Source organism: Lathamus discolor, chromosome 2 (genome assembly GCF_037157495.1).
Source record: "Lathamus discolor isolate bLatDis1 chromosome 2, bLatDis1.hap1, whole genome shotgun sequence".
NCBI lineage: Eukaryota > Metazoa > Chordata > Aves > Psittaciformes > Psittacidae > Lathamus > Lathamus discolor.
The window spans coordinates 71,186,254-71,258,342 of NC_088885.1; the positions used below are offsets into that span (position 1 = coordinate 71,186,254).

Here is a 72,089-nt window from a genome sequence, read left to right on the forward strand (position 1 = left end):
TGAGTTGTTAATAAAAATGAAATAAAAAATGAAGTACCTATAACAACCAGTAAGCACTTAAAGGAATGGAATGCTTATTTAATTACTTAATGACTATAGGAGTTGCTATAAAAATGCTTAAAATTAAACTATAAAATAGAAAATTCAGAATTTAATATAATATCCAAATGGTTTTATGACTCTACTATGGTTTTTTTTCAGATTTCTTGCTATCTTCTAGATACAGCTTTTTTACTGTCCTCTCCTGAATGATTGTGTAATGAGTTGAGCCCAAAGCTAGGCACCATCCCTGTGTAGTTAGATGGTGGACACATCCATAGGAATTTCCAATGAAGTCACATATGACATGAGACATTTTTTAAGACATTGAAGATATCAATTTATCTTTGTCAGCTGCATTAATCGTGCCAAAAAGTATCTTTCTGTTTAAGTAATTTAGATAGACTCTGAATACATTGTATCTTACTGTACTTCAAAAAGCCAACACACAATGCTTTAGAAGGAGAAAAAGTTTACCAATATACTTAATCCTAGTGAAACCTATAGTAGTAATAATAAAGAAGATTCAAGCATAACGAGGAGACTTTCTTACTGATGGGAAAAAGATATTACACAAATTTGCACAATTAAAAAAATGCTATGAAAGGATAATACTATGGAAATAAAATTAACAGCTTCTTTCTGACATATTCTTCATGCATTGAAATATCTACATAATAAACAGTTTATACTTCTATCAGTGCTTGCAATTGGGTCGTGCCTTGGGTTTGGTGGGGCAGAGCTGTGTGCTGCTTTTCAAAATAAAAACTTGTCTCTCCACTCACAACTTTCTTAAGGTAGCAATTTCCAATAGTATTGCTGATTATTTATTCCAATGCACAGGGTTTCGCCTGGTCAGAAAACACAGGCAGCTGTCTGCTATTAGGTGGGAAAGAGATGGTTCTTCAGGGATCTACAGCAGTCAGCAGCTGCACAATGATCATGTGTACGTCTGAAAGCATGCAGTACCCTGCTGTCTTACGAGAAGATCACCAGCTGGCTTGACCAGACCATTAGCGCAAGAAATCAGAGGTCCTGTTCACTGTAGTGGAAAGTAGGCCATGCCAGTAAATGTTCACTGACAATATTAGCACTGAAAAGCACCAACTCTGCTTGCTGTCTGTACATCATAGTAACATTGAAATCGCACAGACAAAACCAAAAATCAGTACAGCACTTGGAGATTAAATACAACTTTCTTGAGAGAGATAATGATACTTGGGGAAGAAGGGGTGGAGGGAAGGATGGGACATGACATGGGACAATAACAAATTGTAGTTATCACTACTCCTCTCCTGTACAGCGCTGAAAATTGAACATTTCACATTTCTAAAGGCATTTTAGTTACTTTCATTGTCTTCATGCCAGTTTAGTATAAAAGATCAGCTAGAGTCCTGAATAGTAGGGTCTCAGAGTAAGAAAAAGCAAAGCAAATTACTTGGAAGCAAAGCAATGCTCTTGCAGGCCTAGCACCCCCGGTCCACACAACCAGACAATAATAGTTAGCCTGCACATTTTTTCCTATGGCCTTTTAACATATGGCAAACAATGGTGAGATTGTATAGAAAGAAAGATATGCTCAATAAATCACTCTTATCTCACTAGTTCACACCGTGGGACACAAAACTGGGAGGAGTGGCTGACACATCAGAGGACTGTGCTGCCATTCAGCGAGACCTGGACAGGCTGGAGAGTTGGGCGGGGAGAAACTTGATGAAATTTAACAAGGGCAAGTGTAGAGTCTTGCATCTGGGGAAGAACAACCCCATGTACCAGTACAGGTTGGGGGTTGACCTGCTGGAAAGTAGTGAAGGGGAAAGGGACCTGGGGGTCCTGGTGGATAGGAGGATGACCATGAGCCAGCAATGTGCTCTTGCGGCCAAGAAGGCCAATGGCATCTTAGGGTGCATTAGAAAGGGAGTGGTTAGTAGGTCAAGAGAGGTTCTCCTCCCCCTCTACTCAGCCTTGGTGAGGCCGCATCTGGAATATTGCGTCCAGTTCTGGGCCCCTCTGTTCAAGAAGGACAGGGAATTGCTTGAAGGAGTCCAGCGCAGAGCCACAAAGATGATTAAGGGAGTGGAACATCTCCCTTATGAGGAGAGGCTGAGGGAGCTGGGTCTCTTTAGCTTGGAGAAGAGGAGACTGAGGGGTGACCTCATCAATGTTTACAAATATGTAAAGGGTAGGTGTCAGGATGATGGAGCTAGGCTTTTTTCAGTGATATCCAGTGATAGGACAAGGGGCAATGGGTGTAAACTGGAACATAGGAAGTTCCACATTAACATCAGGAAGAACTTCTTTACTGTAAGAGTGACAGAGCACTGGAACAGGTTGCCCAGGGGGGTTGTGGAGTCTCCTACACTGGAGATATTCAAGGCCCGCCTGGACAAGTTCCTGTGTGATGTACTGTAGGTTACCCTGCTCTTGCAGGGGGGTTGGACTAGATGATCTTTTGAGGTCCCTTCCAACCCTTGGGATTCTGTGATTCTGTGATTCTGTGAAACCAGATATGAGACACCTCTGGTAACAGAAAGCAGTACTGATGATACCAAATGCTACAGACCAAACCAGAATGCAACTTTATAGGAAAGAGGAGGTCAGAGGGTGAAGCTGGCAGTTACAGAAATCTCAGACTTTGACAGCTTTGATCACCTGCCTGTTGCAAAGCTTGCTACATTTTTTCACCAATATGACCAGGGAAGCAGAACCTGGCACATGTCAGTTTGGAAGAGACTCCACTCAACCCCAGGCAGGGAACACCTGTGATGATGACTCTCTGGATACAGAGAATTTGCTAGTGTATCTTATAATGGATGGAATATATAACTTTATGTTGACTTGGGGCAGGGACAAGTAGTCTCAATAGTAAATATTTTCAGTGGATATTCTTTACTGTAGTGTGCCACATGGATCTATTCTCAGCTCTAGGGTAGAGAATAGGATAGCTTAATAGAACTTTTCATTAAAATGATTTGACATACAGATGACAAGCTCTCAACCCTTGTAAAATACAAGCAAGAGTTACACAAGAGGAAGATCTGCATTCCCTTCTTACCTCAGCCACTGAAGTCCATATAAACCTGGACATATCATTGTATCTTGTAGCATACCAGTTCTGATGCCCATAAAGCAGTGACAAAGATATCTTACAGGAGTGCTGTTTTATCAATTCATGTTTGAAAGATACTCATAAGACACTATAAAATAACATAAAAACACCCATGAGTACAAAACAAGCAATGTGAGAATTCTTTTCAGAACCCTCCCATGCGTAACGTTAGTTTCTTCAGATTACATTATGTTGTAGAGTTATTTCACAATCTTTCTTGCCTTCAGAAAGTTTGAGAATACATGTAAAACCTGTTGTTTATCATACCAGGTCTTTAGTAATAAATGCAGTATATTGTTCTTAAATGCAATTGCAGCTAATTCCCAGCTGAACTTATTTTTCTAGCACATCAGCAAAGCATACAGAGTTCTCTGACTCAAATTATTAACTGATGTTATTAACTAATCCAGCAGAAGAAACCACTGAAGTGCAAAAATTACTTCAACCCTCTGTTAAGAGGAATTAAGATGTAATGATGAATGAACCTTGGAAAGTCAGGATTTTTTATTAAAATTTATTTCCATACAATATAAAATATTTAGATATTTATCTAAAAGTATCATTCTCTAATCAAACCTGTTCAGACCTATTCTCTCCCTAAAGCCACCAACCAGAAGTATAAAATAGACCTCCTATTCTCCTTTTCTTCTTCTGAAAAATAGCATAAAATCTTGTTTGTTTTGTCTTCCAGGAATATACCTTGTTTGTCAACCACTTACCTTCCAAGTTCATGTACCTCAAATACTGTATAATGTCTCCAGCTACCCATGGCCTTTACAATACTCTTTAATCCCAGATATAGCCAAGTTGAGAATCTGTTAAAGCTCCCTACAGCAGCTCCTTAATTGAATATTACGGAGGCCAGGAACTTAAAGAGCTTCAAAAGAAGATGAAAAAAAGTGATGGAGGAGATGTAAACTAGTGGCCATTAAACAATCTAGACACAACGTCCACTCAAGTTACTAGCACAAGCCAGACAGCTATGCTACTGAGACTCCATCAGAGAGAGTGACTAAACAGACCTCCGATCTGACCCAGTATTTGTTCTTAGGTTAGTTCTCAAGCCCAGATATCCCTCAACATTTCATCAAAGCACACATCACAACTCCAGTACGTATAAAAAAACACTCTTACTGAGCAAATTTCCCAAGTCTTACACTTCAGGAAAGAACACATCTATCACATCTTCACTTCTCAGAAGCAGGGCCTGAATGCAGACTTTGCACAGCCATGACACACCCTGTTATTTACAGTCTAGAAGGCCCTAAAGTACTAAAAAAAAAATAAAAATAAAAATAAATAAATAAAATCATGCAATAGGACAGTGAGAATTTTTTTTTATATAAAACATTCTGTCAATCAACCTGCCTCACTAGTACTAACTCTGCTTTTGTTTCCAGCGTAACAGAAGACCCGCAGGCACAAGTGAGACAGCTTTTACTCACAGGCTCTGGAGTGTCTTCAGTGTAACATTGTCAATTTCAGGTCATAAGCCTGTTCAGAACTGCTTATGAATAAAAAGAAGCTACTCTGAAGAAGGCTGCTTGTGACCTAAGCTGACTGGCAAAGTTACCTTAACTCGCTCAGATCATGGAGTACAAAGTAACTTGAATGCATCCAGGCTTAAGCACAATTTTTCTGATATCAACCAGTTATGACTACAAAATTCCTTACGATGTTATCCCAAACAAGTGGTAGGATATACATCCACACACCCACTCTGAAAAAATTACTTATTCTTTGCACTTCAGAGTATTAACATGTATATGCACCAGTGACAAGACAGAAATGATGACGCTGTATCTAGACAGTTATCAACACTTGATAGATTATCTGTCTGGTTGTATGTCCCATGTTTTAAGTGCAATTTAAAAATAAGTATTACAGTACTTTGTAATGTCAGAGACAGAACCTTAATTTAACTTTATAATTCTAGATAAAATAGCTTTCCCTTGAAAATGAAGTGATGCATCCCATATTTCAAACTGGGTATTCTATAATCATAGAGCTTTTTATTACTGTTAAAACTGCAATTTAGTTTCTGAGGCAGAAAAATGCAGTAGTACAAGGAATACATTTATAAAGGTTTTAAAAATTAGGCCAAGAAAAATCATTGTAGCTAGAATTTCAGCACAGGAAAATACAGGAAAGGACTCAGAAAACATTAGAGAAGCCTAAACATATACATTTTAAGGTACTTTTTTGATTGCATGGATATTATACTTAATTAGCAATCCGCAGTTTGGATGGGAACTTATTCCCAAATTCCGTATTTCTTTTGCTCTCATTCCACTGCATCTCATAGTTAACAGCAATAAAAACCTGTACAGAGCTGGCAGGAAAATCTTACTGTGAAACATATGGCATTAAATTATCAGTAATACCATTATATTTGTCAACATAAGACAAATATTGCTCTTCTCCCCCCTATTCCCCATGCTAGACAGGTAAACAGCCTTTTTTTCCTTTGTCAATCACATTTCTAGGTTCACCCAACTTCCAAAAGCTCAGCAGATGACAAGTTACAGCAGCCAGAATGCACTTTCATTTAACCAAAATACTTACTTTTGCATAATACTTACGTGTCTTGAATACAGACCCTAAAACAAAATGCACAGAAAAATGGGAGGCTTTGCTTGCAATTCTCCACCATTTTTGGTAAAGATCAATAAACTACATTGGGTTTAGCTGTATTAAGACTCCAAGACTGCATCCTCATTTGCAGGAATCACATTTTAGTCAACAGAGTAGATTGTAAAATCATTTATACAAAGCTAAGAAAACACACAGCTCAAGACATGGGTTCAAGCTTTTGAAAGTTGCATTACTTTGCTTTTCACGCTGAAATACAACACAAAACCCTCACTGTTTCTATTCATTAACTTTATTTATCAGCCAGGTGAAAATGTTTATGGATACGCGTGTCATTAATAGCAGGCCTATGTACATGTTTCAAGGGGAAACATTGCTGTATCAAGTAATTTTTGCACACATGGGAAATATTTTTTACTCCTTTAAATACTTAATAGGAACACATTATGCCACAAAGATACCACTGTCCATAATCCACTAGCAAACAGCAAGATGTGCACTTGTCAAGAGTATTTTGTATATTCCCTTCCACTAACAAGAAACCCATAATACCTTTGTCCTGCTATTTCCCAACCTACTGTATAGGGTATGGGTACAGGCGTACCATTTCACAGTTGAAAAATAAGAAATGCTTGTATTCAAAGAGCTGGAAAACAATCTAGGCTAGACAACAAAGACAACAAAACCTAACATGAAGCTGGCATTTCTAAGTTGGATTGTAGTGAACAAAAGTTCTTGTCAACAAAACTGCAGCCTACAGCATTACTGTGTATCTTCACTTATGAATTGCAGAAGACAAACATAGGATTAAGCAAGCCTGTACACAAAGCTTCCCTACTGGCACCTTGAGTTCAAAGCAGAATACAGACAGGTACAGGCAGCATGAGAACTTTGAGATCTTTAATGTTTCCACTGCCTCTGCTTGTGATGTACAATATCTATTTCCTGGATAAAGAGAGGAGTTAAGCCCCCAGAGTCTGAATCCAGTAACTTTCATAAGCTCTAACTTCATTTTTAAAAACCATAAAAGAAAATGTAATTTGCTCTCCAGCTTTACCAGTAATCCATACGTGTTCATATTGCAGACTGCAAAAACATCTGTGAGATCAATAACAAACATCCTACTCATTGTTCATTGTTCTGCTTTATGTAAAGAAAACATTCCCCAACATACATCAACTCTACACTTCTGCAGTTTGAATGATGGAATATGGATAACACAAACAGAAACTCACATTGCAAATGGCAAAATGCATGTCCTTTACCAACAGGCAGGACACCTTTAGAGACAAAAAACAAGTTCTACATTTCTGAACAATAAAAAAAAAAAAAAATTATGTTACAATAATAAGACAGCAACTAGACCGAAAAGTCTCAGATATCAGGGAGTATCAGATTCACACTGGCCAGTGTTTCTCCTCAATGCTTTTCCTCATCAAGAGGCCCACCTCCACAGGTTCCTCATTCCAGCTACAGGTTATTCAGTCAATCCCATTTAGTGGTAAGATTTGATTTTTTCCTCCTATATCTGCTTGCTTCCACTGAGTCATTCGGGCACACTCCAAATCTTGGCTCCTATGTACTTTAACTTGCCTTCAAGCTTCACAGAGTTGGAAGCTTTGCACTTCCTTTTCATACCTATTTCCCACCTAGCTGTAACTGGGAAAAAAAAACCCATCATGGACAAGTAATCACTCCACTTATATCTTTAATAGAAAAGCTCATTACAGACATTACCTAGAGAATTTACTTATAGGAAACTAGGAAATCCCAGCTGACCATATGCAAGCTTGAATATATTTACTTATTAGGGTAGTTACTTCTATCACGAAGACAGCAAGAAGCACAATCCCTATTGCTGCAAAAAAGCACAGTTATTTACCAAATGTAAAATCCTCAATCCAAATAGCAGAAACCCAAACCAGGAAGCACTAGAACCTCTCAAGAAGATGGTTGCAGATGCTCAACCATCACTAATCCTCTCTCTCAGCAACACCTAGTTTGCCAAAAGGTTTGGGGGGTCACTTTTTCTTAATTTCAACCTCGAGTAAACACCTTTTTTTTTTTTGGCATTTATCAGTAAATAAAATTATTCTAAATGCTGCTGCACTTGTTGCTGCTCCCCATCACACATGCTGATTTACTATGCTAGCCCTCGAAAAGGTAAAGGATAACTTGTAAAACACTGCAAACATAAAAACTCTAATTTCAAAACACTAAAGGACAATATATATCTTGTTAATAATAAATATATATATAAAGTTAAGTACTTCTGTACTGTTCCTAGAAACACAGCACTTCCATTTCATAGCCTGATACGATTAACAGCTAGGCTTTATGTATTTGCAAGTTACAACTAATTCATACATTCTCAAAAAAATGCCTGTAGCTGCCTTTTCCCTACGCTTTTTACCCGATTCTTTTGGCCATTATATTCTCTACACATTTTGCTGTTATTGCTCTCGTTCACCTTTCCGCTTGTCGTTACTAAATATTTTCATTTTCTCCTTCCTGCAGCCTCACGTGTGACGATCAAAAGGCAGTGTAGAGTAGCAATCATCTGGGTGATTTTTATGAAGGCAGCCGCTTCAGGCGGGTGATTTACTGCTCACATTAGAACAGCAGAGCATTAGGCAAACCTCGGAACAAACCTCCCTGCCAAGCATTCTGAAGTACTTCGATCCCACCGAGCCGTGAAACGCAGCCGCGTTCTCACAGGGCTTTTTCACAGCGTTAGAACCATCCCGCTCGCTGCGGACCCGACAACCGACCCCTAGGCCGGGCGGGCACGCGGCTGTTGGTAATCAATCGTTGCCCCCTCCGCGCCGCTACTGAGGCGGAGGAACAAGGCGCACCCCGAGCAGAGCGCTGTACCAAGGCTGACCGCAGCCCCCTCCCACCCCAAAGGATCCTAAACGCACCCCCTCCGGCCAGGAACTGGCGCCCCCGGCAGCCCCCACCCCTTCGCCGCCGAGGTGGGCGTGTCCTAACGATGAGACCCCGCCCCCAGCGAGGGCGGGCGGAGGAGGGGAGTGAGCTGTGAGCCTGAGAGCGCCGCCACCCGCTTCAGGACGAGTAGCAGAGCGCCGAGTGCGTGAGCGGGGCTCTCTCGATGTTCTCGGTGCTCGCGCCGACCCCTGGTATCGCCATCGCCACTTCCGGCGGTGCGCCAGGCAGGCAGGCGGCCGGGACGGGGGCCGCGGTGGCGGCGGCGGGCGGCTGGGCGTTGCCGCCGTGCCCCTCCCTCCCTGCGTCTCCCCCCACCTCCCCCTTCCCGTCAGACAGGTACGGGGGCGGGGCTGTGGTTCCCCGCACGCTCCGCGACGAGGGGGGAGGAGGCGGGGTCGCGGTCGCGGTCGCTTCCTCGGGAGCGTCACCCGGCAACCGGGGGCCATGGGTGCGACGGTGAGGAGCGCGGGGTGCTGGGGACCCGGCAGGAGCGGGATGTGGCTGGTGCTGGGTGGCGGGAGGAGTTTGGGCGGCCTGAGGAGGCGGTGTCCCGCGGCTCTGGGGCCTGTGACCAGTGGGGCGTCCCTTTCCCCGCGGGGAGGAGCGAGGAATGGCGGCCTGTTGCAGCTGGGGAGCCTCTGTCCCGGGCCTGCCCTGCCCGGGCAGCTGGCAGGTGCTCCCGCAGAGCCACGTCTGTACTGGCGTTGGGGTGTGGCGTGGGCCAGCCGTCAACAGCCCGCTGGTCAGAGGGCTGGGCGCAGGCGAGTGAATAGGGAGAAAGCTTCAGTGATCGTGTTGGTCCCTGTCTCCATTTCCTCTTTCGTTTGCGGGGCAGGAGCGAGGTACCACCAGGAAACGGATCCGTTCGGGTTTCCCACAGACGCGCGGTTGCGTCCTTATAACCCGTAGCGTCCCTGTTAGGGTGTCAGCTGCTGGCCTGCCACCAAGTGTTTGTGGAATTTGCTCCAAAGGAAATTGAGCATGGCCAGGGCCAGCGTGGAATTTGCCTTGTGTAGCTCGTGCAGGTGATTTTTCTGAGAGTACTGAGATGCTAGTTTCTGCCAAACTCATGTTTTTACAGATGTTCTCAGGGTTAAATAATAAAAAAAAAACCAAACAGCAAAAACCAACAAAAAACAACAGAAAACAGCAGCTCTTTGCAGTGCTTTTTTCATGCTTGGTACAAGTCATTAACTTATGTGGGGCTTTTGTAGTTACTCATTCATTTGCTTCTTGTTAATGTAGTGCTCTGTTTTACATATGCTAGGTGAAAATCTTGCTCTGCATGGGACTTTATTTCAAAGGGGGAGAAACAAACAGTCTCTTATCTAAGTGCATTTTTTGCATTTTTACACATAGAGAAAAAAGGGGAGGGGAATATGCTATTTTATATATCAGGACAGCTCTTAAGTCACTTGACTTCAAAAAAAAACAGACTTTTTTTGCTTTAAAATGGAAGTGGATAAATTTAGATTAGATATAAGGAAGGAGATCTTTACTATGAGGATGGTGAGGCACTGGAACAGCTTGCCCATAGAAGTTTGTGGCTGCCACATCCGTGGCAGTGTTTAAGGCCAGATTGGACAGGGCTTTAAGCAACCTGGTCTAGTGGATGGTGTCACTGCCCATGGCAGTGAATTTGGAACTAGATGACCTTTAAAGGCCCCTTCCAACCCAAACTGTTCTATGATTTTTGCTGCATGTTTGTTCAAAAGGTGAATCAGTTGCTTGAGGGATTTTGGTTAGAGGAGGATGAACAGCATTTGTGTTACTTAGAAAAATAATAGTTTGAGAAGTCACACTAAACTTCAGAAGAGTTCTGTCACTGTTGGTAAAGAAATTACTTGTTGGAGAGTTTTCCAAATGGATATTTACATTTGCAATTTCTTTAGTTGTTAAATAATGTTTCTTGAAATGTTTCTTGAATGTGATCAAAAAAAGCTCTAAGTACTATGCATAATTTTCTTATGGATGGGCTGGGTGTTGTTTCTTACTACTTCAGGGACAGAGTCAGTAATTGATTAAAAATAGTCAGTGTACAAGAAATTAAATGGACTGATTGTAAAAACTGATGGTGTTCTGAGGAAATATTTTAAATACAAATAGTTGAAAATTGGAAAAAATGTGTTGTGTGGGTGACTGCTGGTAGGCATCTAAGCACTATGTAGCCTCTTGCTCGCTTTCCCTCCCACCCCCAGAGTGGTGAGGGAAGATGAAGAATAAAACTAAGAAAACTTACGTGTTGAGATAGAAATTGTTTAAGAAAAATGGGGGAAAAGTGGAAAAAGAGAAGCTGAAAACCGCACAGGTGATGTAAAGGCAATCGCTCCCACAGGCAGATCAATGCCCCATCAGTTCCTGAGCAAAATACAGCTAACCTCCCTAACCCCTCTCCTCTCGCATTTTATTGCTGAGTGTGATGCTTTATCACATGGAATATCTCTGGTTAGTTTGGGTCACCTGTCTGATTATGCCTCTTTCTCACACTTGTCCACACCCCAGACTACTCACTGGGTGGGGGACAGAGGGAGAAACAGAAAAGGCATTGATGCAGTGTATGCTCTGCTCAGCAGCAGCTAAAACTTTAGTGTGCTTTCAGCATTGTCTTGATCACAGATCAAAAATGCAGTACTGTACAAGCTGCTATGAAGAAAATTAACTCTGTCCCACCCAGACGCAATAGGTAAATGCACTTGTTACTGTTTCTTCTTCCCTCTGCTTCTTCTGGTACTAACACAGATATTACACAAATAATATCTAAATTAGTGGCCAGAATGGGAAATGTAAGTACAATGCTATGCATTATACAATTCACTCAGTTTTTGGACTCTTGAAGCACACATGATAGTGCTTGGCTGTGTCTGCTGCTGGTCACACATCATTTTCTGTGTTTCAAGTTGGGTGCAAAATGAAGCTCAGATTACTTCTGCAGCTCTTGTTCCTGCTGAGAAAGTGTGGCATCAACAAATTTATGTAATTGCTTTCATAAACTTCACCTTAGAAACAGTTCAGTTGTTCTTTCTTTCATTTTTAAGCTGCTCTAGAACAGAGACAGTCTAGGGATGAAAAAGTAGTTTCTAGTACTGTTAATGATCATTTCATGCCTATTTGCTATCGTTCTACTGTCCTTAAAATTAAAACTATCTTTCCTCCTTAGCAGTAACCCCTGTGGTACTTTTATTTAAAGTAACTCTTATTTTGTTTTCATCAGGGTTTTTTTGGCTAATGAAGTTCCGCTTTCATTTCTGTTCATAAGGATAATCTGTTGCTCCATCCTGATAATCTTTTTTGCAGTTGCGCTTTGCATCTGTCTTTGAGTGCTATCAGAACTCTGTATGATATTGTACTTAAAGGCTCACTAGTGCCTCTCCTTGCAGGACATTGGTACTTTCCTGGTTTTACTGAAAAGAGTCTCGTTGAACATTATCCTTCTCTTTGTTTTTTGTTTTTTTTTTTTGTTTTTTTTTTTTTTTATGGCCACCTCACTTTGGGTTTACCTAACAATCCACAAGGGTAAACTCTCTTCCTCTTGCTTTTGGTTTTCAGCTGAAGAGCTCTGAATTTAAACACAAATAATTATTATAGTCCCTGAACTCCTGTTACAGCCCCTAAGCTATTCTTTAAGAACTTTAATAGGAATCTTGTTCCAACCTGATAGTAGGTTATATCAAAAAATGAAACAACTACATTACAATTTTTGTACTAATCCTTCATCTTTCAGCTAAACTTGTAAATTCTTATATTATATAATAAATGACCAGTGTCCATGCAGATTACATTTACTACATTCATTGCTTGATCTAGCTTTTCTATACTATACATTGTCCATTTCAAAATGGCAGGATAAGCATTTTTTTGTATACGTGTGATGAGAAGTATTTTTGAGGTGGGGGAAGCAAACCACAGCAAACAGAATTTAATTACTGACTTCTTGCTGAGCTGAATGTTGACGTACACTTTAAAATCTTCGGACAGCTGACTGACTAGTGTGTTTATCTTGAACCTAAAAAGAAAACAGGAAAAAACAACGCTCAAACATCATATTCTCTGGTGAGCTGATAAAAAGATTTATTTGCCTCAATGTAAACTCCTTCTTCAGTTTTAGTCATCCGGTTTTGTTTTCTGTTACACATGGAAATGACTGCATGTGGTTAATATTAAAGGGACCATGACACAGACTTCATCAGGTAACCTATTTAATTTCTGGGACTCTCTTCTTAACCTTCTTGTTTCTGTCTTCATGTTCTGTTCTTCAGAACTGTGTGAGAAACTGAATAAATGTGATAATGAGGGCATAACTTCTTTCAGTTCAATGCTCGTAACCAGTCATAGCCTCAAATGCGTATTTTTCAGTAAGGCTTCCCATGTAGTGGACTAGTCTAGTATGTTCCACTGTGAAAATGAAGTAGACAGAACTACAGTGCTTCGGTATGAGTTCTTTCATTGTGATTTAATCATGGGGATCATTTCTTGCCAAGCAGTCACTCCTGTGCAAAAGGGCTAGTTTGAGCTGTTGTGAAACTGATACTGGTTTTCTGTTGCTAGTGTTTTGGGGTTAGGTGGTTTGTATAGTGTAGGAATACTGCTTCCCACATGAATCAAAACTCCTTTTATAAAATTATATTAACTCATGTTAACTTTGGACATCAGGAAAGAGAAATAAAATTTGTGAATAAAAACAATCCAGCAAAACTCTTAAACCTTTATAATTTCCATGTAAATGTCACATTTGTTTACTGTTATTGTTGGAAAGCTGTATGTTGTGTCTTAACTGACTTCAGCATTTCTTTCAGCGTTCAGACAGAGGACACACAGAAAAAGAAGAGCAGAAAGAAGATAACAATAACACCGAATGCAGCAAACTAGGAATCATGGATCTGAAATTTACTTCTTCAAGAAAATACATTTCCATCAGTGTACCTTCCAAATCTCAAACTATGTCTCCTCATATCAAATCAGTAGATGATGTTGTAGTTCTTGGCATGAATCTCAGCAAGTTTAACAGACCTACTCAATTTTTCATCTGTGTTTCTGGAGTTTTTATGTTTTATCTAATCTATGGATATTTACAGGTAAATGCTATGAACTTGTGTCTAGGCCAATTCCTTCTACCCCTTTTCTTTTTCAGTAATATGTAGAATATTTTTTTTAATATGTATAGACATATATATGAATCAGAATTTAATAGCAGTAAATAATTGTATAATGTAAGATTCCATTATAATTCATATGCCTACAAGTTTTGGTTCAGTTGGACTTTCAGAACTTGATCTCTTACTTCTAAGTGCAAAATAAACTTTTCAATATTGTTTGGATATGATTTCTTAGTCTTCTGAAAACAAACAAATTGTAGAACCCTATAGACTGACATGTAAGTCTTCATCGCTATTGAAACCTTTAGATCTCCTTGAGTTCTGTGAGTGCTGTACAGTACTAGACTATTGTTCCCTCTGTTCTCCTTTCAGGGAAGAACTGAAGCATGGACTATGATGGTTAGGTAGAAGCATAATATTTACGCTGTTTCAGTTAAACGTTTCTCTTCTTGCTAGCTTTTTCTCATTTATCTTGAGCAGCTACACTTCTTTTAAGATCAGTGAGTATTCTCAGGAAAGCAGTGATTTAAAAGTTGATAATTAAAAATCACTATGTTTCCAGTGTAGCTTTCAAAAACAGCTAAGACTTTTGTTATTTCCAGAGAATTAAACAAAGATAGTGGTAATTGAAAGCAGAATTTCAAAAAGAAAAATATTGGGTAGCGTTTTGTTTCATAATTGACACATCTGCATAATTCTTTATGCAGTGCATGTGTTTTTCCATAACAGGTTGCTCTAGTTTTAAATGTTTCTACATTCCTGCGGCCTGCAAATTTATAAGCTCATATGTGCTGTTTAATGTAGGCACTCAAAATACTAGGTGCGCATTCTTAAGAGATGAAAATTACCAGTAAATGTCTGTTAGAGAAAGGTAGTATTTAATTTATTGTGAGCTATTTATAAATTTTGGATAAAAGCAGTCTCCTGAAGCAAATGAACTGAAAACCAACTGAAAAGCAGTCAGGAAACTGTCTATAATATGGGATAACTATTAATGGATCAAATGTATTCCCTTTGATGAACCAATCTATTAATTTCAGTGAATTTACACCAGTGGTAAATTTTCTCATTGTATTTTGGGAAACCTAAATTGTCTTTTTCAATACTTTGCAAATTATGTATAGTAGGTAAATCTTATGGTTAATAACAACCAGCTGCAAAGGCTAGCTTTGCATGTACATGAAATAAAAAAATCTGTTTTGGTTTAATTTGGTATTTTGGTGCATGTACATGACCTTGCTGGGTTTTTGTTTTTATAGGAATTGATATTTTCAGTGGAAGGTTTTAAAGCTTTTGGTTGGTACCTCACTTTAGTACAATTTGGATTTTATTCCATTTTTGGACTAATAGAATTGCAGTTGATTCAGGACAAAAGGAGAAGGTATGTGTTTTTCCAAGTATTTTACCCACTGTTCATCATATTAGAAGCATTTGATGTTTATGGTAAATTTAAATTGAATGTGAATACTGTGAGGCATTGTTAGCAGTTCTGTTGTTAAAATAATGTGAATTTACTGGAACGATGTTAGGAAGTGTTTTAGAAGCACCCACTTAGATTTGAGACCTGTAAAGTCTTCTTGACTCTACTATCACATTGTCCCACTTACAGAGCATATTCTGTCCTCAGGGTGGCTGAAACAGACTGACTCATGCATGTGTTACTTGGGATTATCATGTCTAGAATAGGACCAACTGCACTTCACAGCACTTGAAGCCATCTGTCACTGAGTACCTTTTCCTCAAACCTTGGCACCTCCTCACCAAGAGGTTCCTCTAATATGCTGTGTGTTTTGGAGAGTGTAAGAGGTCTGCTCTCTGTTTGCCATGTGTCTAAGTAGGTTTGCTTTAAAAGATGTGCTTAAGTTTTGTGTTTTTCATTTAAGATAGCATTTGCATTCTAAAAATGTCAATGATCATGTGAAAACTTCACAAAAAATATTGTCACAGTGCCACGACAGGACTAAAGAGTCAGGGTATCTTGGTATACCAACCTTCTGTGTTTCCTTTGACAAATAAACTGAAGCCTTCATCTTGATTCTTCTGTAAATAATATGCCTTCTCAGAAGGAGGTTAAAGAATTAATACTTGAATACTTGCTGAGCCATGAAGTTTTATTGTCTTGTATTTGAATGCTGTTTATTAGCAGTAATTGAAAGAAGTGTCATTTGATATCAGTCATTTATGTGCATTTTTTAACTTCTGTTGCACAATGAAATTAGTTGAGAAAGATGGTCAAGGTGTATTGCAAACATATTCCTTTATCAATTTTCCAAGCTAAATCTCCTGTAGATGACTGTAATACCAAGATTCGTATGTTTATATTTTGTAGAATTCCTGGCAAAACCTACATGATAATAGCGTTTTTAACAGTGGGAACTATGGGTTTGTCAAATACCTCTTTAGGATATCTGAATTACCCTACTCAAGTCATCTTCAAGTGCTGTAAGCTGATTCCAGTTATGATAGGTGGGGTTTTTATACAAGGTAAGTTAGTCTTGCTATTAGATTATTTTTTTTGTTGTTTCTTTGGGAGGCAGTCATGTATGGAATCCTGTACTTTGTTAAATTCCCCTGAGGCTTTTGGAGAGGGATTGGTAGTATTTTTCCTTTAGGAGAAAAAATACATGCTTCTGAAGCATCTTCTCAGAAAATTTATGAATACAACTAGATGTGGGGAAAAAGAAGTTGTACAGGTCACTCACAAAACTTCATTGTTAAGTAATGTAACTTTGTTTTCTAAACCACATCACTTCATAAACAAACCATTTTCAGTAGTGAAATGGAAAACTTGGAATGGAAAAAAAAAAAAATCTAGCTGTTTCATGAAGAAATCCCCCAACTCTTCTTGTTTGAATCCCGAATTCCTAATTAAAATTCCTAACTTTTGATTAAATATTTAACCAGAAGTACATGACTTTACATGTCTTTGGCTAGTCCCAAAGTCATAGCTCATATTCCAATAACAGTAAAAGGGATCTGGAGAGCAACAGATAAAGTGTATAATTGAATAAATATACTTCAGTAATTCTTCATTTAAAAGACTTGAGTATATTATAAATGTTTCTATTTGTTCAATACACAAAGATTCATGAAGTCACTTACCCATGCAGAGCTTTACTGACAGAATTAGGATGGTATATTTCTGTTGTTGAAGTTAATTTTGCTCTTCTATTTGCAACAGAAAGTTAAACTTTCAGATGTAATTCTTCATTTAAAAGACTTAAGTATATTATAAATATTTCTATTTGTTCAATACACAAAGATTCATGAAGTCAGTAAAGCTCTGCATGGGTAAGTGAGATGAAACAGAATTAGGATGATGTTTCTGTTGTTGAAGTTAATTTTGCCCTTCTGTCTGCAATAGAAAGTTAAGCTTTCAGAAGAGGTTACAAGTTTACATATGCATATGCATGCGCAGTATTTACCTTTTATTAGGAGTTATTTGTACCATTTTAATGCAGAAAGACTGGTACTCCCTTGAAGCTTTGTGAATCTATATTGTAGTAGTATTGTATTCTCTGTGATTTAAAAAAACAACACAATTATTATGTAAAATTTTCAGTTAAAGTTTCAGAAGTTCAGAAAAGTTCCCTTGGAAGCTTATATTGAAAGTACAGTTTCTGGGAAAGGAATATGTTACTTCAAACAAGATATACTAACTCCTGCCTTTTCATTTCTGTACTCCTTTTCCACTCCCATCCACATCCCGTCTCTTTCAAACTAAAGACAATATAGAGTTATAAAAGTACCCAAATAATCTGTCAGTGTTTGCAGTGACTCCTCTCTAATCAATAAAGGCAGCCAAAATGTCTTTCATGAGGGAAAAATATTAAAACATCTAAGCTGATCTGAAGTTTCTGAGTTTGTGCTTTGTCAGGGAGGATGTGCCTTATGTCATTGAGAATATGCTTTATGTCATTAGGGTTAAAAGTAAAACTTACCACAAGAATCAGATGGTAATCTGCTAAGATCCTTTTCCATGTTAAGAACTTCTGTTGTAGGAGAAACTAATTTTGGTCATGAAAGGGCAGCATTAAGTCTTCTGCTTAAGTAAAAATGTCATTGGAACACTTATTCCTTTGACTTCTAGTCTGCTAAACAGGATAATCATGAAATTCTGAGAGTGGTAACAGTCCTTTCATGTTGTTTGTATTGCTTTTGTAGGAAAACGTTATAACATTGCAGATGTGTCTGCTGCCCTGTGTATGAGTCTTGGATTAATATGGTTTACTTTAGCTGACAGCACAGTTGCACCAAACTTCAACTTCACAGGTAAATATATATAATATTTTAGAGATTAACAGAATGCATGTTTTTTTCCTACAGTAAGTGTTCCATAGAGGTTCTAAGAGTTCTTTGTGGAGTGCCTTCAGGTATCATATGAAAAATGCAGGTTTCTTTGTATGGCAGAACAGTACCAGTGCCAGAAGAGACCTTTATTCCAAGTGGAGTTTCTTTGGTTCTTAAAACTTCTGGAAATTCCACCCCTTAGGTTGAAATACCTCATGCTTGTTCTCTGGGAAGTACTTACTTCCCAGTAGATATGTTTAAATAGCTATGATAATATAGCTATTAGTTATTAAATTATCAGTTTATTAAATATTAAGTATCAATTTAACCATTTTAAAATGTTGACTTTCTCACTCAGATTTGCCGTAGATCCTAGTTGGAGTGTCTGTGTTCTAACTTTTCTATGATGTGTAAAACCAGAAGCAAAGAAAGGATTTTAACCTGCTTGGGTTTAAAAACTTAGTTGAATTTCTGTCTCAAATAGCAAGGGAGAATTGGTTATTCATTAAATCTATGTAATTTACTTGCTCAATGTTTGGATTAATAACCAAATAGTGAACTTTCAGTGTATTCTCCTTTCGGAATTCTGAGATGAGTTACAACTGTTACTACAGGCATTTAGTGTGAAAATATTTCTTAGTAATGAAGGCAATGATTTAGAAGTTTTGTTCATACCCATAATAAATTCTTGGTTTTTAGGAAAAACTTCTGGTTCTCACAAAATATTATTTCATCTGGTGTTAGTAACAATCAGTTTGTTGTGTTACCTGAACTGTATACATCTTTTGCCTTCCTCATATATTAATTCTCATGCCTTTTATTGTAATTCTAGTGCTATTTGTAGTGGAAGAATTTATAAAGAAAAATAAAAGTGAATTATATAACCTGCTGTGCATTTAATGTGTTTGTTTGGTGTAACTGGATAGCCATTTTAAAAATATAAATATTTTGAGTGCAGTATGACATTAATAAGCATGTACTTATAGTCTAGTGTTTCTGATGTATAGATACATGTTACCATTGCAGTTATTTTTGACTACAGCCTGTAAGTGCATTCACATGTTAATATATTCCTTTTGCGAAATTTGAATTGTTTCAAATATGTCTTACGACTTAATTCTGAAAAGATTTGGAAAGTTGATTCTTCAACTGAATGGGACAAGGCATAGTGCAGCAAATGTAGTCAAGTCCTGATGCCCTCAAAGTTCTGCAAAACACAAGATAAAAAACTTTATTGTCAGAGAATAAACAGGGTTGTCTTTCATTATAAATTTATTTTCAATACTTCAAACAAGTCTGTATGTGTTGAAGCATAGATCACTACCCTTTGGAGGAATTTCTGTGAAAATAGAATATAGAACTAGAATTCAAAAGTCTGCATCTCTCCTTAGGAAGGTGATTCAAAATTCTGCTCACCTTTTGAGAAGGCATTTTCTGTATTTCTGTATTCTCTTTTCCTGTTTCATTCTATTCCCATGTCGCTTAATTTAACCAGAAGAAACTTTTCCTAATGGAAAATATGGAGGTTTTCCATTTCTTGGATGAATTATGGAGATAGATGGTCTCTTCCTTCAAAAAATGTACTGATTTTTGGTATTGCAGAAATATAGCTGCAGAAGTGTAAAACCAGTGCTAAGAATTATTAAAAACTTTGCTCACTCTGAAAAATGGCATATTCTTTTGAATAATTACTTCATGTAAATCCCATAATAAGAACTGAAAGCTGAAAGGCAGAATTTTTTGTCTTCAAAGAGTATCTTCAAAGAAATAACAAAGTATTTAAGGATATTAAAACTTTGAAAAACATAAACAGCAACATAAATGTTTAACTTCAGAATTACTGTTTTCCAAAATTGCAGTTTTCTGTTGCTGCCTACTTACTGACCTATAAATTCATGGGTTCCTTCCAGTGATTTATTCACAATTATTAGAACTGCTTCCATGCAAATGAGTATGATTCTAGCATGGTTTCACAGAGCTTCTACTAACTTGTTAAGACCAAAGCTGTTTACATTTCACAGTTCTGAGAGCACAAAACTTTACTGTGATGTTAAACAAAATTCATAATCTCTTGTCTGATGCAAATACTAAAAATGGAGTATGAGCAGATGTAAAATACTATCTGGATGAACAATTATACGAGGTTTTTGGTTTGGGGTTTTTGTAGGCTTTGGGGGTTTTATTTTCCTTTCTTGCTGTTGAAATCTAATCTCAGTATTGCTGGGCCAAAAAAGGTATCTACGCAGGTTTTGTTTACACATGAAAGAGGTCAGCTAAGAAACTCTCTTCTGCCAGAACAGGTACATATTTGTAACTAAGGAAGAGGTATACTTTTTAAGATGGAGTTGGTGCTAAGAGTTAAAAGCATCTCCTGTCATTATCAGATCAGAGAGGTAGTGGTAGATATCCTAAATAGCTGTGAATAATAAATAGATACAGGAATTCCAAGAGAGATCAGAAGAGAAAGGTGTGGAGGAGATAGCCTTGAAATAATTGGTGTTGTGGGAGCTTCCGCTGTTTTGGCTTTACAGGTGTAAGTGAAATTAACTATTTTCAGTGGAGACACAGTAAAAATATTGATTGCATGCAAATTCTTCCATCCTAAACTATTTGTGCAGGTGCAGTTTAGTCACAGACCAGGGTGTTTTGTCCTTAGCTTCTCTGTTGTTAAGGAGATACTACGTGGTTTGTTACATCTACTGCCTTCTAATCTTATGTATGTGAATTATTAAAGAGATCTTAATGGGCAGGTAAACTCCAAACAACATGCTAACACATTTGTGTAGTAGCAATTGTGAGTATGAGAATGTGTTAGATATTTACCCAAGTTCCTCAACAACAACTTATAAATGTATAAGCAGTGTTAATATCTTAATGACTTCAAACATCACATAAATAAGGTAAAATACAATGTAATGTAGTAATTCAATCAAGTCTGTTAGTGCAAGACCTCCAGGTTTAATATCTTTCAAAAATAATTTAGGACCATTCTTCCAATCATTTCTACTCACGCTTTTAATACTATAAAAGGTTACTGGTCTCTTTCACGGTTTTGCTGCTGCTGCTTGGCAGGTGTAGCACTATTCTTCTTTTCATACTCCAAACTGTGTATGTATGTAATATTAACATCTGTCTTGTCTCCACATTTCTCTTTTCCCATGCACACTTGCACTTCAGATTCCAGGTAACCTTTTCATCTCAATCCAGTACTGAATATGCATTTGTCCAGTGTTGTGCCTGGTTCATTAAGCACTGCTGGAAAATGTGTGATACTGAACACGGAGATACGCTCAGTCACTTTAACAAAAGTGATCTGCAGCAATGCTATTGGCAAACTATAGCTTTGGACCTGAGCTGAATCCAAGTAGTTAATATATCTATGTCTTCAGCATAATTAGTATTAAGGTTATCATTTCATTTCCATTGGCTCATACCTTTTCGAATGCCTGATACCTTTGAGTAATGAAAAATCTTTTTCTGTTGTCCCAGTTGTATTACTCTAGCCTGGGAAAAGAAATGGTTCCCAAACTAAACTATGCTGGTTTGAAAGTCACAGAAGGTTCTCAAGAAGATGCCACCTTAAACGTCATTGGTCTTAAAAATGTCAAATCTTTAAATTCTGAGACTCTTAGGAGCTGGGATTTTTTTTTTTTTTTTCTCTGCCAGAAACTTACACTCTATTTGGTCCAATAGAACTCCTATTATGAGACCTCCAATAGTAAGAAAATATAACACTGCTTGTTTCTAGTCTTACGCTTCTCATTCCTTGAGACTAGAGCACACCATAAACATGATTTTGATGACTAATATCTTCTGTAATATAGTATACTTAGGAAAAGTGGTATTTCAACCAGTATGTATCATTAAATGCAGTAGTTGCTACAGTTCTGAAAGAATTGAAGTTTGGAGGTTGGGAAATGAATTGTGACTGGTGGGAATAAAAAGTTACTAATTTTTGTTATTGGAAAGCTGATTACATTATTGACTGTATAATGACTTTGTTGTGAACAAATATGGTAACCTAAAACCATGGGGTTTGTACCTGAACAGCAGTTTTTAAAAATTTATATTTCAGAAATGGAAGATTTCTGTTGTGAATCCTCTTGCATTTGTTTAACCATTACATTTAACATTTTTATTTGCCTTTTTCAGGAAAAAAATAGAAGTAACTACCCAAAAGAGTGTGTTGTCTGGCTATTTATTTTCATTAAAAATACCTAAATAAATGCAGTTGACATTTTTTCACCCTTGTTACTACAAAAAAACAGCTGTCTTCTTTGTAGCAATGTCGAAATGTTCTTGTCAAGCTTTGAGACACACAGTGCTCAGGAGTTAACTGGTGGAGAGAGTGTAGGTGGATAGTGCTTTATATTGGTATCATTAAATCATTTTGCTAATATTTAGAATATACTATAGAGGGGGTTGTTATGATTTTCCTGTTCTTGAGATTTATTTCTTACCCCCCTCTCCCTGGATAAGTAAGGAGTGTTTTTTGTCACTACTCTGCTGATAAATATTCTGAATAGGTTTTTGTTTCTTTCTTGTATTAGGTGTGGTCCTAATATCCCTTGCCCTCTGTGCAGATGCAGTTATAGGAAATGTACAAGAAAAAGCTATGAAGTTGCACAATGGTTCTAATTCAGAAATGGTAAATACCAGATTTGCAATTTTAAAATAACATATTGTATCACAGACAAGGCATACAATGGCAGAACATGAAACTTACTCTTCTGTTGCATGTGTAGAGGAGAGCTCTTACTGTACTGTTCTTGAAATTTTCCCTTTGCTTGGGGCTTTTGCTGGTATTTTGTTTGTTTTTTGACGTTTCAAGGGTGCTGCTTTCTATCAGCTGCAGAAACACTCATTTCTAGCAGCAATTTCCATGTCTACCCTGCAGGCCCGAAATCGACAGAGTGTTTTCTGAATGATCATGTGCATCTCTGAAAAATATATACTGTTTTTCTGGCATCGATGTGCATGTGTTACATGGAAAACATTGCTTTTCTTACTTGCTAGACTTCTGCTTGTAGTGTGCTAGCATTTGTGAAGCAGCCTTTTTTGAAGCTTTTAAAATCCATAAAACTGACTTTCAGAATAGGTGAATATGTGTGTTCCTGATTCAGTGAATACATAATTCGGTAAAAAATGTCTAAATGTCTTGCTCAGTATTTTTTATACGCTTACTTGGAATGTGGATTATCTGTTTTTTGGGGTTTTTTTAGCCAAAACGTGTTTGAACTTGGCATCTTTTTCTCTAAAGTCAAGTCAAGAAAATCTTTTATTATAACAGACATTATTTGAATATGCCAAAGTAAAAAATAATTAAAATTTAATTTGCATATTTGGCAGGTATTTTACATTTAACTGGGAAATCCAGTTTCTCATTTGAGAGGATAACTTTATACATGGAATTAAAAATCAGTTAGAAGAAAGCTGAAGGTGATCTAGGTTGGCTCAAGAAGTTTAAGCTGAAAGTTTCTGGGAAGCGGAAGAATATACCAGAGAAGTGTCACTGTGTTCTTGTTTTTATTTTTGTACTTTTTTCTAGTATTCACTGTTGCTTGCTGCTGGAGGCAGATTTTAGCTTACATGGACCTGACCTGACCTAGTGCAGACTTCTGTAGCTGTACTCTCTGAAATCCAAAACAAAATACAATCTATAACTGTTTTCTTGCCCACTTTGTACCTTGCCAGCAGTCATCTGACAGTTATTAACTGCCTTCCCTACAAAGCTCCTGTTACCTCCAGAACCTCGCTTCTTATTCTGTGATAGTCTGACAAATTTTGCTCTTCATGTTGTATGTTCATACTTTTTGTAGAGAATCGTTATTGTCGTGATTAATGAAAAAAAGATTTTGGTTTTTTGAGGCGTAGAGATTACCCTCCAGGATTTTGTTTGGAGAATTCAGTGGAGGAGTGCAAGCAGAATTTCAGAAATTATTTTCCCAGGCTTGATACTGTAGGTAAAAATTTAAGAGGTGTTCTGCATCAGAGATCCCGTTTAATGGACAGTTATCTGGAAATAAAACTGAATAGCAAAGGAATGTGTCATCCGCAAGATCTGTTTTATTGCTGAATTTCAAGCTTGCCCTGGATTAAGCAATGATGAAAAAAACCACTGCTCTGAATGGTTATGCCTGATTTTGCCTTGTATGTCATTCCTATGAAGTGACCTATATCACACTGCCTAACAAAGAACTAGCAATGCCGTACTCATTCCTCCTGGTTGTGAAAGTGAGGTCGTTGGGTAGTTTGGGAGAAAAGCTGGATGTAGAGGCAAGTTAAGAACTAGAGGCTAATTTTCGTAGATATAAACAGTGTAAAATAAGAGCTCTGAAGATCACGAGTTTCAAAACAGTTCTGTTTTTAAAATGTATATTCATCCTCCTTTATTGTAGAGCAGTGATAAGTCTTTTGTTGTCTCGTGGCATTGTAATCAGTTGTTAATAGATTTATTTTTGCAAATAGTTGAGATAATAGAACAAAAAAGCAGTTGATGAAACTTGTGTTGAAAGAAGGCCTGTAACTGACACTGGGTTTTGAAAGTGTCGTCAGCCTGTTCTAACTAGTAATGTGTGGAATAGTTCTGTTCACTGTATCCCAACAGCTGAATGCCTCGCACTGCATAGTTTGGAGGTTTCAGCTTCTGTTGTTGCTTCTACATGGGAAAGGATGGGATGAAGGTTCTTTTGTTGCTGTATGAAACTATGAATTAAATAAGGGTACAGACAAAACTAAATTTACTTGTTTGTTGAGTATAGGCTATTTTAAGTAGTGAGCTAGGTCAGAGCTGATTGAAAACCTTGAATCCTATAACCATAACATGGGTGCATCATGTACATGAACTGAAGTGACACAGATGAAACTTACGTGACACTTCTGGAAGTTGTGGTGATTATGTGCTACCCTTTGCACATTTAATGTAACATGGATCTTTACTGTGTATGGTAAGTAACAGAAAACAAAGTACATTTAAGATGTTATTTGAACTATTAAATTACATAGTTGTGTGAAGTTTTATTTAGGCTGTGAAATCCTGTATTTGAAGTATTTACCACAGTCAACTTTGACCTCAGGATATTATTAAATGACTAGCCTACAAAACCTTTTTTTTCAGGTAGTTGTGCGTAGGAAGAATAGCACTTATTACTCACTTTTCACTGTAAATCAGCTATTATAGAAATCCTAGTAAAAATATTGTCAAACATTGCAAATTTAACTCTTGAGAAGTTGAACATATTAATAGGACCAAGCATTTGAAAGAATTGATTTTGTCCTTTTATATAGTATCACCTGGTAATTATTTTCTCTTAAACTATTCTAGGTTTTGTATTCCTATTCAATAGGTTTTGTATATATTTTATTTGGATTAATATGCACTAGTGGATTAAGCCCTGCAGTAACATTTTGCTCAAAGGTAGGTGTGAAGATTTACTTTTTTCTATGAAGAACCTCATTGGAAAACATTGCTCTGTATGGTTTAGAAAATCTTGCCACTTATCTAAAGTCTTTTCATCATGTAAACTGGTTAACTTGTATAATTCATACATTAAGCAGGTTATTACAGTCTTTGATGTATAAGATAGGGTAATGTTTTAAAAAACAAAACAATCACAGGACCAGACTTATGAGCTTATAATTTCATTATTATTTTTCCATTATTTAACTAAAATTAAATAAGGATCTTTGCATGAATGCATTGTTGAACAGATTATTATTGCTCAAGCAATTGATTAAATTTTGTAGTTTTATGTCATTTTGCAATACCTCAGGGTTTGTTTTACATTTTCCTAACAGGCTTTTTTTGTTGTTGTTGTTGCAGCATCCAGTTCAGACTTACGGTTATGCATTCCTTTTCTCCCTGACTGGGTATTTTGGCATATCCTTTGTTCTAGCTTTGATTAAAATCTTTGGTGCCCTTCTGGCTGTAACAGGTATGAACAAATCATATCTTTACTGCTTTTGGTATAAAAACGTAAAGTAATTCCGTTTATTTAGGAAGAACCTTTTGAGAATTGTTCTTACTCTGCATTTTTTTCTGTTCTTTATGCTGACTGATTGTAATTTGTGTAGCACTGATCTTTGCTAGTATATGTGGTTGAGAGCTTCCTGGCTCCTTCTGTGCCACAGTTTCAGTATTGAAGAGGCTGCTAAGTAATCTTGTACATGTAGCTTGTGCTATGTTTTAGTGAAGAAACAACACTGTTCTAAGAAGGGAAATTGCAATGGAAATGTGTAGTATAGTCAAATGACTGAAGTGTCTACATATCAGAATATCCCCAACTGCCGGAAAAGGGGGAAATGACCTTGCTGTTCATTTTAACAGCAGTTGATTACACTATTAACATTTTTTATGTATCTAACAACACTAAAGGAAAAGTCTTGACACATTTTGAATCATCTTCATGTACACCTGTTTTCAGGCTGTCCCTGAAATTATTACTCAGCACTATATACAAACTGATACAGAATGTAAAATTCTTTGTCTGTAGAAAATTGTTGCTTCCAAACTTAAAATGTAACTTGTGTTTTTCAAAAATCAGTGATTTAGCTTCTGTCATCTCTATAGTTGCTACAGTAGTCTGTCAAGAACGGTTACACTGGGCTCATTCCTTCCTCAGGTTACCTTTCCTTTAAACTACAAATATTAGTTACAAGGGCCTGCAGGGGAAGTTGTAGCAAGATGCCATGGAGATACTTTCCTCTTTTCCTTCTACCCGTAAAAGCTGGTTTCTGTCAACTGATGTTCTACCTTCATCTGTGGTTGTGGAGAGGAAAATACAGACAGGTTTTTTTCTGACCTGAGGATTGCATGCTCTGCTTTCCCATTAATTATTTGTTCTGCAGCACTTCTGTTTTATGTGTGTTTTTAACAAAGTTCAGTAGGTCTTCTGACTGGAAATTGGCCCAGACGAGAGTGTTGGTTCATGTATTAAAATAGCTTTTTTAAAAAATAAAAAAATGTTACTGTGTTAAAATATGTCTAAAAATACTGTGGCATATCAATCCCTTTCCAGGTTTTCCTATGCTTGACCTTGATAATTCTAACACTTGAGCCCTTTCTGTCTTGCCTGTAGCAATATGAAAATGTTTATTGTGCCTTGGAAGAACACCACATTCATTACTGTCCCTCCCACCCCCTATCTGCCCTCCCCTTCTTTGGGGGGAGTGGGGTGAAAGAGTTTAATGAAAATTATATTTCTATTAGCAGAATGAGAAATTATCAGACTTAATTGAGAAAAAGAAGAAAAGGCACTTAATTTAGAAGGAAATGGTTACATAAATATTTTAATTAATAACTGATTTGAAAGAACAGAAATAATTGTAATTAGAAAAACTGAAGTAATTTAACGATTTTTTTTTAATTATTCATCTGTAAACTGTTTTCTAATTAAAACTTAATTTTCTTTTTCATTCTCCTTTAATTTTTTATGTAATAGAAAATCGTTTTATTTGATGCACATAAATTTCTTTGCATTTAAAGAAAATTGCTACTTAGAAGTTGAGACAGGGGCAGATAAAGCAATGGTGAAGGCTGTTTCTTCTACTACAAAACATGCCTTTAAGTAAATATTTGTTTGTAGGGGTGGGTTGGAGAGAATGGAACTTGCTTTTCTAGCCAAAACAGTGAGAAATTAAATCAGGAGTCACTGGTTCATTTTGTCTCAGTATGTTACAGTAAAACTAATGTATGTACTAATATGAATGTAGTTGTACAAGTAAGGCTTTCCAGTATTGTATAGAAAAATGCACTTGATGGTAAGCAAAATACTTTGCATTAATAAAAAGACATATGTTTATTTAAGTGCAGGAAATTGTCCCTGTTTGTTTTTTTTAACCAAGTGAGAAGCCTGCACTATCATACAGAATAGCCCCTTCTCATTCCCTTAACCACAGCTGAATTTGTATGCCTGGCTGCACTGTCTGTTTTTTTTTAACATTTTCAATAACTTTTACTCATTTATTGGTTTTGCTTCAGTGATGAAGTCTGTAGGTATCCCAGTACATAATTTGCTGTGTTGTTCATGGCAGATAGCAATGAAATTGTTGAAATCATTGTTGGAGCTACAGTTAATTTGAGAGTGTCCCAAACAGATAGTTTACTTCCATTTTTAGTAACAGGGTTGTGCCAAGGTGATGACCCTATTCCGCTTGAAAAGAAAGCCCCAAACACCACTGAACTGTAATAGCATGAGGTGGAAATGGCAAGAGATTTGGTGTATCCATATAGTGATACCAGTTTTTCTTCTTTAACAGATTAATTTATACCATTAGTTACTTGAAAAGGCTATTTTTTGCTTTCAGATATTGTGAATTGATTAGCTTGAAGTTATTAAATAGCAAGTTATTAAATAGCAAGAAGATTCTCTGCTGCAGATTCTGTGACTGGCGCTGATGCTACTGATGCAGTGTACTTGTTTCAAACAGCATATGGTTTTAGCACTGTTTTGTGCTGGACTAGTGCATCTGCAGTCTGTGTTTGCACCAAGGATGATCATTGTTTTGGCCAGACAAGTAATGAGGTTATCTACTAATATTGAAGCCTATATTGTGTTCTTTTGCTGTAACTGAATGCTTAAAGAAGTAAATATTTGTTTTCCTCTGCAGTAACAACAGGAAGAAAAGCAATGACCATTGTGCTTTCTTTCTTGTTCTTTGCTAAGCCGTTCACATTACAGTAAGTATTTATAGTTTTGAATGGGGTTTTATGTGTGTTATAAAAAAATCATGGTCTTGATCATGGAAATATAACAACAGTAATTAATCATATTCAGCCTTTAATGCTTTTCATTTCTTCTACAAATGTTGGCATTCTGCTGTAAATATTGACTGGCTTGTTGATGCTAATCATGCTAGAGAAAATAGTTTCCATTTTTCAAAATGTCTAGAAGACAAGCTAGTACACGTGTTGGCATTTTTGGGGTTGGTTTTGGTTGGTTTTTTTTTTTGTTTATCTAGTACTTATGATACTTAATAGGTTGGGTACTTTCTCCGTGAAGGAAGATTTGGCTAAAGGAAGGCATTTTCTCCATGATGGTATTATTTCCCCTTTTACGAGCTCAGGTGTGAGTTCTTAACTAGCCTTTTTAAATAACTGTAAGCTTCTGTTATCTTGAGATATTAAATTGCAAGATTTTTGAGCTTGGGTTTCTTCCCTTTTTTTAATTTCAAGGAAGAGCTTACATTGAAAAATGCAGCTAAGTTGATACACTGGTCCTAATTACTTCTGGTTTGAGGCAAAATAGTTCTCAATTCTATTGCTATGCATTTTTTTTTTTTTTTGAGGTTTGAGAACAAAGCTTACAGCCAAATGCCCATGTGCAATTTACTCCAGCTAACAATCTTGAAGCTTAAAATAATGGAGAGCTGAAACAAAAATGTGCTTACATTGGAAAGTATGGCTTTAAGGCACAGAGTGAGAACACATATTCGGCCAGTTACAGAGAGTATAGCTCTCATAACCATAGGAAGAAAAAATGTACTAAAACCCCTCAGGATTCCTTTATTCATGTGAGAAAGAGCAGTTACTATTTAGTTGTTATTTAACTATAAATGCACCTTAATAAGCTCTCCAGCCAGAATAGGAAAAGGAAGGGTGGAAGGATAGTATAATAAAGGTGTAAGCAAATAATAAATAATAATACAGATGTAAGCAAATCTTTCTCACAGTCCACTAATTTGTGGTTGGTTTTTTTCCCTTGAACTCTTCTTTCCTTAATGTGGGGGCTTTATTTTTATTTCATCCACAAATAATGGTATATAAGTGTTACAGATAACGTACTAATGTACTAATGGTAACTTTTTTCTCTTCCTCCCCCTTCCTTTTAGATATGTGTGGTCAGGCTTACTGGTTGTCCTTGGTATATTTCTGAATGTTTACAGTAAGAATATGGATAAAATCAAACTGCCTTTACTGCATGGTCTCTGGAAAAAAAATGTGGAAGAAAGAAAAACAAGGACGTTGTCACAAACTGTATAGACAGTGGTTTATGCCTTGTCTAGACTATGACTTACTATTATTTTATTGGAACAGTCTTCAACTGATTCACTTTCCAAAGGGAACATTATTAAAACCAAAGGAGCTGAAGGCATATTGCCTGCTTGCAGATTGCTAGAAGTGCACATTTTTGTGAGCCCTTTCTTCAGAGCACTTGAATTCATCGGTAAAGGTGTCGTAGGCCATTGTCAGATGGCACTATCAGGCAATGAAGGACAACAGCTCCTGGCAAACAGCTGAGAAGCTGCACTCCAAGTGGAACACAGGAGAAGAGTATTTTGGGCATTTTAATAATATTGGCCATGTGGCTGATCTGAGATTAGTGGTTCTTTGTTAATTGTCTATGTGGGATAATTTAAATGTAATACTGTATTAACATTTAATGGAACCTTAATCAGCAACTGGTTGACCAAATTGTGATTTTAAAGGTGGAAGGTTTACAATATGGTATGTTGTCACTCTTTTTCATTTTAAATAAAAATGTTGAGGTTTTTTTAAGTTACCGGTTAGATCACCACAGAACTTTGTATTTATTGTAATTGATTTTTTCTATGGGAATATTACAGTGTTACTCTTTTTTATTATTGCTTGCAAGTAGCAAAAATGAGATTGAGGTTGTGCAGTCAACACCTATGGTTTTACAAGTGGTGAATGGGCTTTTAGGCCTGAACAGGGTTAGAACACAGAATGAAAAAGCTGAGATTGAAACAATGGTGTAAAAAGCTGTTATTTGCTTATTCTGTGGTGAAATACAAAATTTTTAGTGGCCTGTGGCCCTGCATATCATGGTGGTGTAGAGAGAGGTGGAAGTCCTTTAAATTAGTATCATCTTCATTTGCAATATTAGAGTAAAGAAACAACATCTGCTGAGGTATTTGGAATATGTATTGTGTCAGTCTTAGTGTGGTCCTGTGATGAACTTAAGAGGATTAGGTTACAGATTACAATTTTCTTTATTTAATGACAGGAGGAGACAGTGTAATACCAGTCTGTCTTTTTCATCATGAATTTAAGAAATTAATGTAAGACTAAGTCCATTTATCTCTCTTACTTTCATATTCAGCTTGCTTTTGAATCACTTGCCATCTCTTTGATTTTATGTATTTAACAATGGCACTTTAAAAATACTGATCACCTTACAGTTAATTGTTTTCATGTTGTCATGACTTTTTTATTGTTGTGTCTCTTAGATGCATCTCGGTGTGTGTTCTTTCAACTTAGACAAAAGTAAATTAGATAATAGAGTTATGCAGTCAGGAAGAATGTACAAAGAATTTAAATATCTCACAGGCTTGCCTTCTGCCAAAAATGCTGGTTTATGAAAGCATTCAAAATGTGCAAAAGTGTGTTTCGGAATGCTTAGGAAGAATTGCTGTTCCAAGGAGTTTGTGATCAAAGCACACACACAAAATGTGCCTTAAATTTTGCTTATTGTCTTGATAGCTTGTTTATGCCATATTAAATGTGTTATAAAATAGAGCATGGGATAGCATAGCCACCCTAGCACAATGGGACAAATGAGTGGAGAGCCGTATTAGCATAACTGCACTGTTTCTAACACTTGAGCTACTGTGGTGTGTCAGCAAGGCCTTTTACCCCATACACACACAGTATTTCCAAGTTGGGAGAATTTATTGCCTGTAACATTTTCGGTTTTTAAATTCCCAGATACTGCAGGATTGATTCTGTCCTGGATTAGGTAGAAAGATGGGAGTGTTACCAACAAATACTTTTTGAAAGAGAAGAATGGCCTGCTGTGGCTATTCATTTTCATGTTGCAGTCATTTTTATCATAAGAAAAAGGGTTACAATGCAAGAGTGCATTTGACCAAGTCAAGGGGATTGATAGACATTTCTTTCCTCATAATACTTATCAACTTTCATATTCTCTTGCATTCTTTTCACTAAATGAAGTTGCTCTTTCCAACGAGTTCAAGTTACCTATCAAGCTAAAAGAGGGACAGGTTTTGAACTACTGGAAAGAGAGTAACTATGGAACATTTCTGTCTGTTCATTAGCTTGGTGAAACTTGCCAGTTAGCATTTGAGCGTTGTTTTGAGAATTTTTCAGTCTCAGCTTTGCCATCTGCAAACTCTGTTGCTAAACTTTATTGAACTTAAGGAAATCAAATTATGTGAAAGCTTCCATACATGCAGAAAGTCATAGTAAATATAGTTCATTTGGCGTCTGTTTTATATAACTAGATGAGAAGTCACTCCCAAAGTTTTACTAGAATTCAAATGTAGCATGTAGGTTGCTGAACTGTTCATATAATCCAATTTTTCCTCTGTTCTCTCACTTTGGAGAGCGGATTGTTCACAATTTACTTTTTAATTTATTCTCTGTTGTGTACATGTCTGAGTTAATGGAGTACACCTTAGGGGAAGTTTAGATTTATTTTTTTTTTTTTTTTAATTCATTTTCTTAACTATAGAAATGTCTGTTTTGTTTTACAGGTGTACTTTTAAAAGTTATTTTTATACACAAATGAATATTGACAGTTTAGTGTTAATAGCATAAATTTTAGAATCAGATTTTTATTTTCATAGGTGTGAGTCTGGTACTAGCTAATCAACAGTAGGCAAATGTGTTAAAGAAAAATATACACACAAGTGAGAGTAGTTCATCCCTTGCCACCTCATGGTCTTCAGTTTCATGCTTTCACCAAAATGTTAAGAAAACCTAAATTTCAGTGAGTTGCTGTTTGTGGGGGAGGTGATTGTTTGGCTGTGGGGTTTTTGTTTGGTTTTTTTTGTTTTTTAATGAGTCTTACAGTGCATGTGAATAAGAGAACCTTACAAAACCCTCCAGGTGTTATTACAGTGTTTTGGTTTAGGATCTTCTGTACTGTATATGTATGTTGGTTTTGTGTTGTCTGTGAAATACAAATAAGGGCTTTATTTTTTGAAATACAAATAAGAGCACTTACTTTGAGGTGTTGGTTAATCCTTCCTAATGTTGCTATGTAGCCTGATCATAATAACGTTTGTATTTTGTACTCATTGGCTCCTGGACTCTTTACAGTAGGCATTATGAAGCTACAGAGAAAAAAAAACATTTGTTCTATCACCATAACATTATTACCTAACTATAATGTGAATTAGTTGCTGCTTATTCTTACGCTACACAACTTTCTCCTCTACAGAAAACTGTGATACAGGAATTAGTTATTTCTGAATTTCACACTAAAATTTAAGGCTGCCTAGGGTCTCCATTGATGTCAGCAGTCTGCCTCTGTGACACGTGCTAGTTCTGCCTCTTTTGGAGGACTGAGTGAGCTCCATTTTCCTAAATTAGTATGCATTTGCAGTTGCTTTCGTATTACATTTTTGCATTTATTTGGCATGCTTGAATACCAAAGTAATTGACTGTGCAGTGAATTTCTCCAGTATTTCGGTACGTTAATATCATCAAACTGTTAATTATTCAGCTATCTATATGTGAATACAAGTATGGAAGAACTAATGCTCTGAACGTCCCTACTCTCCCCAAACCTACAGTGTTTCTGATGCTGCATTAAACTGTTTTTATTAATCTTATTTTATCACTTATTTGTACTTGCCAAACATTTTGAGCTAAAACTCAGGCATATATCATTCTTACTCATCTTCTTTACTTGTCATTCCTAATTTTGGATGCAAACTCCCTTTTTAACATGTTCTGTCAATGCACTATGCATTGTTTAAAGTTTCTATTCCTACATTTAAGGGCTGACATGATACTAGCAGAGATTGGACACATTCTGTATTTTCTGTTTCATATCAGTTATGACTGTCTGGATAAGTCTTTTATATCCTCTTTTCTCCACAGAGAAAAAAAAAAAAAAAAAAATCTTTCCTTTTATACTTCCCATTTATTTTTTGAGAGGTCTTGTTGAGTACACGTACGGGTTAACTCCTTGACGTCATTCTGTCTTGCAAGAAAATCTCTCTTCTCCCTTGCTTGCCTTGAGAACTCAAGGAAGGGGAAGTAAATTATTGCAAGTGCTCTTTTTTTGTTTAGTAAGTGCCTTCCTTACTAACCTGGTTTGTCTTAATTGTTTCTTTTCTTTCTGCCTCCCATGCTCCCAGGCACAAGCAAGCCCTTCTTTCATATTTGACCGCTGCTTGTTCAGTCATGGAAACTTTTTGAGTTGTTTGCTGTTCTGAAAAGATGTATAGAAATGCATATATACTCTGGAGGGCAGGAAATAGTAAGTAAGCTTCACAAGTTAGGGAAGTAATTAAATGGATTCATACTTTTCTGGAGGGATTATATATATATGGTTTAGGTAATAGCTCTGAATTTGTTAGTAGAAGGGGTTTTATTCTCTATTACATTTTACCTGTTTAAAATCTTCGTATCAATTTTAATATTTAATATAAAACTCCTGACTACTCAGGCAGTTTATAGAGATTAATTTTAGTCTTGCCTATGAGGCAGAAAAATCCTATCTCCATTTCACTGATGAAGCGGAGATGGTAACTTGCCCAAAGTTGCCTTAGTAAGTCTGTGATGAGCAAGGAACAGATAGATGTTAATACCCTCAGTTACTCTATGCCCCAAGTCCAGCAAAGCCCTTCTGTGCCTGAAATGAAACCGTGCCAATGCAAGCTCAGTTTTCTTTTACCGCAGTATTAGAGATTTTTAAATTGCTTCTGTGTTCTGTACTAGTATAATTTAAAGTGAAAATAAGACAACCAGGAAGTAGGCTTCCTGCATTTTGTCTGCAATTTATCTGTGTTGTGTGCATTGTTACTGTCTTGTTGATTTTCTGTTCTTGCTTTGCTATCGAAACAAGTTGGGGACAGTAGCAGTCATAGGAGAAGCATAATATCCTTCACTTTCAGGTGGCGGGTCTGAATTTAGCTTACTTTGGTACTGGTCAAAAGCTGCTGCCATTGGAAAAATGTGAGGAATTGTCATAATGTGAAGAATTGTCATAATGTGAGGAGCTGAGCATAATGTTGTCATGCCGGATCTGTATCTTTTTGCCAATCACTTGTAGAGAAGCAAACACGGTAACACAATAAAGAACATTCATGCACAAATACTCAGCTTAGAATATGATGCTAATTTAATGCTTCTTTTCTATACCTGGCTTGGTTTCTGCTGTTGTGCTGTTTTTTCTTGAGGTGTGATAGTACTATATTGCTTCTCTACGCTTTTGGATATTTAAATATTTTTTTCTTTGTTAGATTTCTCAGTTTTTTGCTTCCTCTTACTTATTTTAAGTGTAAAGTTCTACCTTGTAATTGTCATCACACCTGTAGTACTGCGTCCAGTTCTTGGTTCCCCAGGACAAGAGAGAGAGATGGGGCTACAAGAGAGAGTCCAGCAAAGAGACGTGAAGATGACTAAGGGACTGGAGCATCTCTCCTGTGAAGACTGGGAGAGCTGGGACTGTTCAGCCTGGAGAAGAGAAAGCTCAAGGGGGATCTCAACAATGGTATTTGGTGTTTTAGTGCATCTGCAGAGGTCTGTTAGAAGTGTTGCTAAACCATTTGCTTTCTGTTACTTACCAGCATTTTGCATTAACATGGTGTGGTAGCTGCCTTACTACTAGCTCAAAACCCAGGTATAAATTGCACTTAATACAGTTCTGTAGTATCAGGCATTTACATGAGCATATCTATCCAAAAATATCTGTTAAACGGCAGTCCTAGTTTCATATAAAACTGAAGTTCCTGTGTCAGGTTGAGTAACTGTTGATGCTTGGTGCTAACATAAACATGGATATAAGCAGACCCCTAGAGGGGGAACTCTTTTTCACTCTATTGTCCACAATGAAAACAGGAGTAACACAGCAGTGGCATCTCTGTGACTAAGCATTGTAAAAGTTCTGCAGCCCAATTACATGTATAATGTGATACTGGCGGCATACTATGTAGGTGCTTCCTCATTGCATTGCTTCTCCATGGCTTCAAGAACTGCAAACCCTCATGGTAGTTCTATTACATGAGAGCTGTTGCAGTGTTTTGCAGGACTAGGCATTATAGCTAGAGAACCCTCAGCACAAAAAATTAAGGGTACTATAGGTTATACTTAGGAAGTGGATTATGTTACAGCTATCTGTAGAAAGCAGGCACATTCAAATGTGCAGATAGGTGTTATTCAAACCCACATCAGCCATAATTTGAATGACCCAGTTGAGCTAAATAGTAGTCCCTCATGAGCAAAACAGTGCTGTAGGAACTGGAGGTGCCCCACCTCGGCTTTCAATATTGCCTACAGTTTACCCCTTGAGAAGAGAGTTGAGAGGGAGACATGGCTCTGGGCACTGTTGCTGAGGAGAGAAAAGCCACATTATCCAACAACGATCAATGCTGTTTAAAGTTAGAAATGGGTTCTCTGCTCACTTTGTCTTTAAATGTAGCCAGCTCTTTTAATACTCATGCCTAATCCAGTAAATCTTATGCTTACTAATAGGTAACATTATATTTATTTTGAACTTGATTGGTATTTCAGTTTGAGCTAGAAATTGCAGCCATTTGAATAATCATGGACATGGAGTACTGCATCCAGCTCCGGAGTCCTCAGCACAGAAAAGGCATGGGACCTGTTGGAGCTGGTCCAGAGCAGAGCCACGAAGATGACCAGAGAGCTGGAGCACCTCCCGTATGAAGATAGGCTGAGAGAGTTGGGGCTGTTCAGCCTGGAGAAGAGAAGGCTGCGTGGAGACCTCATAGCAGACTTCCAGTACCTAAAAGGAACTTACAAGAAAGATGAGACAAGCTTTTTAGCAAGGCCTGTTGCAATAGGATGAGGGGTAATGGTTTTAAACTAAACAAGGAGAGATTTAGACTCTTAGAATTAGGATTTTTTTTTTATGATGAGGGTGGTGAGACACTGGAACAGGTTGTTCAGATAAGCTGTGGCTGCCCCATGCCTGGAAACATCCAAGACCAGGTTGAATGGGGCTTTGATTGACCTGGTCTAGTTGAAGATGCCTGTGCTCATTGTGGGGGTGTTTGGACTGGATGGCCTTTAAAGATCCCTTCCAACCCAAACTGTTCTGTGTCCACAAAGAGGATTTGAGGTCCCTGAAAGGCTTTAATGCATAAAGCAGAGTTCATACAGGCTTCAGGCAGTGACTAAGCAAAATTTAAGCTCTTTAGGCTTTAACATGCCTTTAATCTTTTGTTGCCTTAGCCTAAAGTTAGGATTGTTTATTTTGTGTACTATCCAAATTTTGGATACTGGAAAATCATTTTAATGAGGAATATGCTAAAAATTTCCCTCAATAAGCAGTTCAGGTTAGCAGCTGGTATTATTTTATCCTTAGTTTACACCATCCTGTGCAGTACAGCTAAAGGTAAAAATGTGAGTGCTTGACTTCTTCAAATGAAGACTCTATTCATAGTTTTAGGTAATACCACCATCCTTGATTTTAACAAAAAAAAAAAACCACAATTCTATAGAACTTCATAGGGAAGCACTGGTTTAGAAGTACCCAATCCTTACTATGAGTCATACCTGATTTCCCTGGACTCCTATCCTTAATAAACGACTCATGCCTGGCTGTACAAATTGGGTTTGCAAACTCCATCTTTCCTGGGATTAAAGCAGCCTGAGATTAAGCAATCATGCTTGCGTGCTTGCCGGGGATGAGACCAGTTATCACCTAAAGCTTTTGGATCCCCATCATGGAGGTAAAGGCAGCTTGAATTGACCTTCTTAGATTTGGTAAATTCTGCATTGCAAGACAGCTTCAATATATCTGTTCTTTCTCAGGTAGCAGCTCATATTTTTCCAAGAAGTTGAAGCCTAGACTGTGTACAAATGATACGTTTGGCTTCTAAATAGAAATGTCACTGGTTGGGAGATCTAGCTTTTTTCTTACTGAGAGCTAAATTTGCATGGAAAACGGGTGCAGGTGTGTACCAGAAAGGTGCAATGTGGTATCTTTTACCAGATTATGTTTCTGCACTGTGCACTATGGTAGGATTAGGAAAGAAATGTAAATAAAGATGTGTTGGAGAGCAATAGCATTAATACTTGGCTACCCTATTTTTCCATTACGTAATTTTGGACGCAGCAGGTGCAAGGCAGGTTTCAGTTATTGGACTAAGAATCAAGATGGGGATTTTTCAAAGCAATTGAAGACTACTGCTTTACTATTCTGAAAATACCAGATTCAGTAACCACAAAAAGAGCTCTAGACTGCCCCTGTCTCAGCTAAGCTTCCCTTGCTGTCTGTGGACACCCACCGTGAAGACAGATTCATCTTAGATGTATACCTTGGTTGATGAGCAAAGACATTCTTTTAGGTTATGCTGAGACATCGTAGTTGGAAATAGGATGGCTCCTGTCAGTCATCTTCATTGCAGGTCCTTCAAAGTGGAGAATAGCTGTGCCACACTGCAAATGGTTGAGATACACTTGGTAGAAGTGCAGATGGCTGAAGGGAGCTGTATATGATTTAGTGTGTGATTTCTACAAACTGCTAGATTTCTACTTCCTGAGCTATAGTTGTTGGATCAGTTTAACTGTTCTGTTTCTGGCAATTTCTTAGAGTGTTAAAATGTATAATTCTGTATTTGCCCAGTTTGGGGGTGCTTCAGGTTGCTGGTTTGTAGGGGTGGTTTTTTCCTTTGTATTTTCCTAATTAACATTCTGTGGTGCAGGGGATTCTTCATAAATAATTTTCAGTATTGACCTTTTTATCCTCTCTGCTTAGTTTATTTATTGAGACACACAGTGAGAGCTGTCTGCACCTCTTCTTCCCTGTGTTGATTTCTATTATTGTAATCTCTCTCCAACAGAATTGGTAACCTGTGTTATTTTCTCAGCCTCATGTAGTAAATAATGGTACATGTCTGAAGCTTATCACAAGAGCAAATAAGATGGTGCATAACGCATCATCTCTCCAAATTGCCACAGCAGGGAGTACAGGGCTTGCAGTACATCCATTACCTCTGTTATTTCTTGCAAAACCCCTGAATTTTTCTGCCTGTGGATGCTGTAAGGCAACAACCAAAAAAGAGCTGAGGTAGCTACATGAGGATGTGGACCTTTCGGAGAACGCTGTTCCTTTTAGTCAGAGGAGCAACCCACACTGGATTGTTTATGGTTTTATCTCAGTATTTGCCTTTTCCTTCCTCACTTTTTTGTTGTTTTTCTTGTTGGTTTCTTTTTTTCATCCCTGTAGTCTAACTGGAGAATACCAGTTAAAAACCTCGCATCCTAGTTACTAGTTTTATGCCGTACAAGTAATTTTTCCATCATTTTACACTTGTCTCACTATGACAACTATGACCTTATTGAGTATTCATAGGTTTAATTTTCCGTTATCCTTTTGAGCCAATTTAGTCTGTTTGCCTCTGGAATGCTCGTATCCTAAAGCAAACCAAATGATTTACCTGGATTTGTTGCTCAGAAGTCTGTGGCTGACACTACTACAGATTGTTTTTTAAACAATGGATTAATAAAACTATGTTCAGTCATGACTCCCCGTTTCTCCACAGTTGTCTATAAAAATCTGTATTGTTAGGTTGCAAGAACTGCAATAACTACAAGTTCATACAAATCCTATTGAACAAAGTACAGTGCACAACGTTGCATAAGGCCCATTGACATGTATGAGCAGCACGGACTGTAGATCTATTGTTATTTCACTACAATAAGACTGTAACTGCTACAATTCAGAGAACAGAAGCCTCAGAATAACAAAATCTCACTTCTTTGGGATATCTTGTTGAAACAGAGGAGCTAGAGCTTCTCCTGTCTTTCCTGAAGAAAGTATTGAGAACTTTCCTTGTAAATGGAGGACAGGAGACTACTATGAGCTCATCTGTTTAATACGCACGAAATTAGGGGTTTATGCAGAATAGCTAACAACAATAATTTTTTAAAGAAACTGTGGATACAAGTAGAGAATTGTAGAAAATCTTGAAAAGCAAAGCATACAGATTACTGCACCCAGCTCCTCCCTGGGGCTGAATTTCTGCAATTTAAACTCATTCAAACTCAACAGCCAAACTGAAGCAATTACATGTGTAGCATTTGGCTTGCACTGAGGGCAGATTTCCTTAGGGAAAGTGTAGAGAACATTTTGGTCATAGGAGAGGCAGAAGTTTCTCCATATAATCAAAACCCAAGGAAGAACAGTTTGATCGAGACAAGATGTTACATTTTTTAGTTAATAATACTGTTAAAAAGCCAAAAGAATGAAGGAACTACATTGACAGAACTGCTGGAACAGGAGACTTATTTGGTGGTCTGCTCACCAGACCAGTCTTTGGCTGCTAGAGTCTCTTTCAGTCCCTTTTTCTTGAGAAGACTGTAATGGTGCCAGAGATGGTAAAAATTTATATAGTAGGTTCAAATATGAGGAAGGAAAGATGGACAGACACTATCCCACAATACTGCACAATGTATGCATATAATACTTGGGCATTTTTGTAGCTAGTAGAAATAATAGAATTTGGTCTTCTATGTAGGTTTTCTATAAAATGTGCATTGTTTCCTATCAGTTTTACAGAATGAAATTGAATCAGCACATTTACAAATTATTCTGCTCAGTTTTATCCTCTGTATTTCCCCAGCAGTTTAGCTGGAACACCAATACCTGACAATCTGTTCTTTACACTTCTGTTACTCCTCCAAAGCAAAGCTGGAGTGGCAATGTAGGAGGAGGTCAAGAGTGCATTTTCGATGTGAAGAGGTATTGGGTCCTGTTTAACCCGTCCTGTAGAGATACAGCCACTGAAAATCATCTTTGGAGGGGAAAAAATGTCGAAATACTGACCTGTTTTTCTTTGCTCTTGATATGGACTTTTTTGGAGTAAGGGACTGCCTGGGGGTAGGGGATGCTTCTCAATGGCCTTCATTAGGAATATTGAATGCTAGTATTTTATTTGAGTTTCTTAACTGGTATTCATGGAACAAATTTTTAATGGTTTGTCCTAAGGAAAGTCTTAAGCTAAATTAAAACTAAGTTCAGGTTTTGATAATGTAATGCACAGAACAGAAATTCTATGGAGAAGCTGTAACTATCCCCAGCCAGAGCAGTACAGTTTACCTTCCCTCCTCTCCCAGATCCCCAATACCTTTTCTCTCCTTGATTCAGGCATACAAAGGATAAAACATTGGAAGAAAATGTATAGCGTTGTTTTAAAAGTGCTTAATTTGAGGAGCTAAAATGCCTCTCTTCCATTGAATAGTCATAGCTTTGTGTCTCTGCAGGGCTGAATTGAGGCAGAGAGCTTTAGTTACGTTCTCTGCTTTGTTCTCTGTTGTCTCCTAAGTGTAACTTTAATTGAATGTCCTGTATTTACAGTATTAGGGAGAATATCTGAACTGCCTAGCTATCGCTGTTAGTGTTGGGGTAATAGCACATACCTATCTCTGCCTTGCTGGTTCCCAAACAGCCCTGTAGTACAAAGTCATCCTCACAGAAAACAGAACCAACAGGCAGACAGCTGCATGTGAAAAATGACAAAACATCTCTCCCTATTTCACAATAAAGAAGGAAGGACAGCTGACATAGGAATGCTGTGCAGGGTGGCTCTAACATGGGCCTGCTGGATCCCAGCTTGGTGTCTATACCATAACTGCTGGATTGCTGTATTTCTCCTCCTTTGTTTTGTAGGTTGTACTTCTGGTCGGTAGCTTTATGCTGCTGTCTTAGGAAATCATATTGCACGGCTTTATTCCCATCAGCTGACAGAGATGTAAGAATTTCATTAGCTTGATAACTGCTCTCGTTCTGGCTGATATAACATGAAAAATGTAGTTTGAAAATACCTTCCAGGGCTGCTGAGGTGGCCCAGATAGGGCTGTGTCAGAGACCCCAATTCATTTCATAGCCTTTTAGTCCTCTGGATTTCACATTTCCTAAGTAGACTCCCACTGGTTTCTGCACAGCAGGCAAAAGGGCAGCTGAGCAATGAGCTTAGTCAGCACATGTTTGGATACTTGCTGGAGATTCATCAGGAAATGCTTCTGATTCAGTAACTTCCTAAGGCTACCTTAATTAGCACACAGACTTGCAGCCTTCTCTATACCAGGATGCTCTCTCGGGGCAGCCAGATAGAATTGGGTCCCTTTCCCACCTAGCTACAAAGGGAGCTGTGAGTCTCTTGGGACACATGACCCCAAAGCAAAGCACTCCCATCCTCATCTGTGAGTTATGGATTGAAATGTTCACGTGCTCAACTTTATTTAGGGGAGATAATGTTCAAACCTTGAAAGCAGGGGTATTCACAAAGTAAAATTGTTTCGTACATGCCATTTCCCAGGCAGAGAGCACAGTTATGCCATGTGCCTTCTGCATCCACTCAAGATACCTTGGCTAGCTACCACTGAGCACCCGGCTCCTCCTGGATAAACAACAGGCTACAAATTTGTCACAAAAATTGGCAAATACTGATGAATTATGAATATATTTGAGAAAATTGTACTGCGTTGGCTGACAATTCATTAAAAAAAAGGAGCTAAAATTGATCAAATGAATTGTTTGTTACTAATTATTTGCCTAGTGCTAGCTGTGATGTGAGACCTTGAGGGTGGGAATAAATTATCTTAATGAGGGATTAGGTTAAGGCATGTTATAAATTCTCATTTCAAGTGCTAACCCCACCATTAATATATTTGCCTATAACTGTGAATCTTTTTTAATAGCTGCCTGTCTTCTTTGCAGTGCATAAAAATGTTCCTCTGTTTTAAATCCATATTCTGAAAAGGAATTATGCGGCCTCCCATATTTTTTCTTCATTAGAAACACCAAATAAATGCCTATGAGGAAATAACAGTTATGTAGACTGTAAGCTGTATTTCATTATGGAGAAATAAATGTTCACATCCCAAGGACAGATGAAGTATCGGATACCTGTTACTGTGACCTGAACACATCCCTGCTTTTGAAAACCTCATTTGTATAGTTGTTGTGGTTTAAACCGATCCACACAGCTCATCCACTCACACCCCACCCCCCCGACCCTCCCCACTCCCGGAGGAATGGGGAGGAGAATCAAGAGAATGTAACTCCCACAGGTTGAGATAAGAACAGCCCAGTAACTAAGGTATAACACAAATCACTGCTGCTAACACCAATGATAATATTGATAAGAGAAAATAACAAGAGAATACGATACCACCGCCGAACGAGTTCGACCCCCCCAAAGAGAGAGTGTGCCCTTCCGGGTAACTCCCAGTTACCTCCCTGGGCATGACGTGCTGTGGTATGGAATACCTCTTTGGCTAGTTTGGGTCAGGTGTCCTGTCTCTGCTTCCTCCCGGCCTCCCCTCGTCCCCAGCAGAGCATGAGGCTCACAGAGTCCTTGGCCAGAATAAACATTACTTAACAACAATTAAAACCAATCGGTGTTATCAGCTCTCTGCCCAGGCTGGAAGTCAAAACACAGAGCTTGCACCAGTTACTAAGAAGGAGCAAAACAGCCCCTGGTAAACCCAGGACAATAGTGCATGTGGCCTTAAAGATACATTTTTCCAAGTAAAATGAGGCTGGAGAAATGGGGATAAGCTGCTTTATACAACTTGAAAAAGAAAAGAGGAACATGACTTAAGCACTGTACAAACTCATGATGGTAACTATTGCCTCAGACAATTCAAGTAACAAAGATTTTAAATCTGATCTCCCTCCATTAAGTCTGTGTAGCCACATAATTATCATACTTAATTATTATAACTGCTTTTAATGATTCACAGCAAAATCTGAGACAGGTAAATCATAAGCCGATTGAGATAAGGACCATTTATTTCTTTCTTGTAACTCTAGATACTACTGCAACATAACAACCATGTAATAACAAAACATGTTTTTCTCTCTCTGCCTCTTTCTTATTTTTATTAGTTGTCCACAAAGTGCTTTTAAAAGAAAGGACATCTTACTCTTTGTATTTCTACAGGCAGGTCAGCACCCACAGTGACTCAGCAGGTCAGTGTGGCACACAGCTTCCCACACCGTGCCTTATGTGCATCAGTCCTACACATGCTCTTTCCCTTGGATATTGCTTCTTCAAAAGGTCAGCAATGCTGGCTATTTTGTAAGTTGAGGTTGGAGAAGGAGGAGGACTCATTAGGTGGTCTTGCCTTTCTGTGAAATCATTTCAGAATCTGACTGAATTTCCTCTGTATTTTTTAGGCATGATATGATGCCTCAGTTTGACAAGAGCTTTAGAGCACTCTTAAAAAGAATATTTTTCCTTGTCTTCTTTTTGGTTTGTTGAATATACACTGCTTTTTTTCACTAGTTACCGATCTCTTTCTTTCTGCAGCACTTTGTGTATAACTGGTTAAGCTCCAGGAGCACACGGGAGATGAGACAGCCCCCGTGCAAATAGTCAGAGCTCCTTGGAGATGCTGTTCATCTCACTGGGAACACAGCTGGGCCCTCTCTGCTTCCATAGAGACTTGTTTCTGAGCACTGTCAAGCCCCTTGCTATTGATATTCAGAACAGTAACAAACTTTCCAGCATTCATTATCCTGTGCAGTATCAATTCAGAGGCAGTGCTTGTGTGTTTGTGTTTGTGCAGGAAAGATTCATCACATTTTTGGGTCAGATACCTTGTCAGCTCCACAAACACATACACACGCTCACACAGAGGGAAGAAAAAATGGGCTTCATACGCTTCATTCATGTCAGAACTCAACAACTTTAAGAGCGCAAATATTCTGCAGTCACTCATGAAAAGAAATTTTTAATAATAAATATCTAACAATTAATGGGCTGGTAGCTGCAGTTGTCTTCAGGGCATAATATCTAATTTCCTTGCAATGTTTCATATCCTTACTTTTCATGCTGCAACAGTCTATCATTAAAACCAAATGCAGGTTTCTATCACTTTTATTTATTTTTCAAATCAACTTATAAATCAGTGCCAGGCCTTGTTACAGATGAGTTCCAATAAATTATCAGCTGTGGACAAATTCTGAATGTTAAACATTCTCTTTCTCTATTCTCTGTTTCTCCCTTTATTTTTCTTCTATTCACTGTGCTCCTGTGTTGCCCTCTGAGCCTGGAGCACACAGCAAGCAGGGGGTTTTAGAAGGATTTTCCCCCCTTTTTTAGACAATGTGAGAACCTGGCTACTTAATTATGTGTGATTTAAATAATACAAGCATTTATTTGTTTTTCAGGAAAAAAACTGAACAAACCAAAACAAACACAACAAAACCAAAAACAAACTAGGGACATCTCTGGACTTTAGTAAGATAGATATTTTCTCTTACTTGTGGCTGACAAGTAATTCTCGTAGTGACTTGTAACCCTAATCTAACTTACATTAATTCTTTTGCCAAAATGCTTTGTCTTTGCCCTTTGGAAGCAGGTAATTAATAAGTGTTTTTGTGAGCTAATGCTAACTTTTCCTCAGTTGATCTGTCACTTCCAAATTGGGTTATTGAGATTAGCAGTGTATCTATCAGTTAAGTAAATTTTACTTCTAGTTTTACCAGTAGACTCAGATACATCAAGAGGCCTAAAGTGGCATAGTCTTGCATGGCTAATGGAAAACTCTGACTGTTGTAATGAGTAGAATGACCTATAAAAGTATTCTGGGTTGCAGGTGTCTACAGCCACTGTGCAACAGAGAGTGAGTAAGCTGTGATCCTTAGCCTGGATGAACTCTGTATCTGTCCTGGGTTCAGCTGTAGCAGTCGAGTTTCCCGCATTTGGGAAAATCAGAGAGGTCAACACATCCAGAGTGGAGGGTATGAGCCCCACCCTGGGACAATCACCTGCCTGATCATGGTGTCTCCCCTGCCAGATTTTACTACTTTGATCTATTTATCAGTTCACATAAATGACTGACAAGGGGAATTAAAGACACCTTGATCTGCAAAGCCTGCAGATTTGTGGACAGAGCAAATCTACAGGTTGAACTTTGCTACCCTGCCCTGCCCTACTAAATTTAATTCAGCCCATTTATGCTGTGTGATATGAAAATCTGCCTAGAACAAGTACTGAGCTGGGAATGTGCAATACACAGCTTTCCTGGGGAGGCATATTTTAAATCTGGACTCAATGAGAAAAATCAACTGATTTTTACATCGTTCCCATTAATTTTACCTAGATGTTAAGGAAATCAGGGTAAGAAGCAGAGAGAACCTTTTCCATTCTCTCCAGTGAACCTTTTGACTTTATTTCAAAAGTATTTAATAGGGCCGATAGGATGCACTTGTATGTTCATTTAAATCCTGCAGTGGCTAATCTAGGTGGGTGAGATGTTCCTGCCACACACTACAGGGACGAGCCTGTCCTTACAGAATGATTCAGGTTCCTGTATTGGTGCAAGGAAAGCTTTCTAGTGTTTCCATGGACTTTTGTCACCCTTAGGTGATGGCCTCTCAAGCTGCATGGGATTAGGAGTTCCCCTCATCAGTCTGTCTCTCTGTCAACAGCATATCTTTACAATATAACATGGTCCTATGATGTGATTCTATGACTCTAACATAGATGTATTACACCTTAACCATAGCTAAACATCTCACAAACAGATTGACTGTACACCAAATAACAGCCAGGAACATGGTTTCCATTACCTGCAATGCTGAATTGATGACAATTTGAAACCTGGATGCTACCAGCCAGACATCTAAATTCATACTGAGACTCCTAGATTTAAGCTGGGATTTAAGCTGGGTATGCTCTGTGACTCTGACAAGCAGGGCACTTTTTTTTCTCTGTTTATACAGAAGCTGATTTCAGGAACCCAGACTGAAAAACAGTAACTGATACTGATATTTTATTACTGAGAAATTTCCTTCTTGATCTTCTAAACCCACTGTACTTCTTTGCACTGTATAGAGCAAAGTTGCCTTATAGTCAGCCTGCAGGGGAGTGTGAATCAGGACTCCAGTTTCTACCCACAGCTCTCCCAGTGGCTTCACATAAAGTCCAGGACAAGTCTTGCTCTTTCCCCACCTATACCTTCCCAATTGCTACAACAGATCAGTACGGGATACTACTTCCCAGGGCTGCTGTGAGGCCTAACTAATTTGCAGGGTGCCTGCAGATTTTGAATGACATGTGCTATAGAAGTGGAAAGGCAGCATTATTATTAATATTATTGCTATTCTTGTCATTATTGTTGTTATTATTATTATTGTTATTTCACAGGAGCATTTGCTTTGTTCTCTGGAGCAGCCTGTACCTGGTGGAAGACTGTCTTCCAATCTTTCTAGACAAGAGCTCCATTAACATACAAACAAACAGGTCACACTGCTCTTGGAGCAGAATTCTCTAGCATGTTAATGACAAATTCACACTACTGGCTTCTGAGTGCTCTGGAGAAATCCAGGTTTTTCTTAGTGCTTAATAAAAAAAAGGCCATCATAAAATATGCCACTTGTGGCTGATTAATACTGTCACAAGACATAAAATCAAAGAGGAAAATTACATAAATATATCTTTTCATAGGTGCCAACTGTGGCTTCCACATGAACTGCAATCTCACTTTTAACATAGTATTCGTTTATGGCTGCATGGCCAAATTTTCCAGTAAAGGTTCACAGAAAGGGCTCAGCTTCTGTTTCTGGGTACCTGAAATGACCATGTTTTACTGTGGCTTAGTAAAGAGCCCAAAGTCAGTACGGACTAATGTGGTGATGGCCACTAGAAGCCTTGAGATGGATCCACAGTTGCCATATCCTGCATTAAAGCCACCAGAGGACTGCGGTGATTAATGTTACCTGAGGACTCATCTGACAGCTCTGGCTACCTAGTTTGGTCTTTCTTTGCAAGATGAGCATTTTTGAAAACCTGGCCCTCCATATAAATACCTGAGCTCTTTCTGTACTTCCAGACACAGTGGCAGGCAGTTTAGACGTCAAAAGGCACAGGAAAAAGTCGTGCCCTTTATTTCTTGCAAAGCACAGTTTAAGGGATGTTTTTTTAATTGGAGATTCTACAGGTCACTCACATGAGCTGTGGATGAGAGAAGAAAATTTTACTCAAAGGAATATATCTGCAGCCTCAAGAAATCAGCAGAAACCATTCTCCTTGATTCTCTTGGGCTTTGGACCAAGCCACCAGTTAGAAAAAGATATTTTACTCTTGAAGAACGTTGGTGGCAAGATTTATATGAATGCCTTAAAAACAGTCTTCTTTTTATACACTCTTCATTAATCTTCCTCTGTCATTTTTAGTTTAGGAGCCAACAGCTGCAACAGGGCACAGGAGTGCATTACCCATATTCAGTGCTGGCTGCTTGCTGCATTGTCCATGATAGCAAAGGTGAGTTGTTCTGTAAGGAGATAGCACCTTAGGGTTTACAGCAGCCAAGGGCAGTGATCAAGCAGAGCTCTGCACCAGCCAGAGGCTGCCCACCTACTGCTGCAGCCAGAAATGCTCTGTACACACAGAGCATTGTGGCAGGGGTTTGAGGATGGCATGCTGACACTGATGTTGCCATTTTAAATTCAATCAATTAATATATGAAGAGGCTAACCCATTACTATAATCAACAGACTGCTGTTGGCCTCATGGAGCTAAGTGCTGATACTAAGTGGCTTTCTGAGTCTTATAAAGGTTAGATTGTATCTTTGATGATTTCATGCATTTCTTTTCTTTTTTTTTTCTGATTATTTCTTTTTTCCTGCTTAGTTCTCTTTTTTTTTTTTTTTTTTTTTTTAGGCATAGTGAGGGAGTTTCTTGAGGAGCAAATGGCAAAATGAAACTGAAAAGTACTTTAATTGCTATTTTAATTGCACAGATACCAGCTTCAAAATTCCAGTAGCAAACCAAAGGTACAATTTTTACAAGGAAAAGAGCAACAGAGATATTTCTTCACAGGCTTTTAATTGTAATCCTAATGAAATCACCTTGTGAAGATATGGGTTGCCTGAAGCATGCACATGATGGCAAAGAAGGTGACTTTGTACATTAGCATTCAGAAAGACTACAGCCTGTGGCATGGGTTAGGCAGCATTCACTCAAAGATTCCCAGATAAGGGAAAAGCAGATTTTGCTACTCCAAGAATGGGAAACAGAGCATTACAGTATATCTTTCCAGGCTCCAGCTGTAGTCAATGGGGAGAAAGGGATTCCTCCAAGGGGCAGCAGTGGCTATGTGTAAGTACCTCTATGAGATGTGACGGAATTCCTTAGCCTTTATTCCCCCTTACAAAAACCAGAACACCAAGTAGAGGTGCACAGCTGATTTTCACTGTAGCCTGCCAGCTACCAAACTCTTGCCACACAAACCCAATACAAGGGTATGTCCATATTCTTAGTTGCTAGCACCTTTGAAAATTGCAGAAGTATAGGCGCTTTTTTGTTTTTCTCCTTTTCACTGGTTTTATGCAGGAGGAACTAGCCTGACTGCTATAAAATTACTCTTTATTTCCACAACTGTGAATGTACTAGTAAAAGTAGTACTGTACTTACAATAGTAAAATAACACCAGCCTAAAATATTAACGTGTGAAAAGCTTTACCTAGAATAAGGAATATTTGTGTCACATGAGAGTCTTTCTCTGAAGAAACAACGGCATTTCATCAACATTCTCAGGCTTTTCGCACCTACAGAAAGGATCTGGTTTTCAAAGGTGCTGCCTGCCTAGCAGGTTTCATAGGACTAAGCAGACCTGCTTTGATGAACATCTTGGAAAACTAGACACCTCTTCAAAACTACTAAATAAAGCTGTACCTTAGAGCTCCTTTTTTATCTGCTTTTAGCTATCTTATAACACACTGCTTCATCTCAGCAATCATCCATTCCTATTACACAGAGAGCAAAGGAGGAGGAAGAAAAAACCTATCAGCCAGACTGAAGATGGACATGACCTCACTCGTTCATCAGATAGAATCAAAGTCAATACAACAGTGTCAATAAATCCCATTTAATGATCTCTCCCCAAAGAACTTTAACATGTAGAGAGATCCATTATTAATTTACCACTTTGAAATATAATTCACTACACACCAAATGCTCAATAAGCCACAGGGGCAGCAATCATTTGTAAGACAACTTTATGTTTTACCAAAACCACTAGAATAGTCTGAGGCTCCTAAGACCAATTATTGTAGCTGGACCAAAGATTGCTTTATCTTCTGTAGCCTAGTGAAAGTCCTCTATTAAACATTACATTGGCAGGGGAAGCCAAGATGTGGTGCTTCCCAAACATATTCTATGTTGCTAGACTAATAAAGTCATAAGCATGGTAAAGAAACAAGAATCATAGGAAGGAGTAAATTCAGTCTTTCAGAAGAAAATGCCAGTTACCATGCGAACATCTTAAGTCCTGGTATCATCTTCTTTCCTTTACAAAATACTTGTGACTTGGGTTTTCCAGAATGCAGCTTTCAACTAAAGATGCGGGTAGGTTTTAGCTTGCATCACAAATAAGCCCACACATACGGTGCATGCAATTGCATTGTGCCCATTCCTACTCTCACTGAAGTCAGTAAAATGCTGGGGAGAGCAGGGTACTGAGTTGATTTCTGAGAGTCAGTTAAAAAAACTCAAAACCTTGTCTATGAGAATGAAGTAGTACTTGCCTGGCTAGGGTATTTTAGGGGTTCTATAATCAACATGATATTGTATTTAGGCAAAAAAATTCCTCACTGTTTACTTGTAGGGAGAGATCCAAAACATAACAATGTGAGATGTCCATTGTCTTTCATGACACCTTACCTGTAGTACTGTGTGCAGCTCTGGAGCTTCCAGCACAAGAGGGACATGGACCTGCTCGAGCCAGTCCAGAGGAGGGCAATGAAGATGTGAGAGGGCTGGAGCACCTCCCTATGAAGACAGACTGAGAGAGTTGGGGTTGTTCAGCCTGGAGAAGAGCAGGCTCCAGAAAGACCTTGTAACAGCTTTCCAGTCCCTAAAGGGGGCCAACAGGAAATCTAAAGAGGGACTTTTTACAAGGGCGTATAGGGATAGGACAAGGAGAAATGGCTTTAAACTGAAAGAAGACCAGTTTAAGTTAGATATTAGGAAGAAGTTCTTCCCCGTAAAGGTGGTGAAAACATTGCAACAGGTTCCCTGGAGAAGTCATTGTGTGCCCATCCCTGGCAGTGCTCAAAGCCAGGTTGGATGGGGCTTTGAGCTACCTGGTCTAGTGGAAGGTGTCCCTGTCCATGGCAGAGTGTTGGAACTAGGTGATCTTTAAGGTCCCTTCCAACCCAAACCATTCTATAATCCTATGATTAACTTCAGTAAACTTCCAGTTTATGAAGAAGAATGCTACTGTGCACTTCACAGCAGCAGTAACACTAGCAGTTATCTTCCCCTCTACACATATCCAAAAAGCAATTTAACGCACCAGCAGCAGTTGCCTATTAATTGGGCTAGAATAAAGGTAGCCTGGGAGGGTGGGTTTAAAAGAGGAATGTGGTACTATTATGTATTGCTTGCAAAGTAAACAAGCAACATCAGTATAGTCATTTCCTAATTATGAGCTGTTTCATAAACTGTAAATGCTAACACGGGAGAAGTAAATCATAGCAATTTAATTAATAAAACACTTTAGACAATTAAATCCATATGTGCATGTCCTGGGGCACAACATCAATAATAGAAGCTTGCAGGCATATTTTGGAAATTTTATGCAATCATCTGCAGATCTTGTAGTCAATAATTGGTACAAACTGTTTTAACTCTTCCTTGCCTGATCTGGAAAACAGAAAGGAATTGTTAATCACTAGTATTATTGATTTCATTACATTTATTATGTTGCCCACTTTTCCATTCTATGTGTGCATTTTAAATTATTTCTGTGCAAGGTACAAAATGAATCTGCTCTTTTCCTTATATGTTTGTGATCTCCGTACACAGTATAATGAATGGACTCCATTGTAGAAAGTTAATAGACTTGTTTTCCTGGTCCACAGGGCTAGACTAAAATTCGCAGACAGTGCAACTTTGGGCTCTGCAGCCTGAGTATAATTTCTGAACAATGGGGCTTGAGCTTCCAAGTCGCAAGGATCTGTCTATGACCAAAGATATATGAAAGATTTTGGAGATCCAAAGCACAGAGCTGAATGGAGACTTTGACAGCTCCAGATAGCTGACAAATATTCAGAGAGGCTACCTCATGTGTGCAGCAACTTAGAGTTGTATACAGATTGTTATCCTGGTATTTACAAACCAGGCTGACAGTGATACAGAAATGAAACAGGTAATTGGAACCAAACAAGCACAAGACCCAAGTCCCATACGCTTTTCCTGTGGGACACAGAGCTTGACAATATATTATAAACCTGTATAATTTGTGATATCTAGCACTGCCTGTTAAGTCTGGGAGCCCATTTGTCCACAAACAGCAGCCACACACTCTGGTAAATGGTCCATGTGCCATTTTTACACAGACAAACTGCTAGAAATAGCCAAGCCCCAGTATTTATAAAATATCCAAACATCTCCAAGCAGATGGCTGTAGCTGAACCCAGGCAAATCTCAAAAGAACTGGCCAAAGTGTTGCTTCCCCAGCTGCTTCCCAAACTCCTGTATATCAGGAAAGTACGTTCATTAAGCTTGAAGAAGGAAATAGCATGGATCACATCCCCATACTGGCTCCCAGATAATTTCCAGTGTTCATGTAAAGCTTTGTTCTTGGAATTTCAAGGAAAAACAAATCCAGCCCTGGCAACATCAAAGCATGGTATGATCTTTGAACCACTATAACTGTGTGTCCTCTGGGACAATGCAAATTGCAAAGACTTTTAAAGCAATTAATGGATTCAGCTCCATATGCATCAAAGTTCCAGTTCTGATTAATGCACTGCCATGGTAGCAGTGCTCCCTGGGGACAAGGCAGTTCACAAAGTCCCAGAAGCAGCATCTAAATGCTGGGGACATCTTCAGTTAAGGGAATCTCACAGTGGGTAGTCTTCCAGTAGAGATCAAACACTTGTTAAGTCTCAAGGGAAAAAAGTCAAGTCTTCGTACGTGTAGTTTAAGTCTCTGAATCTTAAACGTCCACTCACGTCCCCAGAAGAACCAAAGAAGAGATTTAATCGCAAAAATGGAAAACTTTCCAAAGACTTAATGAAATCTACAAGGGGTTTCACCATGTCTATTGTTGTCATATGAAAAACAATGGATGATGATTTAAAATCATTGAATGGATAAGTAGAGACAGGAATCAGCTGTTAAAGTGATTCTGCTGTTCACTTACAAAGATTCTATGGAGAAAAATTCCCTTCTCTGTGAGCACACTATGACTTCCCATGAATTCCATCTTCCCTTGCATTTTTGTTGTATCAGTTTATGTGAGATATTGCTATTAACTTTCTCATAGTAGAAAATCAAGAGATTAAACATGTGCCCCTCTTCCTGATCTTTAGGAGTGGTCTTTCCACTGCCTATTGTTATTTGTAGGATAAGGATTTCATATGCTACAATCTGCAGAGCGTTTGAGGTCTTCTGAGAGAGTAATGTGAGTGTGAATTACTAGTGCTGTTATTGACAATGATGCAAAAATGTCTGTCTTCTGGTAGGAAGAGAAAAAGACCAGGAAACTTCTGGAAATGTGTCTTACAGAGTGAGATTTTTAAACTTCTGTGTGCAATTGAAAATCATTGTAAATTGAGGCTTAACTTTTTTTAATTCCTTTTAAATTATTATTAGTAGTATTCACATATTTGGTAATTCAACACAGTATACCACAGCAGTTTTATTTTAAACTGTGAAGGCACTTGTAGCATGAAATTCTTACACCAGGAATGTTGGTTGTAACAATGTGCGCCACTATCGAGTAGCTTGCCAATATATAATAATGAGTATTTGCTATTTGGGTTTAGTTATAATTATTTTTTCTACCCTGTAAAACAGTAAGACTCTTTTGGCTCATGCATGTTTTCACAGTGTGGGGTGATGTTAAAATAAATAATGCTGAAGTGGTTCCTGGCAGAGCATTATGGAGAAAATGCTTGTATGATATCGTTTATATATAAATCCTGCTCCAGTTCATCAGGATATTAAGCAATTTCAAAGCCATAGTACACTGCCTTGCTACCCACTTGAAGGAGTTTCTTCTAGGTTGCTGCTTTGATCCTTGATAAGAACTAGCCTCTTTCCTCTGATGAGAACTGGGCAAATGCCCTCACTGCATTTCATATCCCATCACATAGTTTTGATGGAAACATTGCCTCTGATAAAATTGTTGCTAATTCCTGCTGCCCTAGCTCTAAGATTGTCTGACATATAAGACCAATTTCCCCAAATATGGTTTTTTGGCTTAGTATTTCTTTACTGCAGAAAATCTGAACTGAAAGGGCAGAACATATATGCAGCATTTAGAACTGGCACCTGTGTGGGCTTGTTTTTTATTCCAGTTGGGAGCTGTCAGAGAACTGAGACATCACCTCCTATAGCAGAAGTTAAGAGAGTGTCCCCCCCCCAAAAAAAAAAGGCTAACAATTGTTAGCTGTTCCAGGTAAGCAGTGAATACCACACCTGGCATGATTAGCTGGGATGGTCAGCCATAGGACCTCATCCAAAGTTCTCTGGAGATGGTAGAACAAAAACCTAACACATTCATCATGCAGCCGCTGCAAACTTACTCAGCCTCACCTGTATGACTCTCATGAAATACGACACGCTGATTCATTTTGACTATCTATTCAGATGATTACAAAGATTAACATCTTTCTGACAACATCACTTTGCTTCTTCAAGCAAGATCACAGGCATTTGGAAGAGCCATTAGTCATGCGGCAGAAAGACTATCTTCCTGTGCAAGTGGGGTCTTCAGAGAAACAGGAAACCACCAGCAATGTTGGTTAGTCTAAAGATTTTTTTCTAATACTCTTTGAGTGTGTATCTTGAGGTGAATCCTGATCATTGTGCTTTTAGAGTTAGCCTTCTGTTCTGAATGGGGAACTCGTTAAAAACCTAATTTATTTAAAATGTTGTATCTATACATTCTCTGAGAATGTGCATATATATCCTATATTTATACTGTAATTATAGATTGTGTTTCACCAATAAAATACATCACTGCTTGTATCAGCTTTCCTTTTTATGAGCCAGACAACTTGAGTTTTAATTGCTATGTGTTCTTCAGGAATTAGAGATAAGATTAGTCCTGCCTGTACTTTTAGTTTAAACCTATAAATAGTCTTACAGAATAAGTGAGATCATTTCCATGTTTAATGATAAAACAATTGTGGATTGGAAGATTATGATGATGATTGTTCTGCTAATGAAAAAGAAACTGCTCTCTTTGTTATCCCTTTTTTTTCAGAATTGTTGGTACAGACTTTGCTACATAGTTTAATGGAATGCAGTGGAAAATAATCAGTTATTCAATATTGAAAATTTAAACTATTTTTTAATAATTTCTAAACAGATATTATGATTTTCATCAATTTCACTGCACTCTTTCAGAAAATAAGTCTCCTATGTGGAAACAATGTACTCCTTTGAAAGAACAATCCTGACTGAAAAAGCTTTTTCAGTTAGAAATTCAGTTGTTCTCACATTTCCAGTTTAAAAAAAGATGACTGACTATTTTACTACTTCTGTGGAGCAAGATATGTATATCCAGGATGGCTGCATTTTATTGTCTTAATTGATTCTGCCAATTTATCCTTATCAATGCTGTCGACTGACTCTACATGTGGACTTTGATATCTCTGATACCATATTGTCCTGTGCAGTTCTATTTAACTGCCAAAATGATACCCAAAAGCCCAAAAATAATTTGCAGAAGGTTATTAAGCAGGCTGTTATGTTCAATCAACTTTAGTAATGCATTTGGATTTTTAATCCATTCCACCAGTATGCTTGTGGGTTCAATTGTTATTGAGTCTGATGTGTGGCAGAAAACAATCCTGTATGACTCAAGTTAATGATAGGCAGACTTTGTGAAACACAGGCCTTAATGTGAGATGTTGACTGCAAAATGCTGTTGCCAAGGTGGCACATTGCTATGTACCTAAAAAAAGAGAGCAGATCTTCAACAGGAATGATGTTGATCTTTTTACAGTGCAGGAGGCTGCCTTTGTGTTATCTAGAAAAGATATCCATAAACAGCATTTGCTACTGGCAGCTATATATTCTCACGGATAAAAAGTGGAAGCATCATGGCCTTGGGTGAGTGTGGGAGGAAGTGTTGGACATGTCAGCCAGCCTTCCCTCAGGCCCTACAGCAGCTGAAGGGAGGCCCCTTGCGGTGGTTATGGGTTACTCAAGGTGTGGAATTTTGTCCTGAACTGGATTTCCTCCTGTCATCACCAGACTGATACAGGATTTTACAGATGTTGCAAATGCTGAGTATTTTTGTGGGGTTTGTCAGGGAATGGAGACACCTACTGGTGGGATATAATAACAGTAATCACCATCATAATCTTAAAATATTATTATTGTCATAATAATTATTATAATAGTGATAATAAAACCCACAAAACCAACAAAAAGCCCTCACTGCAGCTTTAAAACAAAGTTATATGGCCAGTCCATAGAGATTTAGAAACACTGGAAGTGTTCAGCACGTATACTCAGTGCTAAATGTATATTTTATTAAAGGAAGGAATCATACTGTCGTATACGGTAAGTGGAGTGAATGCCAACAGCTCCCTCATATAACCAAAAGTGAATGCAATCAAAAATTAAACATGGATAAGTTCTCACTGAAAAAATTTGGGGGGCGGGGAGGGGGGTTAGTAAAAAATACTATTTCTATCCATGAAAACCCTCTCACTGTCAGAACTCAACGCTTTTTCTCTCTTCACTGCATTTGGTAATAATAAAAATATATTTCCAGAAGACTGCATGAGCACACGGTCCTTTCTTTTTGGTATAATAGCTACATGGTTTTAGATATCTCCCCAGTAAATTATAATTTAATTTTCAGCTATTTAAAGGTCACTCTGAATAATATATACGCTGCTTAATAATCAGTTAAAATAATGGCACCTTTCAGGAGTGTAGGCTAATAGCAGTATTGCCTTTGTGCAGGCCTTTGCTGTTTTCATTTGTTGTGTGATCGGTGAAGCAAGAGAGAAGTTCCCTGAGCCAGATCTTCAGTCTCTCTTTCTTTTTCTTTTTAATGGGAGGAACAAAAACCTTTTCGCAATCAGCAGCAATCTCTCCAAAGGTCTTTTAATTTAAAAAGTCATAAGTGTTAATTAGCTATTATTAAGTGCCCCCTGTATAAATTAATGTGATTGATGAAAAAATTAAGGGTAATGAAAAATGTAGCAATGCATGTATTTTTAAGAGACTATATTAAAGATGAAAGTCCCCAAAGACAGAAACTAAGGCCTGCTTCACCCGTGCCCTGCCTTTATTAGTATTAATAAATACATATATATATAAATATATATCCCTAGAATGCACATGGACACATCGGATATACCAGTTTTAACATATTTCTTACTTCATTTTGCTTTGGATACCTCTTTGTGACAAAGGTTTATTCCAATGTGGTGTCATTTGTCAAAATTCTTTTTGGTTTTTTGACCAAAAGGAGGTTCTTTTAAAATGGAAACTGAGATTTAGAGGTAGAAAGAAAAGAGAGCTGGACTAATTGAATGACTGCTTTCCTCATTACTTTTATATGCACCATGGTAGGACACTATTGTGGTTTACAAAATGAGTTCTTGTTTCATCTGTTATCAGAATCAAAAACCAAAGTATAAATAAGAGAAATTATTCATTTCTCCACAAGGATTTTTCTCACATTATAAAGTTATATTTATAACTGTTCTGGGTTCTGCAACCTGTTTGCCTACATGAACCTAACTGGACCATCATTTGTTTTAATAACGTTTCACAAGAAACAGGCCAGATTAGGCCACAGTGACTGCACATCAAGAGTATTTCCAAGTGGAAAATGTTTGAATAAATAAAATCAGATCAGTATATTTTAATTGCCACCTTCTCACCTGCCTGAAATATTTACTTGCCTCATATAGGCACTAATTTACTTGAATTTCTGTTTTATATAAAGGCCTTAAGTGAAATCATAATCATAATGTGATCTAACCTACATTAATATCCATTAAGAAATCGTTTCCACCAAAAAATAGGTTGGCAATGCAAACAGGAGGACTAAGAGATTTATTATTAGCATTCTTGCACGCTACACATACAAAATCCCTCCAAAAGAGCCAGGGATTTAATCATAGGTCCCTGCTGAGGTGTGTCAGCAGCAAACAGTTTCATGAAGCTTGGTTTTCTATGACACTGTCTCTTGCTGTGAGACCTTGTCTGTTGCTTTACCTCCTGTTGCTTGGTTGGCAAGTTGGGGAAAGTGTGAACCTGGGCAGTGTGCACTGTCTACAAAGTGTTCAACCTCTTAAGAGCATGTATCCCAAAAAATGGCTTCAGAGCTTTTCTTCCTCTGAACCCCAGCCCCCAGAAAATTATTAGTAGAGCTGACTTCAGAGCATCTCCGTGTGTATTTCTGCCAGGCGTACCTGAAAGTGGCCACAATCCAAGCTATTTCATAGTCATCAACAGCACAAGCTCATAATTTTTTTCGTGTTTTCCTTACTTTTCTTCTTTCTCTTGCTCTGAGCTCCTTCACCCCAGTGCAGTTCTGCATGTTTCTTACTAAACTGAATAAGATTTAAACTGCATTGTTTAATGCAGTTAAACATTACTGCATTAATGCAGACCCTAACTTGTCTGGTTTAGAAGCCGGTAGAATGCAGAGCGATGGTATGCATAAGTGACTCTTAATATTAAACCTGTCCAACACCTTCCAGTTTGAGACCTTTTTCTTCATCTGCTCTTCACCTTTTTAATTAATTAATTAACAAATTGGAGTGAAATTGTTTTTCAAGACAAACATCTGTGTTTCACTGGTTGTTTTAAAGCAAAAAGGACTAGACATTTTTGAGATACAATGTATTTTTCTGGTTCTAGTAAAAGAATCACACAGTTATTGGTTGATAATATGCCCCACATTTTACGCTCTAGTGCAAAAGTTTGAAAGTGGGAAGAAGATACAAGATATATATCTTCAGCACAAATTTGATCAAATTTCTATAAACCCTCTATGAAGTCTGCTGTCAAGGACTGGAAAGATTTTGACAGCTGAAGTCTCTGAAGAGCCTGACTGCATTAAGCAGCCCTATGCACTGACCAAGATGCATGTGCACCACTCCCAGAGGGTTGGTCATTCTCTAGCCAAGAGCTCCAGGGGAGAAAAAAAAATTATCTCAACATATAAGAAGAGAAGGAAACACCAAAATAACAGCTATACAGAGTCGGATCAAAAGTTCATCTAACCTAATAACCTATTTCTGATAGTGACAAATAGTAGATGCATAAGGAGAAGTATAAGAACAAGGTAAGTAGTCTTGAATATCCTTCAGGTTTCTGAAAATACGCAACTCTGGGAATCCCAGAGTCAGAGATGTTTTTTGTTTGTGAAATCCTCACCGGATTTTTCCTTCATAAGTTTGTCCAGTCCTTGACTCCACGTAAACCTCAAGCTTCTATGCTATCCCATGGCAAGAACTTCTAAGAAAAACCCTCTTTCATTTGTTTTGAATTTGTTCTAGTTCCCTTGATACACCAACAGCTTTTGTATGGAAGATGAAGTGAGCGTTTAACTTCTATCCAGTCTGTATTAACAAGACAATTCAATTTGGAGGTATTCTCAGGACTACATCTAGCCCAACCTCTTCCTTAAAACAGGGTAAGGGCAGGTTAGTCTGCTCTGGAAAAGCTTTGAGGAAGAAGAATGCACAAGCTCTCCGGGCAACCTACTCTGCTGCTTGGCTATCCTCGAGGGAAAAAGTTTTTTTTGCTGGGGAGCAGGAAGAGCAGGGCTGCTCCATTACAAGCAATGAGCTGGGAGATGAAGGTGACTACTGCCCAGGCAATGCCCTCAACAACCATGGTGTAGTCCCACAGGACTGATGGGTGGGACAGGTAGAGCAATGTAGCAATGACAAGTTCCAGCTACAGTCCCAGACAAGCCCAATGTTTAGAGCTCTGCACTATATCCTACTATATCCTAGAATCTTTCAAGCTGAAAAAAACTTTACAATATAATGTTTCATTGTAGTTGATTATTTCATATAGGACCTAAATAATTCAGTGTTTAAATGCAAAAATAATTAAACAAACTTGAATCTAGTGAAAACCCACCAGATAAACATCTGTTGTTATTACAGTGCATGACAGTAAATGGAAGTGGTGTGAAAAATTCAGTTGTAACAAATCTCTGCTGAAGAGATGAAAAGTACTTACACAGAACAGTAGAATAATTCAGATTGGAAGGGACGTCTGAGGTAAGATGATTAAACCCAGCACAAAGCAGACCCAAACAGTTGCTCAGAGACTTTAGCTGACAAGTTTAGAGTATCTCCAAGGATGGAGAGTGTGCAGCCTCTCTGGCAATGTGTTCTAATATTTGACTAATCTAATTGGGAAAATTTGTTTTCTAATGTGTAATCAGAGTTTTTCTTATTACAGCTTGGGCCCACTGACCGTCATCCTTTCACTATGAACATTTGAAAACAGACTCCTACTGTCCTTATGTTGTTTTGGGCTATAGAAGACAGTAATATCTCCCACAAAACCTCCTCTTTCCAAGGGAAATGACCCATTTTCCTCAGCCATTTGTCATGTATCATATACTTCGACCTTCAACCATCTTGCTGGCCCTCCATCGGACTCATATCAGTATATCAATGTCTGTCTTGTAGTGGGAAGACCAAAACTGGACATAGCTCTCAGAATGTAGTCTCATGGACAGTACAGGGCCATGTTCATTATTTATGCTTCAAAGTAGTGTTGCAGGGCCCCTACACCCCTGGACAAAGTTTTTACCCTTGTTGTTGAGCCGATGGGCTAAATGGGAATACTAGCACTGAGAAAAATTTAGTGGCTCATCAGTAAAAAACAACAGTGGAAGCTAGTTTCCAAGAATACAGCAGACCCTGATCCTCATCTGGTATTCATCATCACATCTGCATTTCTATAGAAATATACAAATTTATATTACCTAAAAAGATGACTTGCTGCACAAAGCACAAGAGCACAATATAGCCAGTCACAGAAGGCTTGTAATATAGCTCTGTTGCTTACTCTCTGTCATACCAGAACAAAGTAAATCCTTATTAATTTGCTTTTAAATGTAAAAGAGAAGTATTCTTTGAAGAACTAACAGATTTATTAGCTTGGTCTAAAGTCCACCACATCAGCAGAAATGTTCCTGGTGATTTCAGTGATATTTGATATTTCAAGAAACATACACTCATTTAACAGATATTATTATTTACAATCTGCAGCTCAAGTAATAACTCTGACACAGACCTTATACTACCTATCTCTATGGAATCTCTCTTTTAGGAGATTTAAAGAACAAAGGTTTTTCGTGCTTTGTTCATTAAAAAAATAAAAAAATCCACCAAACCACCAACCCAATATTTACAAGAGAAAAAAAGTACTTTTTAGACTAAAAGCCAACATAAGTACTTACACACTTTAGTAAAATTAATGAATGCTTTTAATTGCACATGGCCATACTCTGTGAAAAAAAAATACCCTTAGATTCTGTTTGAACATGTACAAAAAATCTGAAGGTTTTGTGCCGCTCTATACCATAAATCATTCCTCCAGAATAATGTCTTCCTGTCCAAGCACACTAATCAAATCTCTTCCCTGTCACTGGAATTATTACATTTTAACAAGCACAGGATTTAATCATCAGTGCAGGCTTTTCACGCATTTACTTCATTCAGGCCTTGACAGCAAACCTTTACTCATGAGTTGTCCTTACAGTGGTGGTTTGATTACTATGTTGACTACTCATGTGAGTAATACTTTCCTGTTTCAGGCCTTTAATTAGCTGAATGCTTTCAGAGATATTTTTATATACTGCATTTTCTCTGTGCATTAACCATGGTATCCTTCCTCCCTCCCTCATGTTAATGACTTGGGTAGGTATGTATTTGTCTAATGTATCAATCTCTTTCTCCTCACTTTCTACACTTCTAAAGTCTTTCTGATTGCTTCTCATGAATTTTAAGAAGCTTCTCTGCTAGAAAAGACCTTGGCATCTATATTGTAAGTCACATAGGATTTAATCTTTTATGATTGAAATAAAGAGCATTGCCCAGCTAAAAACACACCCCATGTTATTTTCAAACTCACCAGCTGCTTTGTTTCTGTCTTTCTGATGCCCTCCCAAGTATTCTGCAACTTGAAGGTCATCAGTGTATGTTCACAGGTCTCTATCAGCATCCAGGAGTGACTAAGGATGTTGCTAAGGTGATTTCTTTAATTGGATATGTAGTTGTTCATTGGCAGAATATTCCGTACCTGGGACTAACAATGACTTTATGTAATATATTAACCTATTCCTGTAAAAGACACAAGGAGGAAAAGGATTTTATAAAACTTGACAAATTGTCTAAATTGACTTGTTATTCAGAATGCCCCTTTTTCAATATAAACTGATGGATAATCAAAAGTTAAATTTCATCTGCAACACAGGGGCTTTCCTGCAGCTGAAAGTTTATTTACAATCTTTTTCTCTTGTGTCACATACCAAAGGAAGTCCAATCTAATAAAGTTTTACAAGGAAGATAAATAAGGATTAAAAAAATATGTAATGAGCAAATATAGATTTTGAAAGGTTACTTGGGTTTGTTGGTTAGTATTGTTTTTCTTTTATTGTTACGGTTCAAAATCCATGTGTGGTTCTATGTACACTTTTCTTTCCACTGATTTCAAGACGAGTCTGTCCGGGTCTTGTAATCTACCTGAGTGATGTGACTTAGGCTAATGTTACCTGACATACACTTGGCAGGGGTTTACATAACTTTGCTTAGCAAACAGCTAGAGGGATTTAAGATGCTGCTACACCCAGCTGTTTACTACACCAGAGAAGACAGGTCCACAGCAGACCCAGAAGAATGGTCACACTACAGCTGCTTTCCTGCTAAGACCAGGAATTTAGTTCAGTGGAATTTGCTGGAAAGCAGCTGAGGCACATGCACATTAAAACCTGCTAATTCTTTGTGATAACAGTAATACCTGTAGAAAGTTGAAATGGACAGCTGAGGAGGTAACTTACTGGGCTCAGCTAAATTAGTCAGGGCTTACCTGTCATCATGCTTGAGTTAGAGACTGGAATGTCAACTAAAAGAAAGTAAGTTTGACACAGAAATTCCCACTGTGCTGTGCTCTGTTTCTCATTGACCTCCTGTGATACATCATTTTCTAACAAATTCTGGCATGTGATGAAGAATCAGAGTTCTCAAGCCCATCCAGGGACTATTCTCCATTCTCCACCTTAAAGGATAACTAATTTGTTTGCTTATAAAATATTTATTTTATATTCAAGTGTTATTCACAGTTATGTTATTCAAATCCAAAACATTAAAACCCTATTCCATTTGGCGGGAAAGGAAAAGAGATCCAATTTTTCACATCCAGATATGAGCCTGTGGGGTTTTCTGTATTGGATCAAGTTTCAGAAAGAGCTTTTTTTTTTCCAGGTTCTTAGAATTAGTTTGGGTTTTTTTTTCAAATGAGATTATGTCCAAAAAGTCAGAAACTTTTCCAAAAAAACCTTGAGATCATATAACTCAAATTTGCTCTTGGCTCATTTCTATATTGCCTGACAGGTTTCATCTGCTTGATAGAGAAAAAGCTACACAATTTCTATAAGATCCCACAAATAGCAAGGGGAAGATGGACTCTTTTTCTGACATGAAAAAGGCCAAAGAAAAGAAGGGAAAAAGGGACTGTAAATGAGGATTTTCAGAGTTGTACCTAAACTCTAGATAATGCAAGGACAGTATCTAAGTAATGAAATTAATTTTCTAATGCATGTATTTCTATTTTACTACTACCGCTGTTTCTACTGAGGATTTGAGGTCATCTCAAGCAGACTGGTCAGTCCATACCCTCAGATCAGAAACAACTTCATCAAATCCCAAATCCACCCTTGAGTACTGCAGATCGTATGGGAAACAAGATAATTGAATGTTCTGAGAACCCTAAAAGCTGATTCAAGTGACTGCCCTAGATAAGACTGATAGGTGAAAAGAAGAGAGTTTTAGCATTAACTCTGAATATCCTGGCATTCACCATTAAAACAGGAGACACGTTACTAGGCGACTGCTGTCTTGGGAATGCAGGGGGCAGTGTCAACAAATATTATGAGTCCCGTAATATTAGGAAATCTCCACTGGCTTTGATGAATCAAGGTCTGCCACTTTATAAGCATCCTCAGGAGTATTAGGGGTTCATTCTCCCTCTGTAAATACCAGCAATTACGAGACAGCAAAAAATCCAACATTATACTCTTGTTGTTACTTCCGCTTCACATGTGCACATCCTTGTCCTACTAATTGTGGTTATACCACAATTATACCACAGAGTTACATTTCTAAAACACGAAGCATTTGAGTGTGATATCTGCACCCAACAATGAGGTGACTTTCACTCTTGTCAAGTTTAATTTCAAACAGTTCCCAGAAATTCTTCAATGATACACTCTCCCATTCCGGGTCTTCTTAAAAGGCATTGGAAAGCACAGTTGCGTAAGGGAAAAGTGTTGTCAATTGTCTTGCTAAAGGATAAAACCACAGCAAACCACAATGGCACCAAAAGCTCTTCCCTGTCAATAAAGTGGTTTTACAGCAAAAACTTTAAATTTTATTTTGGTTTTAATCTGTTGTTGTCAAGTCTTATCTGTCTTCAGGAAAAGAATGAATTTGACAGTTTTGTGTTGACTCTCACTTTCCCATTACTGACTCTTTTCATCTCTGTCCTGGAGCAAAAATACATGTCCCTTTTTAAGCTTTTGATGATAAAAATCTCATCTGTAACCTCATAAATGATCCTTTATTATCTATATTAATAATGAATAAATGTCTGTTGAATACCCCTGATCCTTTGCATTAATAGTGCCAGATGTATTATAGATAACCTTTTGATTTAACAGCACAAACTGTGGAACAATATTAAACCAGTAAAGGACTGATCTTACTGGAGTCACTAAGGTCAAAATTATAAACATTTCTTTCATTTCTATGTGTAAATTGTCCCATTATGCAACATCAGTCCCCATCATTTATTTTTGAGAGAGGTACCAGGCTAGCTGTCCTAGAAATAGAGCTCATAAATAATACCTGGAATAATTTCTCTAAACATTTCCGGCTCTTCCACTTCTCCTTCCTAATACCTCCTGATGATCTTAATTAATAGAGCATTACTACATGAGCAGGTCCACTTCCACTTACTGTAATATCATTTAAAAATATGTTGCTCGCCCCTTTTCTCATTAGTCCTGTCAGAATCAGGCACACACCTCATTCAATCATCTTCTGAGATGACACTAAGAGAACAAAAGGATGAAGCTCCTTTTAGATCAGAAAAATCACCATGTAAGTTTGACTACTTTCCTCTCACATACCTGTTGTTTCTGCTTTTATGATCACTTTCAAATGGGTTGTTGCTTTACACTGATGGCCATAACACCTGAAAATGCATTCACCTGTAAATTGGGATAACACCCTTCATAAATGTTCCTTTCTGCTGGCTGTCCTGTGACTTCTCTTCCAACTTTCAATGCCTTTAACAAAGTGAAGTGCATTTTTCAATATTAGGTGACAAAATACGGCGTGTCTTTTTTTCAGAGAAAAAAAAGAGTTCCACCAGTGCTAAGTGGGAAATATCATAGTTCTGTGCTTTTCTTAAGTGTAGCTTCTGAAATTGTTTAATGCTGCTGAGGCTAAAGTACAGGAATTCTGCACATCCACTTACTTGTAACATTAACTGTAGCTACACCGTTATGAGGCCAATTCCAAAATGGCTAAGAAGCTCAAGTTGCCCATGCACCACTGTATTTCTAAGATGAACACCATAACAAGATCGCCTGACAGAAATTTGCAGTTACCTACTGAAAAGGTAGATAAGAGATAAGATGGCGGCTGGAGCTAAGCAGCCTTAGTGCTGCGCAGTTTTTATTCCCAGCTACTAAGTTTGTCTCACAACTGTCTTTAGGAATATTGCTGTATGTAAATAGCTAGGTCACAGTTTATGCCCAAATACCTGAGGCTTTTTTAGAAGCAGTAAAATAACATCCTTCGGTAGTAAAATGACTACAAGTAGGGTTCAATATCTGCTAGTTCAATACCTAAACAGAACTGTAGTTAGGTTCTCTTAAGGACCCAGCAGAGGCTGAATTTTGCTGCTAATTTGGCTAACTGGAAAATAATTAAAGACTTGGGCATGTAAAATTAAGTGACTTGAAACAGTTCTCTTTGAATTTAAGACAGAAAACTCAATTGGTTTTGATACAGCAAAAATGTATCAAGTATCAATGGTCAAGTATGTTATAGACATCAGAGACAAAAAAACATTTCACAAGTACGGAGATGTTCTGTTGTGCAATTTTTGATGACCCACTACCAAAACAGCATTCAAAACTGGGTTTTGCAATTACATCTATTGTGACAAACGCTTTGTGTAAGGACTATTCTCAGATTTTATCACTGGTGTAGTTACCCAGGCACAACAAAGCTCATGGGTTCTTCAACATTTCTACAGACTTCTTGTGTGTAAGAAAATAACACCCTTCAGGCAGCTTAGTGATCTGTAGGCTGAAAAAATCCTTTGGCTGTCATCTTTTAGCTGAATTTGGATTTGCATGTCAGTTCAAGCCATACTGGAAGCTGTGAACAAAAACCTGATACCACTGAAGTCAAAGCAGTTTTGCTGCAGTTTCACCCAGCAGAGCTGACAGTTTACCAGATTCTGCTGTTTTTTTTATAGAAAGTCAAAGGTATCGTCTGATAAATAACAAAAAAAAAAAAAAAAAAGGAGAGAAGAAACAATTTAAATAAAACTAAATTGCTGAGACAATAATAACAAAAGTTGACATTAAAATTTATGGTGTTTGTTATTGACTTAAAGGCAAAAATAAGTACCGCTCTTCACCCAGCATCCTAACATTACCATACATCAGCTAATTCCATTTGATTCATGACTTACATTTATAACAGTTACGGCCATTAGGCAAGATCTGCTTTAGAGGCCTAATCCAACAAACACCTGCATACTTAATCACTTCAGTCACAAGCACAAGGTTTTTTTGTCTTGCAGACTCATTTTCAAAACTACATGCATATAGCTGTCTGGAAAGACATGTAAGACACATTTTGGTCAAGTTCCTAGTTAACCTGGTCTGCGAAGTGGCATGACATCTGACATCACTGCGTGAGCCCTCTTTTATCTGTATCTGTGAAAATCCAAACTCAAGAGAATTATATGAATGCATCTACAAATGCTGAAATGAATCTGTATATAAAATCTTGGCTCAGGGGTTTTGTTGCTGACTTGGAGTGGACAGGGTTTCATTTAATAACTCCAGCTATTAGTATTTGTCGTACGTAATGCATGCATTTCAGTAGTACCTAGTTTAAACCTCCTCATAATCTCAAACCAGAGAAACTGAGATTTTCCACTGTACACAGGTAATTAGAGTTCAAAATATATCTAATTTACTTAGGATAAAATCTGACAATAGGATTTGTACCAAAGCACGTATTTTTGCTACATTCTTTCTTAAGCGCATGACAAACCACTGTATAGGTCATCATTTGCTTCCTTGTTGAATGATAAATTATGACTCAAATCAAACATGAGTGCTCCCTGTGAAACTGAACTACAGCTTCTTAAAGGCAGTAATGGTATTTCCTCTTTGCTTGGTTTTTTGTCTCCATTTCCTGTTGATGAAAGCTACTGTCTGGATTGCCAGGTTTTAGCATTTCAGCTGGACTGATAGCATCAAAGATACTTCTTGCCTTGATCCTTTCCTTTGTTGCTACCTCACATGACTGTGCCGTAATGAATACCCCCATGTCTAGTTCACAGCATCTCTGGCTTTATTCTACTTCTCTAAATAAATTTGTGTTTCTATTCAATGTCTTGTGCCCCTAGGTAGTTAAAATACCTGCAAAACTGTTACCTTTCTCCTTCCTACTTGCTACATTTATACTGCTACAAACATTAGCAAATGTTGATCTCAGTCTATCACTTTTTTCATGACTCTTCTTCATATTGAAAAGCACCAGATCTTCAAGGACACTTGCTGAAGTCACCTAGTGACATTCTCCAGACTGAATTCCTAACAGACTCATGAGCTATTGCAGAATCATTACTGACCACTAACCGAATCTTCATCATATCCCTGAACTCTAGAAAAGAAAAGTTGTAGTCTAAACCCAAATCTCTTTTGTTTATGTAGAGATGTGTATTCTGGTTTCAGTAAGAAGCAGAAATACAAGTAAGTTGTTAAAAAGGTGAGTTCTAGTTCAGATGTTCTGAATGCTGGACTAACTTTAGTTCTGTGTGGAAACTAATAAATAATCTTGCATGAGAGATATACAAGAAAGACTAAGCATGAAACTTCAATACAACCACTACTGAAATTCATAGGCTTGCAGGTGAGAACAGCACTACCTTCCTTCATGGAATGACTTAAGCAACCAGAATTCCCTGTCCTATTTTCTGTCCCTAAAATTTTTCCCACATCATAACACTGCAAAGTCTTGAGTAAGCTGGATTTAATCCATTCTTCCCCCACCTTATTGCATCTTACCCATAAAGACAGAACTCTATTGGCATTTAGCATCTTTTGCATATTTGAGCAGGTAAAGGTAATATTTGCTTCTGAACACAGACAAATCGACCTGTAAAATCTACATATGTTAGCTAATCAGCATTTAATAGATTTTTTGAGGTTCCATCTACATGAAATTGACCAAGCCTGTCCTAAGTGGCAGCTTATATTCGAATGAAATTCCATAACTGACAATAAGTAAGTCAGAAAAGCAGGATTTCAGTGTTCCCGAGGTATAACGCTGCCACAGAGAGAATAACACATAATGCTTTCACCTGAGTAAGCAGAACCAAGATAACATTCTCTTCTAATCCTGGAACTATTTAAGACAGCATGCCTCTAATGGTGACTGGATAATGAAAAGTTCTACGTCCTTTTTCTGCTTGTTTTGGGGGAACCTAATCCTTTTTCTGAAATGAACAAGCACATTTTTTGTCCACACTCCTACAAACACAATGGGTTGGTTTTCTTCTTAGCTTCCTTCACAGTCCTCACCCTTTCCAATTCTTCTGTCAGCCTGCAGTATTATTTTAACCATCTTCAAAGAGGTCATAATGGCAAAAGGAGTCAGGGGCACAACGTTGGGGAGGGAGGAGAAGCAATGAAAAAAGTGAGTATAATAATTGTCCTCCAATGAAGAAAAAGGTAGGAGAAAAAACACCCAAGTTCATCAGTAATGCAGGCCCTGCCATCCCCAGATGTTACAGAAGCATAAGAATTGCTCCCTGCAAGAAAAATTGGATTAGTCACAATCTTGTCGACTAATGGGCACACTCTGTGATCTTTAGAGCTTCATTTACTGGGTTAATAGTGCTTTGCCTGAGTTCCTTTGCAACAGGGAAAAAAAAAAAAACTGTAAGAAGAAATATTCTGGGTGCAGTCCACAGCCACTGACACGAGTAATATCATATTCATCACAGACAGACCTCGTATCTCATTACTACTGAAGAGTTTGCCTCCAAGGCATTTGAGCTCAGTCAGGCCAGGCCCCTCATGTGGAACCGTTCAGGTATATTGTGAAATGATTTAATGCGATAATAATGTCCACTTTGTGAGATAGATTATGTTTTTTATAGTGGCTGATGGTTAATGAATGATACATTAGCAAACATCACTAAAACATTATTGAGAAAATGCAGATAAGAGATAGTAACCCCCTCCTTCCCAACCCCCACTCTCTCCCAGATGCATAAAAATGGAAAGTAGAACTTAAAGGAAACAGAAAACTTGACATTTTTGTGAGGCTACCAGCTTGCATACTCTCTCCCTTGCTTGCTTGTTCTCTAGAGAAGGGGGAAAAGACATATTTTAAAATGTTGTAAACACAAACTGAAATATCTCTTCTTAAATCAAATGAGAATCAATGTAAGTGCAAACCTGAAAAATACATTATATGTTGACCCAGTTTATTAGATGAAGCCGTTTACCCTGATTTGATTTATCTGGCAATACACTGCTCAGCTGTGAAATGAGATAAGAAGAGCCTATTCACCTTATTTACAATATTATAGTGACTCCTGCTAGCACCACTATGGTTAAGGATCTGTCAGCAATTCCATTACAAACATCATTTTTTTAGGGTTTGTAACATAGCTGTAGATTCATGCTTAGCTTGAACATGACAATCCAAACCCAATAGATTCAATTAAAATCTCCTTTTGAGTACAATGGATTTTGGATTAATGCAGCACAATCTTAAAAATGTGAAACCTCTAGGTATTTTTCTACATTTTTAATCATTATTGCTGTGCCTTGGGAAGAAATACAAAGAAGGCCATATTCCCTGATAGTGCAACTGTTCTGAAGTCAGTACAGCTATAGTAATTTACAACACCTGCAAAGCTGCCTCTTCTATCAGAGTTATACACTTGGCAAAGATGAATCACAGCAAGCAGTTGTTTTTCTGTTTTACTTTGATTTGCTGTTTTATTTGGCTTACACATGCTTCTAAAACCTCTTTGTTTCCTTAACAAGGGAGGGGTAAGTCCCACACACTTTCAATGGGAGTTAAACTGCTTCTGAACCCCCAGTCTAGAATTCATATTGCTGTTTTTCCCCATAAACCTTAAAAGCCTTCTGAACTGGGGTTTTCTCTACAAAAAGATCCTTTCTAGTCCAAGCCTCTTGTCTATTTTGGTTTGTTTTCAAACTGAAGCCTTCAAATAAAATTTCTGTTCTGGTTTCCTTTACTTTAATTTGTGAACTTCTTAACAGCTCAAAAACCTGAGAAGGAAATGAAGTAGAGCAGGCTAGTTAGATAGTGTCTGCTAAGGTCAAACAGTACATGATGAGCACAGTTATACAGACACAAAGTGGATTTTATCCATTTCACAGGTAGTAGATAAACACTTACCACCAGCATCGCCCAGCAATACCTAATTAAACAAAGCAAAGGCCTCTGCTGCTCTGGATTTCATTTTGATTTGCACCTGTGTGACTGAAGAGACTGGATCACACCTGTTAGCACACTTTCTCCTTATTTTGTAACGCAAACCAAGCTATAGTTTAAAATAGGTGTAGTACTTTAAAAATGATAATGTTCTTTCCAATTCATGGGTATTGCAGAGAAATGTGGGAGGAAAAAGGAAAAAAGAAATTTGAATAAAGGAAGAATGTAACAAAGGGATGGCAAGACCTTGAATATCAGCACTGCCTATTTAGCGATGAATCTCTTTGGATCTCCTACTTTACCACACACAGAAACAGTAAAACCTCTGGTGCCTGAGGCTGCCCAGTTCCAGCTGCCGCCATCATGGGAGATCAGTGGGAGGAGATTAGCAGCACAGTCAGGCTGTCACTCCTCCAACGCCCACCATCTCAGAGTACTGTCCATTCATCCTTCACAGACCAACCATCTCGGAACATTGTCTATTCATGGCCTCATAGACACGTTAACAAGTTCGAAAGCAAATGAATAACAACAGGCACAGGTGGCTGTGCTTGCGTAGGAACTGCAAGATGGAAGGTCAGGAAGAGAAGCAGCTCCCTCCATCAGAGGGCTGCAGCTTGCCCAGGCCTCTCTGGCTCCTGCAGCACTTAGTGAGGAGGAAAACATGGTGGCAGCTGGAAGGATGAACCCTGTTCCACCACATGAGCCAGCTCAGAGAGTGACTGCTGCCATGGGTATTGTCAACACCCACTGCTGCCAGAGTGGAAAGGCTGAGGAGAAAGCAACAGGAGTGAGAGAAGCAGCCCCTGAAGAGTAAGGGAAGTGGCTAAGATGGCAGTATCTGGAGGTCTGGGGCTTAAATCCCACCCTGCTTAAATTGCTTCCTAACAAAAAGGCAAAAAACATTATGGCAGAAGGGTTGTGGAGTGGTGCTCCACAACCTTACCTGCTTTTGGTACTAGTGCCACCAGGACTCAGCCTCCATAACAGCCCTCCGGAAATGTGGAGGCAGTGCATGGTGAGCACCAGGCTACCTGCAGGGTAGTGCCACGGGCTCTGAGGGTGCCTTCAGGAAAATAAACCTGTAAGGAGAAATATTCTGGGTGCAGTCACACCTCCCTGAGCCACATCCCTGTT

At 38.0% G+C, this 72,089-nt stretch overlaps 1 protein-coding gene and 1 long non-coding RNA gene across 6 annotated transcripts; one reads left to right on the plus strand and one right to left on the minus strand.

The window, feature by feature from the left end:
- Nucleotides 1-8,791: 8,791 nt before the first annotated feature.
- Nucleotides 8,792-33,609, plus strand: SLC35B3 (solute carrier family 35 member B3). 5 transcript variants are annotated; one of them, XM_065667387.1, is made up of 10 exons: nt 8,792-9,025; nt 13,483-13,761; nt 15,042-15,163; nt 16,112-16,266; nt 17,947-18,054; nt 22,623-22,720; nt 25,397-25,489; nt 25,895-26,006; nt 28,681-28,750; nt 29,902-33,609. In XM_065667387.1, exons 2-10 carry the CDS (start codon nt 13,561-13,563, stop codon nt 30,050-30,052), a joined length of 1,110 nt encoding a protein of 369 aa, XP_065523459.1. In that variant the 5' UTR covers nt 8,792-9,025; nt 13,483-13,560; the 3' UTR covers nt 30,053-33,609. The 5 variants fall into 5 exon arrangements, with proteins under 5 accessions (XP_065523459.1, XP_065523456.1, XP_065523457.1 ...); XM_065667384.1 differs by lacking the exon at nt 8,792-9,025 and adding an exon at nt 9,047-9,145; XM_065667386.1 differs by lacking the exon at nt 8,792-9,025 and adding an exon at nt 9,291-9,450.
- A 2,875-nt stretch (nt 33,610-36,484) lies between these two features.
- LOC136008321 (uncharacterized) lies at nt 36,485-43,195 on the minus strand. Its single transcript, XR_010610054.1, has 3 exons — nt 43,147-43,195; nt 38,290-38,410; nt 36,485-36,762 (listed from the first exon to the last, which is right to left on the minus strand). It is a non-coding gene; the product is annotated as an uncharacterized LOC136008321 (long non-coding RNA).
- Nucleotides 43,196-72,089: the final 28,894 nt, after the last annotated feature.

Coding starts and splice junctions, on each gene's coding strand:
- SLC35B3 (XM_065667384.1), top strand. Junction 18,055..22,622: donor ACCAAACTTCAACTTCACAG/GTAAATATATAT, acceptor TTCTTGTATTAG/GTGTGGTCCTAATATCCCTT. Junction 28,751..29,901: donor GCTAAGCCGTTCACATTACA/GTAAGTATTTAT, acceptor CCTTCCTTTTAG/ATATGTGTGGTCAGGCTTAC.